Consider the following 71,536-nt stretch of genomic DNA (forward strand, 5'->3'; position numbering starts at 1 on the left):
ACCTCTGGCTCTCAGGCCAGAATTTCAGTATGCGTCTATGTAACTGGTTACCAAACTGGGGGATGCCAGTTCACTAACTATCATGAAATGTCTTGATAAATTATTGAGTCTATGGAGGAGGGAGGATTACAATTAGGAGCAAAAGCAGGTATGTTGGTAGCAGATCAACTACCACCATAGGGATTGTTCTATTGCTTTCCTCTGGAGTTCTCCAGGGTGCAAGAAACCACAAGCAGACTTACCCCTATTATACAGGTGTCAACTCTACCTCCTGGACTCCTCTAGTTTCTAATCAAGTTTTTAAAAAAGTAATTTGATGTTGACAACTTTACTAAGCAATCTCTATGTGGCACCACTAGATAGAGGCAAAAGAGCTCATAAGCCTGATTATTTAATATAATAGACCCAAACCTGAACTCTCATCTACTGTTTTGTGCTTCTGCCTACCTCACGGCTTGAGGTTAAAAAAATTACTGAGAGGAGGTGGGGTGTGGGGTGGTAGTATTTATATTGTAGTGAGACCATCTTATTTTAGGGTTCACTTGTTACAAAGATTGTCCACATCTGATTGGATAGTCGCCAAGAGTTTATAAACTTGGTCCCATGGTTCAGCGCAATTTGGGGTGCAGAAGTCCCTAAATTAAGACAGCAACTTTATTTATGCATTATTTATATGCAGCATTCTCTGCTGCTGATGTGGCATTCAAAGTCTTGCACAATTACATAGCCATAATACCAATAATTAAAAATGAACGAAACTTCTAAAACCATGGTAAAACCAAGGCAAAAATTAATTAAAGTCAAAGAAAAGGTAGTGCGGCCACACCCCCACAACAAGCGGTCCCCTGGTTTCTAGCCAGCACTTTCAGTGTAATAAAATGAAAAAGCCTATAGATTTACAGCATGGGATTTTATTATGTTACTCCCATATTTAAATAATTCTTGATACTCTATTACAAAGATTGCAGCAACTGTTGGACTGTTATTTATTATTACACTCCATAGACTGTTCAACCCCTGAAGGGCTCTGAGTGGTGTACAGGGCCCATAAACAAGGCCACAAAACAATAAATATAAATATAGCCATTAACATTAAAACCCTTAAAATTTACATAGCAGCATCCACATAAAATTGAATTGAAAGTACATTATTTATTTATTTATGGCGTTCGGTCCCAAGGTTAGGAAGGGATGCCGAAGATGATAGACTGAAGTACCAGCAATGCTGGAGATGGTACAAACACAATGCAGGGGCATGAAGAGGCGGCAGGCAATCCGCAGCCGGCCTCCCCAAAGGCCTGGTGGAACAGCTGCATCTTGCAGGCCCTGTGGAACTCATTCACGGTCCCGCAGGGCCTAACAGCTGATGGAAGAGTGTTGCACCAGGCAGGGGCCAGGTCCGTGAAGGCCCTGGCCCAAGTTGAGGTAAGGAGAGAGAATTCCTGGATATGCTAAATGACTGTGGCTTAGAGCAGATGGTTGTGGAACCAACCAGGGGAGAGGTGATCCTAGATCTAATTCTTTGTGGGACCCAGGACCTGGTGCAGGAAGTCAGTGTTGTTGAGCCGATAGGGAACAGCGACCACAATGCTGTCAGATTCAGTATCTCACCATGCGAACAAGTGGCAACTACTAATGTAGTTACATTCGCCTTCAGAAAGGGAAATTTCTCAAAGATGAGGGGGATAGTGCGCAGGAAGCTGAAAGGGAAAATCAAGAGAGTCAAAACTGTCCAGGATGCTTGGAGGTTATTTAAAAACACAGTAATAAAAGCTCAGCTGGAATGTGTTCCACAGGTTAGAAAAGGCAGCACCCAGTCCAAAAGAAAGCCACCATGGTTAACAAGAGAGGTTGAGGAAATTATCAGAAAAAAGAAAATGTCTTTTAGAAAATGGAAGTCCAGTTTGACTGATGAAGAATATGAGAGGGAACACAAATGGTGGCAAAAGAGAAGCAAGTTAGCTGTAAGGGAGGCAAAAAAGGATGATGAGGAACGCATGGCTGCGAACATCAAGACCAGCAACAAACAGTTCTTCAAGTACATCAAAAGCAGGAAGCCAGCAAGGGAAGCAGTAGGCCCGTTAGATGACAAAGGAACAAAGGGTGTGCTAAAAGATGGCAGGGAGATTGCAGAGAAGCTGAATGAATTATTTGCATCTGTCTTCACCCAAGAGGAGGTGAGGAACATTCCTGCACCTGAACCAAGCTTCTAAGGAGGCAAATCCGAGGAACTTGCGAAGATAGTGGTAGACAAGGAAGAAGTTCTGGCAGCCATTGATAAACTAAATGTTACCAAATCCCCTGGCCCAGATTGCATTCACCCAAGAGTTCTTAAAGAGCTCAAGCATGAAATTGCTGATCTTCTCACTTTAATATGCAACTTATCCCTGAAATCAGGCTCCATCCCTGAAGACTGGAAGATGGCCAATGTCACACCAATCTTTAAGAAAGGATCTAGGGGGGACCCAGGAAATTACAGGCCAGTCAGTTTGACATCTGTTCCTGGTAAATTAGTAGAATCTATCATTAAAGATAAAATTATAAAGCATGTAGAAAAGCAAGACCTGCTGAGAAAGAGTCAGCATGGCTTTTGCAGAGGCAAATCCTGTCTTACAAACTTACTAGAGTTCTTTGAGGGTGTAAACAGGCATGTGGACAGGGGTGAACCGGTGGACATTGTCTACTTGGATTTCCAAAAGGCTTTTGACAAAGTTCCTCACCGGAGACTGTTGAGAAAACTCAGCAATGAAGGAATAAGAGGGGAAGTCCTCCTATGGATTAAAAACTGGTTGAGAAACAGGAAACAAAGAGTGGGTGTAAATGGGAAGTTCTCACAATGGAGAGATGTCGAGAATGGTGTCCCCCAAGGATCTGTTTTGGGACCAGTGCTCTTTAACCTATTCATAAATGACCTGGAAGTAGGGGTGGGTAGCGTGGTGGCCAAGTTTGCAGATGATACCAAATTATGTAGGGTGGTGAGAACCACAAAGGATTGCGAAGAGCTCCAAGCGGACCTTGATAAATTAGGTGAGTGGGCTCAGAAATGGCAAATGCAGTTCAATGTAGCAAAATGTAAAGTGATGCACATAGGGGCAAAAAATCCAAACTTCACATACACGCTACGGGGGTCAGTGCTATCAGTCACAGACCAGGAAAGGGATTTAGGCGTCTTAGTTGATAGTTCCATGGGAATGTCAACTCAATGCATGGCAGCTGTAAAAAAAGGCAAACTCTATGCTGGGGATAATTAGGAAAGGAATTGAGAATAAAACTGCAAAGATTGTCATGCCCTTATATAAAGCAGTGGTGCGACCGCACTTGGAGTACTGTGTCCAGTTCTGGTCACCGCATCTCAAAAAGGATATTGATGAGATAGAAAAAGTGCAGAGAAGGGCAACAAGGATGATTGAGGGACTGGAGCACCTTCCCTATGAGGAGAGGCTGCAGCGTTTGGGACTCTTTAGTTTGGAGAGGAGGCGGCTGAGGGGGGATATGATTGAAGTCTACAAAATTATGCATGGGGTAGAAAATGTTGACAGAGAGAAATTTTTCTCTCTTTCTCACAATACTAGAACCAGGGGGCATTCATTGAAAATGCTGGGGGGAAGAATTAGGACTAATAAAAGGAAACACTTCTTCACGCAACGTGTGATTGGTGTCTGGAATATGCTGCCACAGGAGGTGGTGATGGCCACTAACCTGGATAGGTTTAAAAGGGGCTTGGACAGATTTATGGAGGAGAAGTCGATTTATGGCTACCAATCTTGATCCTCCTTGATCTGAGATTGCAAATGCCTTAACAGACCAGGTGATCGGGAGCAACAGCCGCAGAAGGCCATTGCGTTCACATCCTACATGTGAGCTCCCAAAGGCACCTGGTGGGCCACTGCGAGTAGCAGAATGCTGGACTAGATGGACTTTGGTCTGATCCAGCTGGCTTGTTCTTATGTTCTTATGTTCTTCTTATGAGGTCAGCCACATCATTGAGGGGCAAGTGTGGCCAGGTCAGTGTGGGAGAGGTAAGGGGCCAGCCGCTGGGCCTGGTGAAGGTGAAGAAGGCAACCTGGGTAATGTGGGCCACCTGGAAAGCCATGGAAAGAGAAGAATCCAGGCTGCAAACCAAAGAAGTTGGGACCAAACGGACCCCTTCTAGCACCGGCAGCTGAAAATCCCCCGGTCCCCCACCGCAACCCAGCCAGAGGACCTCCGTCTTCAATGGATTAAGTCTTAACCTGCTCTGCTTCAACCAACCAGCAACCACCTCCAAACAATGCTGTAGAGCTGCAGGGGCAGAGGTGCCTCCCCCCATCAACAGAATGAGCTGGGTGTCATCAGCATATTGATGGCAATCCAGCCCAAAGCTCAGCACCAACTGAGCAAGGGGTCACATGTAGATGTTAAATAAGAGCGGGAATAACAGGGCCCCCTGGGGTACCCCGCAATGAAGCCCTCAGTGGCATGCAACTGTTGAAAGGAACATGGGGATACATGAAATGAGGCTCAATGATTAGGTGCCCAACATGTATCTTCCCAACCTCACAGGCCATAACACATTCACCGGCCACAAAATCTTCAAGCCTACCTGTTTAGGGTGAGAGCTGCACTTGTACTCTGCCCCCTGAAGTTAGCTATTTATCTTAACCAGAAAGGAGCATGCCCCCAAATTCTGATGTCATTATTGTCTCAACAAGAAAGGTGGGCTATAAATAAAGTAAATAAATAGATCGTGAAAGGCTAAGTGAAGGGAGAAGGCTTACCACCAACTCCATAGAACTTTTCAGAAGCAGCAGTGGCGTAGTGGTTAAGAGCAGGTGTACTCTAATCGGGAGGAATCAGGTTTGATTCCCTGCTCTGCTGTTCGAGCTGTGGAGGCTTGTCTGGGGAATTCAGATTAGCTTGTGCACTTCAACACATACCAGCTGGGTGACCTTGAGCTAGTCACAGTTCTTCTGAGTTCTCTCAGCCCCACCTACCTCACAGGGTGTTTATTATGAGGGGGGGAAGGGAAAGGAGTTTGTAAGTCCCTTTGAGTCTCCTTACAGGAGAGAAAGGGGGGTATAAATCCAACTCTTCTTCTCTTCAAGTTCACATGACCCCAGCAGAAGAATTCATGAGGTGAAGAGGGGAACACCCACTTCCTTCTGCCTCACCTTTCCTCCCTCTCCATGAATTCTTTGATATGGAAACCAGTGACTCCCTTTGAGCGCATGTCCCTGTACACCTTTTGCTACATGGATATTCAGCTTAGCTTTCAACTGCAGCTATTTCACAGTAACAAGGCAAAGATCTAGCCATAAATCCTTCATTTTAAAAGATGGAAAGCCGTGTGTGTATCCCATTAAAATCTGCCCCCACGAAAGTTTGTGGGTTTAATTCCGAGAAATCTGTCTTCAGAAAGATAACTCACTGTTTCTCATAAATCAGCAATGTAGTTTTGGTGCCAAGGCTTTCAATCATCCCACCCCCTTTCTCTTGTTCATTCGATTCCTTCAGGCTACATTTAACCAAAAATAGGAGGTCTCTACATATATCCCGAATTTCACTGTCAATCACTTCAAATGATGTGCATTCTTATTAGATGACAATTCTCTAACACCCTTCATTTCAGAAAATGGAAGGCTGTTCTACTCCAAGTTTATCAGAAGGGCAGCCAAATGCTGAGGTTATACAGTGAGATCTTGACTGGGATACTATTTTAATCAATGGGTCTTCCAGGGAAGTAAATTTAGAACTTGAGCACACTCTCTGTCACACATGCACACCTTTTTTTCTAAAGGAAATGGAATTAAGCAGCATACTTCAGATGGTTTTCCTTTGTAACTTAAGGAAACCCATACCCATTGGAAGGGAATGAATAAGAGGATCTTCTTAGCAGTTGCAGAATATGAGTAGGCTTCTATTTCACATGGACATAGCAGTTTGTAATGGTGTGAAATTTAAACTGAAGAAAGGCTCTACCAATTGGTTTGGATATAGTCTAAGAATCAGTGGAGGGCAGCAGACTTTGATAATATTTCAAAAAGTCTGTGTTACAAAAGGGTGTTTTTTTTAAGTGGAGCAAGAAAGCAAAAATACTGTAGTTTTGGGTTGTGGAAGACTGGCCAGAAGTTGCATTACTTTAGGTACAGATTGGTTGTTTGCTCATTACCCCTAATACCTGCTCAACCTGTATATGATGAACAGCTGGATTACAACAATGCCACAGAAATCTCTAATATTCTTGCCTCCAAAAGTAGATCAATGTCCTACTTCTGAAGGATATGCAAATAATACAGATGTAAACATCAAAGGTATCACAGGACACAAGACTGTGATCCCAGTGGCGCTTCACACAGAGCAAACTGGGGCAAAGCCAGCAGCATCCTGCAGAGATCAGACCCATAAATGCAAACAAGGGACTCTGTCAATGAGCAAAAGAAGCTATTGTTAGGCAGCATGCAGTCCTCAAGACATTTCTGTAGGAGTAGGTAATTCTGCTACCACATTCTAATGAAACATCCATATTAAAAAATGAAACAAAATGGCACACAAATACAGCTGCTGAACTCTTAAGTATTTCTCTGCCCATACCGTAGCTGGTGGTTTGGACAGGAAGCCTGAAAACTAATCTGGAACCTACCCACCATACCAGAGTGCATAGGAAAAGTTTTGGGTCTTACTCAAAGCATGCTTCAAATTAAGATTGTTTCTGTTAATAAATGAACATGTTTCCATTTTTATTCATGGAGTTGAATTATGGCGGGATTCAAACAATATACTTAAACAAGCTGATGTATGGGCACATTCATATGGCTGCTGAAAACTGAACACATTTAGACCACCAGTAGCATAAATCGCACACTCTCCACTGGGGCACAATACCAGATGGGCTGCTGAAAGGTAGCTTGTCAGCAGACTCACAGAATCCATGAGAAGTGAGGAAATGGCCGGTTAACTGGATATGGGATCCAATCTGCTCCTTTGGTGTAAACAAGCTGGCTTTCAGAGATCATTTTGTTCAAACACACATGGCTATAAGAGCATATTTAGCAATATGTGCTTGCAAAATATTTATACCAAAATAAAAGCATGTTTGCAAACTGAAGAAGAAAGAAAGCCAAAACACCTGCCTTGCTGGTCAGTCTGTGCAGTTTATCTGAGGATATGCCCACAATGTTCTCCTCACCATTGCCCCATCCAGTTATCTTGCTCTGGACTTGCTCTGGATTCGTTATCTTGCTCTGATGTTCATATGGAGATTTGTCCTTCGCAAGGGCTTTCTGCATTCATTTCAACACAGCGACCATGGTGTAGTGGTTAAGAGTACGACCATGTTGTAGTGGTTAAGAGTAGGTGGACTCTTAATCTGGAGAACCAGGTTTGATTCCCCACTTTTCCACATGAGTGGCAGACTCCAATCTAGTGAACCAGGTTTGTTTCCCCTGCTCCTACACATGAAGCCTGCTGGGTGATCTTGAACTAATCACAGTTCTTAGGAACTCAGCCCCACTTACCACACAAGGTGTTTGTTGTGAGGAGAGGAAGGGGAAAGAACTTTGTAAGCCACCCTGAGACTTGTTACAATAGAAAAAGGCAGCATATAAACCCAAACGCTTCTTCTTCCTCTTCTTCTGCAGAAGAAAGCTCCCTCCCCCAGTGAAGGATTTGTGGGGAAAGCTTAACTCTCCATTAAAATAAACAGGTAAGGTTGCAAGAAGCTGTATGTACACTCAAGAGTGTATCAAGACTATCCTTATACTGCAGAGCTTGTACTTCTAATGGGAGTTACCTAAACTAGAATATACAACAGTAGTTGCTCTGGGCTGCCCATTACCTCTGCAGCAAGGAAAGAACCGTTTTATTTCACCATCACACTTAATTATTTAAGATATACTTCAGTGATTTATTAGCTCTGATGGTTCAAGCTTTCTGAAGTACAGAATTGCCATTCAGGAATTCAGCTCATCAATGCCACTGACTTAAACTGTACTGGACAAATAAGTCCACAAGCTGGATAGTGACAGAAATGACAAATGAGTCTCTATATATGATAATGAAACCATCAAATGGCTAAAGCAAACGCAAACTCCAATAAATGTAGTAAACATCCTCCAAGAATCATTCACACACTGGAATGCAGCTGCAGATTGCCTTATCTTCTCCTGAAAGGTATATATACTCCACTTGCTTTACTGCCATCAGATCCTCTGAAGATGCCAGCCACAGATGCAGGTGAAACTTCAGGAGAAAATGCTACTGGAACACGGCCATACAGCCCGGAAACCCCACAACACCCCAGTGATTCCGGCTGTGAAAGCCTTCGACAACACAATAATCAAATATATTAGTCAACCACAGGCCACATGTGGGTATGTGGGTATGATACTTGTGGTTCTCAAGTTACCACCTGCAAATTCTGCCTTCCCCCATACACTTACGGCTGTAAGGCTGAAATTGACTAGAGCAGTGGTTCTCAAGGGGCAGTATACGTCCCACCTGTAGGACACATAAAGGAGGTAAAGGGTTCTCATAACAATTACCAAGAATTCTCTTTCCCATAATCTCAAAAGCACCACTGCAACTTTAAATTTCGTTGTCTGTGTATATTACAGTTACTGTAGCAAAAACACACACAAAAAAACCCAAAAGGAGATTGAGACTAGGATGGGTGTGTATGAAACATCTAGAAAAAGCCTTTAAGGGTAAGAATATGTTGCTGCTGACCAAGATCAAAATAATTTATACGTTAGTTTTCCCTGTTACTATACTATGTAAAGTGTGAAAGCTGGACAATGCAGATAGCTGACAGGAAGAAAGTAGATTCCTTTGAAATGTGGTGTCAGAAGAGCCAAAAAGATGAATAAGCGGATTTTAGATCAAATCAAGCCCGAATTCTCTCTAGAAGCTAAAATGGCTAAACTGAGGCTTTGGTCACGTTATGAGAAGACAAGAGTGACTGAAAAAGACAAAAATGCTAGGAAAAGTTGAAGGCAGCAGGAAAAAAAGGAAGACCCAAGTTTTGCTTCAGTCGATCCCCCCCCCGCCCCAGAAACCGGGGAAGTCTGCAGCCCAAATGTTTCATGGATTCAGCTATCTTTGGTAGAGGTTCACATCCACATCTAAAACTTTGATGCCTGCTAGGGCCTTCCCATTCAAACTAATGGTTGCCCCTCCATTTGAAAGAATGGGAAACGCCTTTTGTATAAGAGCTCCAGATATTTTACTTCTGTGAACAGCCTTACAAGTAACAACAAAAGCGTTCAGCATCACAAGGGTACATCATCTGTGGCAAGCTGTATCAACTATTTCTGGCAGCTGCTTGGAAGCATCGCATCCTCTAATGGCAGTCATTACTTGTCCTTCACCACATTTCTGGTCAGGGCCCTCCTTGTATTATAACTCAAATGACTTCTCAAACTGGAAAATAATATTGTAAACACCTGAAAAAGTTATATGCAATCACCAAACAAGTGAAAAAATATTGGACACTATTAAGTCCATTCTGCTTTGGTTCTGTACAAATGGAACAACAGCTGATGGTCTGGAATGTACTAATAACTGCTGCCAATTTTTTTAAAAAGAAAAATGGTCCTAGTCTAAGTCACCAATTTGGAAAGATGATTTATTAAGGCCTGAATAAAATACAGTGCTGGCAAAGCTGAAGTCACCCCTGCAAATTTTCCCTTCCATATCTTGCTTCAGCTGCAAAGCAGCTACACTTGCTAAGTCACACAGGCAAGTTCTTTTGCCTCATCTACATCAGGTCTAAGATTTGGAAGTATAATTTGCATGCAGAAGAAGAGTTGGTTTTTATATCCTTCTCTACGTTCTATCCTTCTCATAGCTGCTTATAATCCCTCCACCCCACAACAGGCACCTTGTAGGGTAGATGGGACTGAGAGAGTTGCGAGAGAAATGTGACTGGCCCAAGGTCACTCAGCAAGCTTAATCTGCAAGAGAGTGGACGCAAACCAGTTCACCAGATTAGAGTTCACTGTTCATGGGGAGGAGTAGGGAATCAAACCCTGTTCTCTAGATTTGAGTCTGTTACTCTTAACCACTGTACCACATTGGCTATTCAGTCATAGAAATGATTTTTCCTCTGTGAATCCTGCCCTCACATTCTTCAAGACCAGCAGAGAGGACCCATTTCAAAGCCCATGGAAATGGGAAGGATGGTATAGGAGCACAGCATGGTTCAATGGGTTTGACAGTAATAGAATGCCACAAGAAACCCCATGAAACTTGTCACCTTATATCAGTGTTGGTAAGCTACAGACTTTTTCTTCCCTCCAGTCTTTTGCAAGCCACGCTTACCAAGACTGTGACAACTATCAAGGGGTTTAGAAGCGGGTTTGCCATCTTTTGTTTATTGGTATTTTTAGTTTACCTAGTATTTTAACTGGGTTCATGAGAGCTCCCTGGTGTGCTTTGCCTGACAAATGGATTATGAGCTTTAGAAACAAAGATTGCAAACCTAAGTCATGCCACAGCAGAGATGGATGTATTGAACTATTTGGCAGAATGGATTAGATAATTGATTCCACAGACCTGTCCCAATAGAATTCAGTCATTAAGAATAAGTGCTTTTGTTATGACAAACGGTTTGATGCTATGAGATCCGCTGACAGTTAGTAGATAGGTGTAAAAGGAAGAGAGAGTGGAAATGTGATGGAAAGACCAGCTTACTCCTCTAATATGCTTCACATGGGAATGCTTATGAATGGCATTTAGAAGTTCCATCAGTGAGACAGGCAATGAGTAATTGCTAGAAGTATGTAATTCCCAGTTCTGCAGGAGCTTCACCAGTTACCACTCTGTCTCTGTAATAACTTCAAGAGTTGGTGTTAACCTCATAAAGCCCTCTATGGTCTGGGTTCAACCTGATCTACTGTTACAGTTGCTACCTCCTGTGAAAGGTATACTATCTTCAACAAGCAACAGAATATTATTTGCTGACCCTAATCAAAGTTTATGGAATTCACCTACTTCAGACTTAAGAGATTCGATAGCTTGCTTAGACAAAAACATACGTTAATAGCCCAAGAGTGATACCTTTTGATTTGTATTATTCTTTCAGCTTTAAAATAATCAGCAATTGAAAGTATATTTTCCCTACAATATTTTAAGGCATGTTTGTTTATCAGAGAAGTGTCAGAGAAGGAACACATTTATTCTTTCTAGCATCTCGAGATGAACCTGGAAGCTGACTGTGCATGCAAATAGAAGAAAGCATTTGGGTTGCCCACAGACCTGCAGACATCTGGGGCCTGCTCCTGTATGTCTGATCCTTTCTCATCTGCAGAAACAGCCAGGGATGCATTCCAGCAGCATGGATCTAGATCAGGGGTCTGCAACCTGAGGCTCTCCAGATGTTCATGGACTACAATTCCCACCAGCAGGGGCTGATGGGAATTGTAGTCCATGAACATCTGGAGAGCCTCAGGTTGCAGACCCCTGATCTAGATTAACACTGGCTAGCATCTATTGGCCAAAAGGGAAGGTGCAGAGACTCAGTAGAAGAACCTCTGCTTCAGAAGGTCCCAGGTTCAATCCCCAGTATCTCCAGCTGAAAGGACCAGGCAGCAGGTGATGTGAAAGACTTTAACATGAGGCTCCGGACAGCCAACACTGACCTTGATGGACTGATGGTCTGATTAAGTACCAAGCAGCTTCATGTGTGTTGGCAACCACCAGCATAATATGTTCTCTTTGTCAGATACGTGTCATGAGGCACGCTGAAGCATCTTGCTCTAGCTGCAGCTTCTGATCCCTTTTCAAAGGCAGCCTCATACAGAGTGTATTAAAGTAATCAATCCCAGACTTAATTTAGTGTGTAAATAGTCTCAGAGGAACTTCAGAGTCTTCCTTCCGTTCTCATCCTTGCCCAGTACTTAAACGCAAAAGACTTGATCAGCTATTTCAGACTGTTTGATTTCACCATGGCTCCTTGTTATTCTTGTAACTGAACCAGCTGCCTAATCATCACCGCCACTGGCTCCCTTCTTCCAACACCCCGACCTCTGTAGAGCAGCCTGGCACAGCACATGGATACTGAAGGGAGATAGGCTTTTAAAATCAAAGTTTCTTGACATTTTTTTTTTTTTTGCAAAACTAGGGGCAAAAACAATAGATTTTCTGAATGCTGCAGTCTGGTCAAATAGTCTCAAGAAGAAGAAAAATTACTTTTCCAAGCCATTTATTTTTCACCATTAAGTCACAGAGACGTTCAGCAACTCCATCAGTTTTTAGGGCAAGAGATAGTCAGAGATGGTTTGTCACTGCCTGCCTCTGTGTAGCAAAACTGGTACTCCTTGGTGGTCTCCCATCCAAATACTGGCCAGGGCTGGCCCAGCTGAACCTGCAAGATCTGACAAGATCAGCCAAGCCTCAGCTATCCAAGTCAGGGCCATTTATACCTTTTCACAAACCAGATGACACTCTCTGTGTCCACATGTGCCTAAATCAATCAGGACTTCAGTGTCCCAAACTTCAAGCTACTTGACCAATTGGATCATTTGTTTTACTAGGGAAAGGGAACTCCACCTTTGGATGCAGTAAACCTCTGAATATAAATGCCAGGAGGCAACACCAGCAGGAAGCCTTGGCCTCTATGTTCTGTCAGTGGCCATCCAGAGTAGCTAGTGGTTCTCAACCTTCCTAAAGCCGCAACCCTTTAACACAGTTCCTCATGTTGTGGTGACCCCCAACTCTAACATTTAGCCATTTTACAGACGGAGAACACTGATGCAGAGAGTCTTAGGCGACCCCTGTGAAAGGGTCATTCGACCCCCAAAGGGGTCCCGACCCCCAGGTTGAGAATTACTGAGCTAGTTGGTCACCGTGTGAGACAGGATACTGGACTTTATGGACCACTAGTCCAATCCAGCAGGGTTTTTATGCTCCTAAGTGAGGCTGATTTTCAGATCAAATAACACATGTCTGATTCGAAAGTGATATTGGCCAAACCAAAAGCACTACTCCTGGGAAATTGCAGCCAAATTGCCTCTTGTTTAAACTGGGCTCCCCCATGCAAAGCACCCATGTGTGCTGTCTAATTGCTTTGCATGGGGAGCAGCTCCATTTAAACAAGAGACCGTGGGCATGCAAAGTCTCACATACAAGAGATTTGCCGTGCTGAAATCAAGCCACAGAATCACTAGGGCAAAAAAGAGAGTCATATACAGAAATCCAAAAGGTGATCCCCACCCTGTGCACATTCCTCAACCTGGTTTAAAATGATGCATTCTTTGCCTTCTCTAAAGACAGGAAGAAAGCTATTCCCAGACATTCAGTTTTAATCAAGAATTAGTTATTAGTCTCCTGAGGAAGTGGCGTGGAGTGGTTTGGCTTGCAAGGCAGACTTTTGTGCCCACCTCCTGAGAAATCTCTTGGCTCTTAGTTCTACTCACTGAGACTGAAGGCTAACTGGAAATCTCAGTTTATTCATTTTAAGCACTGAGCACATTTTCAATGTTGACTGCCTAAAAGGGATTTTTTTTACAGCAGTTAAGTGTTTCCAGATGTGAGTTCATGTTCAGCTTTGAAGGAACATTGCAATCTTTGTTTAAGGCTGGGGGAGGGGGGGGAAGGGAGCTGATGAAGAGAACCAAAGATGAAAGCTATCCCTTCATGCAACTGAGCACACTGAAGGACTGCTATGTGGGAATGATAAAAGCATGTGGTTCAGTCTAACAAACCTTTTAGCTCTACTTCAGCAAGTCATTTACAATGAAGTTTTATGAAGAGTTACTCCAGTCTAAGTCTATTGAAATCAGTGGGTTTAAACTGGAATAAATCTTCATAGGATTGCACAGTATGTTACTGAGGTTTTTGTACAATACCCAGGTTTGTGTATCAGTGCAGGGGGCACCTAGTCTTGCTCCTACCCTGTGCTAATGATTGGAATGTGCAAATACAATTCTAAGAAAAGCAAATTGGTATTTACACTGGGAAGACTAATTTAAATTCAACTGTAATTTGGGCATAGCCACATGCAGTGGCGGGTTGCTTATAGGGACATGGGGTAACCCATGTCCCCAGGCGCACACCATTTGGTCACGTGGGGGGCAGAGGCCGCCCAGGTCCCCGCGCCTGGCCTCTCCCATGGTGCAGTGCCCCGGCTGGTGCCCAGCAGCTCCCCCCATGCAGGGGCGCTGCTCACCAGTGCCCAAGGCTGGGCCCAGCTGCGCAGCTGGGAGGCCTCTCACACTGGCGCAATGCTCCTGCCTAGCATGCCAGCATGATCCCTCAGCAGGAGAGAGGCCTTGCTCGCCATGGGAGAGGCCTCCCAGCTGCAAGGATCATGCCAGCGTGCAAGGCAGGGCCCAGCCACGTGGCCTCTCTACCACCAGGTATCTGCTGTGGCATCCTGCCCCCACCTCCCTGCAGGCCAGCTCCCTGCAGGCCCTGGGGAGGACAGGAGGTGCCCTGCAGAGAGGCAGGGGGGCTCGGGCAGCTGCCACTGCAATGCCCATCTGAGCCGCCCCTGAGCCCTGCCCCTGAATGTGGGGGCACCTGGAGCAGGTGGTGTCCATGGGCTTCATTTCCCCCTGGTACGCTTCTGCCCTCATGCAAGTCTACCCTTCATTCACACGAACAAATACAAAGATACAGAGTTAAGTGGGGCAGGGGATATACACCTTTAGCCAAGTATAGAACTGGTACATAAATGGAGGCAGGTGACCAGGGAAATGCCTGTGATTATTTAGATGACAGTTCGTGAAAACAAATCATTAAGTGGCAGAACTAAAAGAACAGACATCTGACGCTCATGTGGTTAACCGTTAAGATGTGTTCCTGTTTAGATGCTATTTTAGCAGAATGTGCCAGTGGTCACTGAATGCTTAGTTTCCTTTAGCATTCTTATTCTTGGTTAATACAACCACCCTTCTAAGTCTCCAAGGCTAAGATCTGCTTAGTTCTAGTAAGGCTTTTGTAACCATCTGTGTTTTAGAGCTTCAAGAAATGAATACTTTACATTAGTTTCTAATTGTCTAAACTAAGGCCATGCCTGCACTTTTTACACCTAATATTATATTACGCTGCCATGATACAGAGTTTGATCAGGTAGCATGCTCCTCCAAATGCCTCTTGCATTACTACACATAAAAGATCCAAATACATTCTTGACTATTGCTGCAAAACTGATCATCCACCCATAATCATTTCACACAACCCAGACACTCTAAGCTGTAAGTGAAGCACAGAAATTAAAAGGGCACAATATGTCAAGAACATACGCAGCATATTATTCAGGCATAGGTTTAATCCAACCCTTCCTTCATGCTGTCTGATTACTATCTGGCTTGACCTTTAGTTTACTGTATTAAAAATATTCCTTTACTGTATTAAAAATATTCCTTTTACAAATATGGTGAAGAGCCAGAAAAATACTGGAATAAGAGCAGCCACCATCAACAATAACAAAAAAAATGCAGAAGAAACATTGGTGCTGTAGAGAACAGACTTGTGGCAAATAAATTATGCATATTAACAGCTAGGTTAAAATCCAGCAGCATCTTAGAAACGAACAAGATTTTCAGACTATGAGCTTTCGAGAGTCAAAGCTCCTATCCAAAAAATCTTGGGGTGCTCCTGGATTTGTTCTACTGGAGGCCAGCTGTAGGATTTGTTCTACTATAGGCCAGCACAGCTACCCATGTGATTAAGTCACACTAACAGACAATAGATAAAACAAGGTGGTGCTTAGGCCTAGTTTTGTCTGTCTTCACATTTTCAGCCCACTCTCTGTTCAAAGAGTTTAGAATGGCAAAAAAGGCACTCCCTTTCTCCATTTTACCTTTATTTTATCTTGAGAAGTCTCAAGAGGTTTGGCCGAGAGAATGTAACTGATTTGAAAGTTATTCCATGAACTTCATGGCTGAGTGGGGATTTAAACCACTCTTCCCAGTGTTAGACTAATACAGTAACCATGATACTGCTGCTGGCACATAACACTATTGATAGAGCTGAGGAAAGCTGTCGGAGGCCCCTTCCGCACACGCAAAATAATGCGTTTTCAAACCACTTTCACAACTGTTTGCAAGTGGATTTTGCTATTCCGCACAGCTTCAAAGAGCACTGAAAGCAGTTTGAAAGTGCAGTATTCTGCATGTGCGGAATGAGCCAGATGCGTCCACCTCAAAAAAGCCCTAATCTGAGAATGAGCTCAATGTTCTCAAATGACTATTGTGTATCATAGCAGTGCTTCCGTGTGCAGCTGCTTTTTGGCAAATATGTATACTGGCCTCTGTGTTCCTAACTCACATATGCACTTTTGTAAGGAACATCAACTATCCTCTATTTGATACACACTCCAGCCACAATCTTGTGTTTGGGTGCAGAAATCCAATGGTCCAAATGAGAACACCACTCCTAGGTCAAATATGTTTTTAGCACAATAGGCTGAAGCACACATCCAAAAAGTAGCATGGTCAGCATCCTGGTTTTCAGTTGGTTAAAAGTGTCAGATGAAGAATCCTTTTCCAGATTCTTCAGATTCACAGTGACTTGCAGCACACCAGAAAAGCTCCATGCCACTAGGATCCATCTACTAGCAGCCGTTTTTAATTACCACTATGGCTCTGCTTTAGTATTATTGAATAAGTGTGGTTTAAGCAATGTTCTCCTCAGATATACTACCCTATAAAAGAAATTATAACCTACCTCAGAAGATTTGTTAGAAAGACCAGCAAGGCTGTAACAATATTCCACACCTTTAGGAGTAATGCTCATAATTGTTAATGACAATGCAGGATTTAGTTCACCTACTTTAAGTCCGTCACTCTAAACCTGTCACTGTTAACTCCCCAGCTGAGTAAATGAACAGCTTCAATATCAGTAACTGATTTTAAATGTATCATTCTCAATCTTCTAGTTGGGGGCAAGTGTGAAGCTCCCAAATTTGTCAGTATTGAAAACTCATTCTTAAAACAATAGACATTTTAAGACTATTTTCTGAAGTTGTGGCAATCAGAGATCACTCCCAACTTCTACATTTGTTATGCAGGCTGTGAAGTAACATCGAGGAATTGTAAAAGAGGTAACAAAACAGTCACCTCCCCCGCAGTTTAAAAAACAACCATCACGTGGTTATTAATCACAAGGCCCATGTGATTAGCTTGAAATGGTATGTGCATTGTGAGAATTCCTCAGACAATAGCAAGTGGTGTTCTGGACAGTTACAAAGCAATGAGGCAAAGATATTCAAGTCACTCCTCTCAAGATTTAGAAGGGTTCCCTTCAAGGGCATCCAACCCTGGATTGGGCAATACCTGGGCATTTGAGGGTAGAGCCTGGGAAGGGTAAGGTATAATGCCAGAGTTCACCTTCCAAAGCCATTTTCTCCAGGGGAACCTCTCTCTGTGGTCTGGAGATTCGTCATACTTTCAAGAGATCTCTAGGCCCCACCTAGAGGTGAGCAACCCTATTTCTCTCCTCCCAGCTGAACAACTTGATACTCTCATTTTATGTCAACATGGCACCTCCACAAATAAAATAAAATGCACTGACTTCAAATGTGAACTAGAAAGCCTCTTGTTCAAATCTTTACTCTATCAGGAAATCACTAGATGGCTACTGGCAAGTTCACTCTTACCTATATGACTAAAGAGCTGTAGGCAAAAAAAGAAGCTATTCTGTGAACAAGCCAATCACTGTGTGAACAACAAAAAGAACTTAAATGGAACTAGCGGGGCCTGGCACGCGTTGCTGTGGCTTATTGTGGTGAAATGGAAAAGGAACAGTAGCAGCAAATCAATTGCAGAGGCCAGCAGTACGTGCTCATGCAAACACGCAGCCTGATACTGTGTGATGTCATTGATGTGTGTGCCCGCATTCCTTGGGGGGGGGGAATGGAAAGGCACCCCTCCCACACATCTGGGCTGGCTGGCTGGTCATGATCCTTCACCTGGGAGTAAGTTTGGTTGGTGGCAATGGGTGTTGCTTCACAAGGCAGAAACCAAGGGCGCGCCTTGGCCATTTCAAAAGGGGTAATGTCCGCACCCGGTTGCAATGCAGCTTACTCCTGGAGTAATGCGTGCCTGGTTTTCTTAACTGCTTAACCGCCCATGGTATTCCAGGGGAATCTAGGGTGCCTGGCCCTCTCCCGTCCCTTACATGTAAGCCCCCTCACTCTCTTCCTCCTCCTCAGGGCTGTCTCTTGAGTCCTTGCATGCCACACCTTTATACATGATTGTGAATTCTATCATAGTAACATCATTATCAAATTTGCTGATGACACAACGGTGGTGGGGCTCATCTCTGGAGGGGATGAGTCTGCCTATCGGAATGAAGTGGACCGACTGCTCTCATGGTGCAGGGAAAATAACCTGGCTCTTAACACTAACATGACAAAGGAGGTCATAGTGGACTAGAGAAGGAATAGCTCAGAAATTCAGCCCCTTGACTATAAATGGAGATCAAGTGGAGCCGGGTGGCTAGTTTTAAATTTCTGGGCTATGATTAAAGAGGATTTGACCTGGGGAGCAGGTGACTGCCGCCGTGGTTAAGAAAGCCCAGCAAAGACTGTAATTATCTGAGACTTTTAAGGAAGCAGCAACTGGATGGAAAACTCCTGGTGTCCTTTTTTTTACCGCTGTGCTATAGAGAGTGTCCTAACCTACCGTATCTGTGTATGGTTCTTTCCAGCTGCACAGCATGGACAGGAAGGCACTCCAAAGGGTGATCACCACTGCACAAAGGATTATCGGCTGCCCTCTCCCTCCTTGAAGAAATCTATAATGCCCGCTTCCAAATAAAGCCCAAAATATTCTGAGGGACCCGCCTCATCCAGCACACTTCTTTAAACTGCTACCATCTGGCAGACGCATACAGGGCCTCAGAACTAGACAAAGAGGTTTCTAGGAGACAGCTTCTACTCTAGAGCTGTGGCTATGCTAAACTCCGCTTCATATTGATGGTATCGTAGCTGTGTAGGGATGGGTGGAGGATGATGATGTATGAGTCTGAAATTGTGTGCATCGAGGAATGCTGCTGTAAATTTCGTTGTGCGTGCACAATGACAATAAAATGCTTATGCTTATGCTTATGCCACACCTCCCTCTCCCTCCGCTAGGGTGGGTGGGTCATATCAAGATGCTGGGCCCCCTGCCTCCCCTCCCTTGCATGCCACCCCTCACTCCCTCCCTCTCTTCCCTTGCATGCCACCTCTCCCTCTCACTCCCTTCCCTCTCCGTAGTGTGTGTGTGTATGTGTTTCACTTCCACTCGAGTTATGCCTATGTACTGTTTTCACTGCTCATATCTGGCCATCTGAGTGAACATTCTAAGCTGCATGAACATTCTAAGGGTGACAGTTACACACAGGCAGCTGCATGTCCTTCACCATGGAGCACCAGGAAAAAGGCGTTTTACCTGGGCCAGGTGTGAAATTTCAGGTATGTGACCATCTAAAAACACTCTCACCTAGCTTACTATAGTGGCTGGGAATTTTCAGAGGAATTGGCCCAGCAGTTACTGAGTTATACTACCACTAACAAAAACACTGTTAGCTTTTTATATATATAGATTGTAACTTCCTCCGCCATGTGCTAGATCATCTTTGTTTTAGAATGCTCCCCTTGGGTCCTTGTGCCCGCCTAGTTCTGTTAGATAGGAGCATTCTAAAACAAAGATGGTCCAGCACATGGTGGAGGAAGTTACAGTTCTTTCTGGTGAAAAGAGTACCACTCCCACCAAACTGAACTACTGCTGTGCTATAGCTGTGAGACAGAGCTTTAAATGAACAAGTCTCTCTCATTTATGAATTTAGTAAGTGGTCTGAGGTAATTCTTCAGCTACCATTCCTTGGCCCTATATCCTGCAAATAATTATGGCATATGTTACAGGGCTGTTGAAAGGATTACTTTGCTAAAATGTGGCTTAAATGAGCTTATATAGAAATATTTTCACTTTTAAGTATTTTCATCCATGGTATTTCATAGACTGGCATTAATGCTCTGTTTAAGAAAGCTGAGATTTGTTTTATACGAGTGGTAGCTACTATTAGATGGATAAGATGCCATTTACCACGTTTGTCAGAAGCCAGGAAGAGCAGACATAAAAGTCACAATATACAAACACACTACCACTGCCTGGCTTCATGTAAGATGCATATTCATATTAAAAAAAACCTGTTCTGACAGAGGTTCAAACAACTTTAATCATTTTCATTTATTAGGAAAAGAGCTTCAATGTATATCTACTTATGTGGCCAGTAAAGTTTTCATATTGACATTGCCAAAGTATTACAATAGAACTTACAACACATAATTGGGGTTGACAGGACAGATTGGGTGCATGTCCTTCAGAAATTTTATTTTTAAAGCTGGAAATATGGTCTTCATTGTCTACAGCTAACATGCAAGATAAATGATAATTTCATCAGCTCAAACATTTAGGAGCCAAACATTGTGTCATTAAACCCCAACTTAATGTTACTGTTTTGAGGGCTAAAAACCCCATTCCACAGCACCAAGGCAACACATGATGAATCTTTCTACAGCAATAAATTTGTCTTAATGGATTTTAACGTTCATGGCTCAACTTCTAATCTGTAGCAGGCCATCAAAACATGTCTACATTAAAAGGCAACCTACTTCACTATCTCAAAAGGAATCTAGACTGAAACAGGTTATATTTGCCTAAAATCTGTTTTGAAACATAATCTGTACAGTCAAAAAGTAGTCAATGTATTGTCGAAGGCTTTCATGGCTGGATTCAACTGGTTCTGGTGGGTTTTCTGGACTGTGTGGCCGGGATCTGGTGGATCTTGTTCCTAACGTTTCGCCTGCATCTGTGGTTGGCATCTTCAGAGGTGTATTATAGAGGGAAGTCTGTTGCACGCTGTGTCCTGTGTCCTGTTACAGTGTGTAACAGACTTCCCTCTGTGATACACCTCTGAAGATGCCAGCCACAGATGCAGGCGAAACGTTAGGAACAAGATCCACCAGACCCCGGCCACACAGCCCAGAAAACCCACCAGAACCAATAAAAAGTAGTCAATTTATTTTGTAGTATCCCCAAACCTATCTCAGACAGGTCACATGTGTCACCCATGCACAGAGAACTGGCAAGCATCCAATAGAAACAAAGCAACCTCCTGGCCAAAGTCTGAAGAATTTAGCTAATTTTGAACTTCTCCACAAGTAAATACAATTTATCTTAACTCTATTCTCCCAAGCTGCTGAAGACAAAATGTAGCAGCAAAAATTCTACTAAGATAATAGTAATGGCCAGCTTGCTACCTTGATGAGCAGGGTGAGGTATGTTTGGCTTCAAACCTGCAAAAAGAAGATTAACACTACCAAAGTCTATCCACAGAATACATAGTACATCAAAATAGTGTGCACAGAAATAGTTTAATCTTCTATTTTCATTTCCTGAGATGGGTGGAGCCCCACACATTGCACTCACCAAGGTCTTGTACAATTTGCAGTGTAGCACCAGAAAGAAACCAACAAAAAATTAACTACATCTGTATTTTGTACAGTTATGGCTAAACTATTCTCTGAACCCACCTCCCCTTATTAAAAGCTTACTCTAACTTCTGAGATGCCCCCTAATCCATCAATAGCACTCTTTAGGAGGTGACCACACAGTACTAACACAGTACTGCATGTTTGTAAGGGATTTGTTGACTGGGGCACTAATAATACACTGACATTAAAAAATAACTACTACACAGCATCTCCCTTTCAAAACAAGACAACCAGGAAAGAAGGCAACGGTAGGCGGAGAGCAGCAGAAACCACAAGCTCACATATATACACTCCCTGCCTTGTGGCAGTTTCCATGGTTGGCATTTCAAGACACTGCTGCAAATTCATCTTCTCTGTGGAAGTTCACACTAATCAAGTGTGTTGTTGTGTCCCTTCAGCACTATTAATTCATATGAAAACTATTGGGTTAAGCATAAGAGTGTTTCAGTAGATAAAATACCGAAAGATTCTTATACAAAGTGCAATTATTTCACTGGAAATGAATGGCACTGTACAATACTTCCTGTAGCATAAAGACCATGTCCCTGATTTGAATGACTGAAGACATTCACACTAAGTACACATTCACAACAGGAAAAACCATGTCGATCCCAAAACAAACTGTGGTATGAAGAAACAGGGAAGGGACACTTGGGCACAACTTCACGCAGGTGACATTTTTAATGTAAGAAGCCAGTTTTGGAGCAGGTTATAAACCAAAAAGTTGCATATTCACTTCACATACCCACACACAAACCCAACAATTTTTACATGCTTACATTTAATATTAGTGAGAAGAACTTGTATGTTTAGAACTAAACATTAGAAATCCAACATTGGAAAGCTGGTAACATCTGAAACCACATTTGATACATCAATTAATGCTGAGTTAATATCACAGGTACCTGAACATCTTAAATGTTTGTTGCCAGTTGGTCGGAATTTGAAATATTTTTCCACCCCTAGCCTAGTTTTCAAAAAATAAAAGACCATAAACCCACATTTTTAAAGTGCTTTTTGGGGATCTACATTAACTCCTTTCATAGCAGACTTCTGAATGTGAAGAAGAATTTGAACAATTCTGTATGCTGAGTCTTCACTGCATCTGAAAAATTATGAGTAAGTGCTGGTAGTTCTATGCATTTTCATGATCTTTAAAACTGCATATTATAGCCGAGTACATACTTTGGTTTAATGATTTTAGTTTGAATTATACATTTTATGCAGCAGTTATATCCCTTCACAAACTCTTTGGTAAACATCTCCAACCAGGGTTAGACACCTGTGAGGCAGCAATCCCCTGTATGAGGCAGACAAGCAAAAATACATGAATCTCCCCGTAGCTTGAATGGTCTGATAAACAGCATCTTTCCCCTCTTAAGAAAAAATAATGTGAATCTGTACATCATGAATCCAGGCCAGAAGATGGCATACTGCCTTGCACTAAATCACATTGGGAAGAGGGGGAATGGCTGCTCTTCTACCCAACAAGAGAGGATTGCTCTTCAGTGAGTGTCTGAACCAGAGCTTACATTTAGGTGCATTTCATACGTTAGAAATTAAACTAGTATCTGAATGGACAATAACTTTCCTTTTACCATTATATCATAAACAGCAACATCAAATACAATGGGTTATATTAAAATATGAACCCTATTTAGCAATCATTAATAAAAGTTGGCTGAAGCCACATATTTAAAAAAAACCTTTATCCTTATATTCTATCACTGACCCTTGGTTGCTGATTCAATGTACTCTTATACCAAATTCAGTAGTGCAAAACATTTTTGCCCAACTTAATTACATGCAGTATTCTTTGCTGCTATGATATTAAGCAACAGCTAGCTAATTTTATACAGAATAACCATCTGACCATAGGATAACTTCAAACATGACAAATCTGTATAAAAACTTTTCAAACATAACAGATAATAAATTGTGAATAAACAGAAGAAATTAAAATTAAGATGAACTTATTCAAAAGTACTGAACAAACAGCCGGTTGGGCTGAATGTGTCTTCTGGCAGCTTTTAGAGCTACATGATAAAGTGTAAATCTATACATTTTATTGGAAAGCTATATGGATCCCAGGGTAATGACCACACATGCATCCCTTCTACTACGTATTCATGATTTTCACACGCTTTCTCAACCAGAAATAATTTCTATGTGTGAAACTTGTCATGTGTGAAGTGGCCATTAATTAAGCGCATACAATAGACAGAATATACTGTTATTTGTTTCTGCATAGCTACAGACATTCCATGATTTGCAAAACTACTGAGGGCTATTTTAGTCATTACATTTTCGGTGCACACACACAACAATTTAAGTGCACATCTAAATTGGCAATATGTTCAAACGTGACAGAAAGCATGCCTCACAGTTGTGATAGGCTCTAGCTCTGCTGAGTGTACACTCTACGACAAACCTGAGTTTGCATGAAATGGCCCTGACAGCTTAGAAGTGCCTGCATTTAGGATTCTGATTTATACTATGATTTGGTGACCTGACACCAAACTGCACAGTATTTGTTCTATCTACACTAAATGAAAAGTTAAAACTTAATTCCTACAAGCTATCAAATATAAAAGAGCAAATATACAAGTATAACACTGAAAATTCTGTACTTTATTAGCACAAAAAAAGCTGTAACAAGGCACAGCAAGCAGGAGTGAGGGAGACACACACATTGATAAATGGGTTAGTGTGGGCATACAAGTAAATCTTCTCAATATGTAGCTGCAGAGATTCCCTACCTCACAGTTACTGCCATGGACACATAAGAACATACTGTAGCAACTGATTAAGTAACTAGGGAGTCCTACTCATTGATACACAATACATAAGCAAAAACAAGGGACTCCATACTCCAATGTAAGTTTTAGTGCAAACACAGCGAGGACAAAACAGGTTGCGTTATGTCCAAGAGCAAAAAAAGGAAGCAAAATAGAGCAAATCTCAAAAGCATTTTGCTCAAAGAGCACACAACCTACATATTACAAAGAAAGTGCTACACAGTTTACAAACACAACAGTACCTATGAAGCATGAAACTTTAATTCTGATGCACTGCAAAGGATAGAGGAGGGGAAAGAAGAGAAGTAGGACAGAATGCTAACTGTCTTGAACAGCTTGCAGTTATAACTAAAGGAGCTGGCCAAGACAGGTGACCGTTAATAGTTTTAGGAGAGGATTACAATACTGTTTGAACCATTCAAAATGAGCTAATATGTAGACAACTCGGTCACCTTAAACAGAATTCAGTTTAACAGTTATACCAAACAGCACAAGATAGATTAGCAAGCAGTTACTAAAAATATTTTAAGTAACCTAAATTTGCTAAGAATGTTATCTAAACCAAGGGCTGCATTGTTCTGGCAATTAACTGGTTAAATTAACTGATTTAAACCGTCTTGACAGACTAATACAATGCCCATGATTAATTAAGCAGACCTTTAAAAAGTTATCTTTAGTGCAAGTGCATAATACAAATTGCAGGAGTCAGACACCATTTTAGCAGAGCCATTCCCTCTTTTCCATCTCAAACTCTTCAAATGAGTTTATCTTGCAAAACCATTTTATTCATTGGAAGGGTGTGTGGGTTTGTTTTTTTTTGCATATTTCATTGATTAAATTATTGCACTATATGCAATATATTATTCAAGTGATAGCAAAATTTTGATTTTAAAAAGAGTTAAATGTCTCCAATCTGCAAGTGCTTGTTAGCACACAAACTATTTTTAAATTTAAATGCAATATACAAGGCAAAGCTTGCCTTAACTGCTCTTTTTTTCCTCTTAAAAAGTGTTTCAATCTGAAAATCGGCATATGAGGAGGAATTGAATTTTGAAAAGATAATTTCTGCTGAAAAAGCAGCTAGACTGGAACATAATTGCTGGTATTCTAGTGCTCCAACAGTGTTCTGCATCCTGAAACTGAGTGGAACATGTCAATGCCCAATAGCTGCCTCACGTAACTACTACTGCAACTGTGATAAAAAAGAATACACCTAGGAACTGGCAAATCATAATCTAAAAAGCTTACATTTAAAAACGTACTATTTTGTGATCTGCATATCATTTCAAGAGGTATTCACAACTAGGCTTGATTAATAACAGGCAGCATCTGACAGACTTTAAAAACTCTATGTTTAAAGTACAATATTGCCCACCAAAAGCACTCAACACAGATGTGCTCGCTGTGGTTATACTGTAATGCACCCCCTCTCAAAAAAAGAGCCACACAGATTCTACTGAGCTTACAAGGGACTCTGAAGTCCATTCATTTTGTCTTAATTGGTTCCCGCTCCAACCATCGCACACGAACTTTTTGCTTATAGTGATATTCCTTTAAGAAGTCCTGTAACATTGCTGGCAAAGGGAGAAAATCAATCCCATCGTACGTGGTGTACCTGCAGATTACTGCCCGGCAGATATACTGCAAACTAAAAGGAAAAGTCCTGTTTAGAGAAACTGTAAGCAATGGTTCAAAAAACATGCAAGAGCTAGGGTCTTTGTAGTGTTCTAGGAGTCCAGTAACAGTGGAGGAGTGAAATACACAAGGGTCGTGAGCATCAAAACTAAAGTTGTGGTTCCACTGCTCAATGCGAGCATGTAGAGACCGGTTGTAACGGCGGAAGCTCACAGAGAAGAGGTAGTCTTCTTGAGCAGAGTCCCTGAGCAAAAAAGTGCCTTCAGGTTTTCCTTCCAGAAGTGCTTCGGCTTCATAGCGGTCCATTACGCCCCAGTAACATGGATTACCGGTGATCTGCAGTAAGTCCGGCACAAGGCAGTGTATGTAATCAATCTGAGTATGTACTTTCCATGCTCCTTGTCTGCTGATGTGGCTATGGCTGTCTCCAGACATCTGCCGTTGCCGTTGTCTACGAGACTGCAAGCAGAGGGTTGTGGTATCACCCTCCGGATCGCAACTTCCCTGTGATGTTGTAGTACCATCTCCAGTTACCTCAGACATGCCAGGGGCCAGCTTTGGCCCCAGTTTATATAATGGGTTAACTTGTGCTGTGGCTTCAAAAGTATGTATTTGCGCATTAGGAGGAGGATCAACCCCTTCCTCAATACTGAGCCTTCGTCTCTCTCTAAGCCTGTCTTCTTCATCTTCTGTAGAAGCCACAGAAGGATCAAACGCGTCAAAAAGAGCTGAATGTGGGCTCACTGGGGCCGTGTGCTGCTTGATTAAATGCCATTTTTGGGCTAGATCCGATCCAGGAGGGAAAGGACATTTTTCTAGCATCAGTTCAGAAAGATGGATCTTTCTTTTATTAGAAAAGAGAGGTTTGGATTGTTTACTGTAAGTTCTAACGGGGAAACATAAGCCAACTGTGTCCTGCAGTCTCTGTCGTAAAGAACGGCTTCCTATGGTCCTGCTTGAGACACTGTCCGTGTCATGAACTGAGCTCACACCATATCTCCTCTCCCTCCTTTGCAAGCGTGAACGGCCAAATCTTTTTTCATTCTCCAAAGAGCTCTGAGTTTTTGTAGAGCAGGAATGCTTCTTCTTCCCACCCCACGGAGCATGCCGCGAGTAAGAATCCCTCCGTGCAAGTCTAGTTCCGGTGGCAACACCCAAATCATTTTCTTTCTCGATGCTTATTTCTACGATCTGTGGAATTTCAGTGGCACAGTTCTGATTTCTCCTTGAAGAATTTCTTGAAGGATTTAGAGTCAGTTGTAAAGAAACATCTCTTAAAGGGCCACTTGGCTGTTGCTCAGTGGTATCAGGTACAAATACACTTTTATCTTTAACGGATGAACTACTGGAGTTCACATCTATGTGTTCATTTCGGTTTCCGCTTTCAGGATTAAAGAGATTCTGGCATCTATACTTGAAGCTGTTCCACATCTTCCCCACTTTCCCCATGGGTTAGGTTACCTATATTTCAAAGACAGGAAAAAGACATTTTAAGACAAGTAACTTGATGAAATCAAAAAGAAAAATGAACTCATATTCTGAGCCTGGAGAAAATATACATAATGAAAAATTAAATTATTTATATCCCTCTAGCATGTTATGTCTATAGAACCATTATATGTACTTAAGATCAACCAACAATACAATAGTTAAATTTATTGTCGAAGGCTTTCACGGCTGGAATCACTGGGGTGTTGTGTGGTTCCCGGGCTGTATGGCTGTTCTGGTAGCATTTTCTCCTGACGTTTCACCTGCATCTGTGGCTGGCATCTTCAGAGGAAGATCTGAAGATGCCAGCCACAGATGCAGGCGAAACGTCAGGAGAAAATGCTACTAGAACACAGCCATACAGCCCGGGAACCACACAACACCCCAATAGTTAAATTAATTTTTTTTGAAAAAAATTGAGAGTGAACTTACATACAAATAAAAATCAAGTTATCACTTGTGGATATCCATTGAGGGTTTTGAAAGGTTACAGCAGATGCATTTTGATTTCTGTAATACTGTCTGCAAGTAAGAGGACACAGCAGCTGCCAAGGGCAAAATCAGCAAGGAGATTTCATGGACTTTGGAGGCAGAATATATGTAGGAGTAAAAATCTTATGGTGACAACTAATGTTTTTCACTTTCCATTGAAATATTTGTGGCCTATGCTGTAGAACTAATAATATACAGCTCCTGCTCTCAATGATATTGAAGTTAACTTTCATTCTCCAGTAAGAATACCATTAAAACAAAAATCCTTTGCACAGCTTTACCTACCAAGAACATTTTAAAAAATTAAAGTACTACATGCATCTTCTATTTAGATATCCATGACACTGCCCCCCCCCCCTCTTTTGGGCCAAAAAATTATAACTAATGACCCCCAAAGCAGTTGGTGATCTGAGGAGCTGGCTGATCATCTGAGCTGGCCGCCTGCTTTCCCTCCAGCTGCTACTTAGCATCAAAAGACTGCTAAATATACATCTGTTTTTAATAGGTTTCCAGGTAAGCAATGTTTGGAGTTGTCATGAAAATGATATAACATTGTGGTAGACATGATTTGGTTCTTCATTACTCCGTCAGGTAACTCCTAACCTTAAATCATTCTTTCATTAATAGGTTCACTGTCATTTCTATATATCTATTACCAGTGCAGCATGAGTGCTACTTCTGCATGGTTCAGTGCATTGGCTAATGTTCAAAATGAGAACAGGATAGGTAGAGGACGGTGCAAATCTGCCAGTCTCTTTATTCTATTTCTGTTCCTACTTTGATCCATTTCCTACACCCCACCTCCCCATGGTCTTACAATGAAAACTAGACTTGAATGCAGAATTTTAATTTCTGCAGCTTCAAACTATAACCTATTCTCCACTGTGATAACCGCTGCGCAGTCAGCATCTTCTTTCTGCCTTCTGTCGTGCAATTCACCTGGCCATTTTAAACCAAGATCTGTCAATATCAATCAATAATCCATAAGTACTATGTCTGTAACTCAGCAGTTCTCCCTTCCCATGCAATGCCTGTTTTAATTTCTTCTTGCTATTAGTATATGAGTGTGAACTCGCAAGGAGTTGTAGGAGGCATCTCATTCTCCCCTCCCCCACTGTTTCATCTTTCCCTTTCTTGTAAGCAGGGGCGTAGGGGAAGAAAATGGCGCCTAGGGCAAAATGCTGCCTGGGCCCTGCCTCCACTTATCCTTTTCTGCCAGATGAAAATACTTTCTGCTGGCTGAAAACAGGCCAAGTTAGTGGGGTGGGGCAAGGGCTGACCTGACCTGGTCTGATGAGGCAGGGCAAGGGGTGCATGGCGCCCCCTCCTTCCCCTTATAGCTACGCCTCTGTAAGCACCCATAGCCTTTTCCTGCTTCCTTCTCTCCTTCACACTAACAGTCAGCCTTTATTAATCTGCCCCGCCTTCAGATCTCTCCCCCCCCTCCGCCTCTATTTAGGAAAACTATGACACAGATTTGTGGTGCTAACTAGTTGGCAGGCCCACTTGCATGGTTGGAAATCCTAAAGGACTTGTGGGGGCACCCAGGGGCTTAACTGGCTAAAATGGCACCCAGGGCAAACACCACAGCTGCCCCACCCTAGCGCCAGGGTGGGAGTCACATTGCCAGTAACCCCCTCGCAATTGCAACCTCCCAAACTCCACAGGGGGCACAGCTAAATTCTGCTGATTATTTCTCCTCCAAGGAGAGAATATGATAAACCTCAGACTATATTTACATAGAACCCAAGACTTGTGGAGTACTGTACTCTAAAGGTTTCATTTTCACTTTTACTGTGCGCCCCTCCATCTTCTCAGCTCCTTGTGCAGTTCTGTTACACTTCAAACAATCTTCTATTCATTGAACTTCTTGAAATTTATTTGTTTGTTTGTTTGTTTGTTTGTTTCGATTTTTATACCGCCCCATCCCCGAAGGGCTCTGGGCGGTGTACAGTATAATAACCATCATGTATAAGGTAAAACAACTAAAACCATTAAAAGCAGCGATAAAATTGAAAACTAAACATAATGACTGAATTAGTTTTCAAGATGGTGTCCGACAGTTCCATTTTTAAATCCTCTATCAGGAGGGAAGAACGGCAAGTCCCAGGATGGTAAATGGCACAGATGCAAAAGGCTGGGGTGTGGGGGGGCACCATCAACGGCTGGTTCCTCCAAAGGCCCGGCGGAACAGCTCCGTCTTGCAGGCCCTGCGGAATTCAGTAAGGTCCCGCAGGGCCCGGACAGCTGGTGGAAGAGCGTTCTACCAGGCTGGGGCCAGAACTGTGAAGGCCCTGGCCCGTGTGGAGGCCAGCCATATCATCGAGGGGCCAGGGACCACAGTAAGTTGGCCTCCGCTGAGCGAAGAGGCCGTACAGGGACATGTGGGGTGATGCGGTCTCAAAGATACAAAGATATTTAGCACTTAAAAGGTAAATAATTAATTCTCTGTACACAGATTTCCAAAGGAACAATGGGATTCCTCAATTTTCTGTATCTTCTATAACATTTTTGATGTGAAGAAGAGGAATGTTATCACTGCAGACACAAATCTACAGTTTTGAGAACTACAAAATGAAGCATCTATGACAGGGGTAGGGAACCTGCGGCTCTCCAGGTGTTCAGGAACTACAATTCCCATCAGCCCCTACCAGCATAGCCAATTGGCCATGCTGACAGGCTGATGGGAATTGAAGTTCCTGAACATCTGGAGAGCCGCAGGTTCCCTACCCCTGATCTATGATAATAGCTCTACATGAAAAAAATTATCCAATATAATCTTACAGAAACCTCTGGAAGAGCATGACATTGTGAATGGATTAATGATTTTTTTAAAAACATGGCATGAATATACAAGTTTCATGCTACGTAATTAAAAATGAATAATTATTTCATGAGGAATAACCTTTGGACTATAATATATCTTCAACAGAAAACTATTTAAACTATTTTTACATAGATTTTTCCTCAAAATGCATTTAAATGTAAAAAAAACAATTTAAATTTTAAAATCTGATTTACATTTTAAAAAGCTGTTTGTTTCCCATTTTTTGAAAAAGATTATTAATTTTTATGCATCTTGGTTAAAACTCTTCCTAATCAAGTTGCTGTAATCTTTAAAAATATTCCCAGAGCTTGAATCTCTGCAGTCCTGGAACAAACTAGATTTCACAGGGCATGGGTGGGAGAGATCCTTGTAAGTCTTTAAACACAAACACAAACACACACACACAAAGTATGCAAACAAGTTGGTCTAAGCAGAGGTGTAGCAAGGGTGGAAAGCGCCTGAAGCACTGGTTCATCCTCTGCCCGTTACACCCCGGAATGCCCCCGCCAGGCCCTCACAGGGGCACGCACCTGGTGCATCGCGCACTCCCCTGCCTCCTTGGAGCTCACACACAACACAACCTCCTTGGAGCTACGCCTCTGGATCTAAGCCCTATCCCTTTCCCTATTCTGCTGTGCTCCATTACTTCCAGTAGTTCCCCTCCTTTCTTTGTCTGCTTTTCCCCCAGTACTCTACTGCTACCCAGAAGCTCGCTTCTGGTACTGGAATGAATACAGCAATGTAAGGTGGTGGCCCTTTAGCTCTCTTTTCCCATATGTTCAAGTTCATTTTGTAAAACAGAGCCTGCAAATCCCATTTTAGACATGATCAGCAGACGCAAGAATTCTCAAAGCATTTGGTTTGAACCTTAGACAAGTTTCTATTTTCAAGACAAACATTTGCACAGCACATGGGGAAAATGACCACAGGGTTCTCAGTCGTTTCGTTTGCTTCTTGATAGATTATAAAAACTTGTATGTGAAAATGGTTTGTCCAATGTTAGCAACTAAAATTCTCAACCAAATCTAAAATTTAGTTCCTTCCTTTCCCATTCTAATGGCATAATGCAAAAATCAAATCCTATTTTTTGAACTGAATTTACTGTTCAGTCTTTCCAATTATCTGCCAAGAACCTCAATAATTTAATAGTTTAATTTTCTAGTTTCTAGCAATAATTTCCTGAGCAAAAATTGTTTGCAGTACTATTTGAATCATACACCCTATGAAAATAGAATCAAAAGTAAAATTTCAATATGCTAAATGTAGACTCAATGGTCTGGATACTATAATTCCATTCAACCAAAAATGCACGGGTCCTTTCGTAGTGGAAGAGAATAACCAGGCTCAGACTTACATACTTTGGTCATGTGATGCGATCAAATTTGCTAGAAAAATCTATGATGCTCGGACTTGTCAATGGCGGGAGAAGACCTGGACGCCAAAGAACAGGATGGCTAGATACCATAAAAACTGATACAGGCATGAGCATCAACCAGCTGAAGGAAGCAGTACTTAATAGAAAAATGTGGAAAGAGCTTGCATATCGGGTCACCAAAGGTCGAGAACGACTGAATGGATAACATCATCATCACTCAGTAATGTATTCTCCATCCAGAGAAAAGGGGGGAGGGAGAGAAAGGGAGGGAAAAGGAGGGAAGGGATAAGGGGGAAAGCGGGCTTTGGTGGTAGGATGGTGGTGAAAATTTGCCCACTTTCCCCTTCCCCCACCACTGCTGAAAAAAAGCCTTTGTTTGCTTTAAAATTAAGATTAGCCTTGAGAAGCTGTTTATTAAACATCTGGGGTGCCGGGCCAGATGATGCCTGTCTAATAAAGCTATTAAAAGTTATTAACCTGTGTCAGTAACTTCATGAAACTTGAAAGCCAAGATATTTAGTTAATAACTCGTTTGAAATATGTTTTTAATAAAAGCCACTGTTCAATTTCTAGGAGAAAACTGTACTTTGAATTCCACCCAAAAGACTCCCGAAGTACTGCTTGAGCTGCAATATCATCACAAAACCCTGAAGTTGAGAGTAGCTTACACTATGGTTTCAATTCCTTAAAGTGAACATGTGCTAATTCAGACATTTTATAACTGCACTGAAGCAATACTTGAGTTTTGTGCAACACAACAGCAGACTCCTAGGTTACTGTTTGCTCCAAGCTTGGAGTCACTAAGATGCAAAAATTGAATAAAGGCCACTTCTCCCATAACAACGGGAGAAGCAAATATGGGGGTAGAATGACTGTTGGTTCTTAGATGTGAAAGGTCCTTCGCCTCTGAGCGTAGGAGGACACCTTCTTGCGTATTTCCCACCATTCACCTGGGAAGCAGGAACTAGACTTTTTCTGCTTCCTATATCCTGTGGGAATTACCCAGCTATCTTCAGTTCCAGTACTCTGCACAGCTGTAAGAATGAACTACACCCATCACTGAGAACAATGTATGTAACACATAGAATAGCACAGCAAACAGAAACAGTGAAATAATCATAGTATGAACACAAGGAAATGTATCTACAATCCTGCCTGTCTTAGCTCTGATGACATGGGAAGGGCAAGATGTCCTCCTGTGCTCCGATGAGAGGGACCTTTCACGAGTAAGATCAATGGTCATTCTCCCACTGAGTTAGGAGGACATCTTCTTGGGACCTCCCAGAGCCATGTATCTAAACTGTCCCGGGCCAGTCATCAGAATTTTCCACCAGGACATTGTGAAGTGCACATCTGCTGAAAGTTGTATTCGATGTGATGAACTTATCTATCTTATAGTAACAAATAAATGTGGATGCTGATGACCAGGTTGCCGCTTTGCAGATTTCATCCAGAGAAATATTTTTGGCAAAGGCGTCAGAAGTAGTCACGCTACGTATGGAATGGCCAGTAACCCCCCACCACGGGAGGGGCAATATTAATGGCACAATATGCCTCCAAGATGTAGTCCCTGGGGCACTTGCTGATGGTGGAAAAAGAAATCTTGCATTTATTTGAAGATGACACAGACACAAACAACAGCCTCTGCCTTCTGAAAGGACAGATTTCTCAGCAGGTAAGCCTTTAGAGTCCTGTTCCACGCCTCCTTGGGATGTCTGGGATTCAAGCAAAAGGTAGGTAAATAGATTTATTGGTGCAGATAAAACCTGGATGAGACTTTGGGACAGAAAAAGAAGTCCGTGCATAGAACAACTTTGTCCTTGTGTTAGATGCAGAGGTTTGGACTCACCAACAACATCCCCAGTTCTGATACCCTATGCACCAAGGTTACTGCAACAAGGAAAATTGTCTTCATTCAGAGAACCTTTAAAGGAATGTCTCTAACTAGTTCGAACAGTGCCTTGGTGAGAGCAGTAAGAACTGTGTAACTTGCACGTCAGGAATAGCACTATTGCAGGTTTGTTGCCGGCGGCCCCCTTGGGAAACATGCCACTTGTGGATGGCCCAACAGTGAAACACCATCCAAGGAAGGTATTATAGATGTAATGACCGCCACTTGTCTTCTTCATGTGGATTACTTAAGACCCTGTTCTACTCTGTCTTAAAAAATTGAAGGAGGGATGGTAGCAACGGTGACATATGATTAATTTCCTTGCGTCTGCACCAGCTGACAAATACTTTCCAGGTACACAAGAGGCATACCTAGGCAAACTGGAGCCCTGGGCAAAATCTGAGTTTGATGCCCCCTCAATGGCCGCCACCCTCCCCCACTGTGACCAAACAATGATTTTTTTCCACCAGGTCTTTTCAAAGTCACCATCACATTATAGAACATCTCCCAACTCACAAATCTGAACACAGCAATGGGCCATGCCACACAGCAGAAATAATTTTTGGAAAACATTTTCAAAATGCTTTCAAAATGTTTTATTACTGCTATGAAAACATTTTATGGTGTTGTATCCAGTCCCCCCAATTGGGGGAAACAGCATCACTTTCAATGTTATTTAAACTGGGGACCACAGATTCTCCTTTTAAGGTGGATTTAAAAGGAGAATCTGGGCTCCCTTGTTTAAACAAGTGATGCTGGAACCCACCCCCAAACAGCATCATTTTCAATGGTGTTTAAACTAAGGAATCCAGATTCTCCTTTTAAATCCACCTTCAAGGGAGAATCTGGGGTCCCCAGTTTAAACAATGTTGAAAGTGATGCCTCTCCCTTTAAATCCATGCCAAAAGGGGTGGATTTAATAAATAACAACAACAACAACAACAACAACAACAACCTCCTTTATTAGGCATTGAGAGAATAAAAGAAAGAAAGAAAACAAGGAAGGGAGTGGATTTAAAAAGAGAATCTGGGGAAATTTGAGGGGTGCCTGTTGTCAGGGGTGCAATTATTAAGATAGCAGCACCAACATTTCAGAGTATCTTCGTGAGACCCTACTGATGATACCACCCAGGTTTAGTGAAGTTTGGTTCAGGGGATCCAAAGTTACGAACCCTCAAAGGTGTAGCCCCCATCTCCTATTAACTCCCATTGGAAACAGTGGGAGTTTTGGACTCCCTAAACCAAACCTCACCAAACCCGGCTCATATCATCAGGAGAGTATCCCAAAAATCCCTGAAATTTTGGTGCTGCTAGCCTAAAACACGACTTTGGACTCCCTAAACCAAACCTCACCAAACCCGGCTCATATCATCAGGAGAGTATCCCAAAAATCCCTGAAATTTTGGTGCTGCTAGCCTAAAATCTGCACCCCCTGCAGGCCAAAAACGGAAAAAACACTGAAAATACAAAATCCTCCACAAATGAACCTGCAATTTTGTTGCCCACTACAAGGTGGCGCCCTGGGCAGCCACCCACTTTGGCCAATGGGAGTACACTTGTACCAATGCCTCTGAGGTACACTTGTATATCCTACAATAGTCTCAGCCACCTGCTGACTGAGACAGAGGTCAGTTAGAAATTGTCGTTCTGTTTGCCAACAGCTAAACATAGGTTGTCCAGTTTTGGATGAAGAAATAGCTCCTGCTCTAACAGATCCCATCTGGATGGTAGCTTGAAGGGAAGTTCTAATGCCAACTGTTGAATAGTGGAGAACCAGGGCCTTCTGCGGCAGAAGGCAGCCGCTAAGATCACAGTAGCTCTCTGCTTCTTGATTTTCTGAGAAGCACTGGAAGAACTGGGATACAGCAGACCTCTGGGTCAAGTACCTGGGAAGCTAATGGTTCTGGGGCAAGGCAGACAGGTCTACCAGTGGGGCTCCCAGACATCTGATGATTTCCAGACCTCTTTTCGAAGCAACTATTCACCTTCACACAAGTGATCCCTGCTGAGCCAGTTCTCTTCCTGGTTCAAGTTTCCTTTGATGTGTTCTGCCTTCAACGACAGAAGGTACTGCTCCACCCGTTCCATAATCTTGGCTAATTCTTGGTGAACAGCCCCTGACCTGGATCTGCCTTGCTTTTTCAAATAAGTCTTTGTGGGCACGATGTCCAACCTGGCCCTTGAATACTTGAAGGGCTAAGAAAACTGTCCTTGTGTTCCATGCAGTTGATATGAAGCTTGACCTTCTGAGGGGACCATCTTGGGAACACCATCCAACACAGAACCCCAACATATCAGGCTCACACTGATTGTGATTTGCTTGTAGGAGGGGAGGTAGACGGACTTCCTCTGTTTGACGTTCTTTGTCTCGACCCACCAAGCAAGACCCCTTTTTACTGCAGCTGGCACCAACAGGGACCTCTCCATTTTGCATGTGATCTGGTATTGATAAGGACACAGGAACTGCTGCAGACACCTGGGATGGTACCTCCCACACTAATGACAACCAGGTTGGAGATCAGCATTCCCATCAGACTAGTCAGAAAGGAGAGGGAGGAGGTGCAACAGATGTCAAGATGCATCTCATATCTTCTTGGCTTTCTTGTCTGTGACAGAGCTCCTTTCACTGAATTGATCACTACTCCCAAATGTTCCAGCAACTGTGTAGGCATCAAGGAACATTTGGCCTGATTCACCAAGAAGCTGTGTCTGTGTGGACACTATAATCTAGACACTATATTCCTGATGATGCAGCCCAGAATTGCATTGGCTTTCTTGGGTACAGCATCACATGGCTGACTCAGATTGAGTCTGTGGTTCTACTAAGACTCCCAGATCTACTAAGACTCCCATCCTATATCTGGCATTTTATCTTTTTCTGCCTATGTGTAATATCTGACATTTATCTCTGTTGAAATTAATTTTGTTAGTTTGGGTCCAGCTCGCTAATCTATCCAGGTCATTTTGTATTGTACAACACACACTCACACAAGCACGCACGCACGCACGCACACACACCTGGAGGCAGATGGCTGCTGGGTAGCAGATCCACATTCTTTTCTACAGCAGTAATAGGAGGGGGGAGAGAGAAAGAAGAAATCAAGCAACTATCAGCTTCTCAAAGGTACTGTAAACACAGAAGCTTCACTGCATAGGTCCGTGGTGGCGAACCTATGGCACTTCAGATGTTCATGGACTACAATTCCCATCAGCCCCTGCCAGCATGGCCAATTGGGGCTGATGGGAATTGTAGTCCATTAACATCTGGAGTGTCATAGGTTCGCCACCACTGGCATAGGTGATAGGGTGGCCAAACAACATGCAAGAAGCAGTGCTGATTCTTCTTCCCCAGCTAATTTTAAGGGAAAGCAAAGCAAAGAAGCCTCAGGAGGCTGAAACTAGGGGCAAAGGAAAGGGGTTGCTTAATCTTCTCTTCTTACATAATTTTCCATCTAAAAATCACCAGAGGTTAAATGGACAAGCAGCAGAAAGGGAAAGGATGGAGTATCTGCCCCTCCCCCAGTTCTCTGCTGTATGGAACGATGAGGCTTTTCAACAGTTGGGAGGAAGAATCACAGAACTACCCCCCACTTACAATTTGACTGCAATGCCCTAGTAAAGTTTGATTGTAGGGGATAAATTGTTTTGGGGGTTTTAAGCATCACTTTAAATACTGGGGCTCTTCACTAATAAGATAACCAAATAAATGCTGCAAGGCAAGACTGACTTCCTCTGCTTATTATTAGAAAAAAGCCTCATTTTAAGATTCGCAGGCCAAGAAACTGCCTACCACTGACAAAAGAAGGCTACAAACTGTCATCTTGATTAGTGCCATCAATTCCACGGCTGCATGATATGGTTCCAAAAAGGGTCAAGCAGTGCTTCACAACAGGCATGAAAGAAGAGGAATACAAGGAGATCAAGCACAACTCTAATGGAGAAGCAATAGTGCTTTGCCAAGTTTCAACAGCTTTGTGGGATGATAACAGGACTATTTTGTTTGGTAAACAAAGATACTATTCACTTTATAAAAACTGGATCCACTAATAGTTACTTTCATACCAGTCAGACTTCAAATCAGGTATTCTGCTTCTGATGCAGGTACTTTGGATTCAGGCCATTAATCATCGCTATTGCTCTTTTAAAAAAAGTCAGTAGGGGGTACGTATAACTTATTTAAACACACTGGGAGCAAAATATGTATACTACTTCAAGATACGAATAAATTAAAATCATTCTCACTCTGCTTATCAAAATGGCCAGATTTTGCCTGAAAAACGCAAAAAAGGAAGATGGCTTGGACTGTGTACATATTTTTATTTTATTACGTATAAATGCTGATTTACTACTAGCTGCAGGCCATGGTGCAGATGGTTTCCAAATAGTAGTAAATCAGCATTTATGCATAATAAAATAGAACGTCTATACCGCCAATGAGTAAGTACTCCTGTGGAACTTTACTTCTCTCACTCACTGCTAAGAGCACCTATTGTCAGACAAGGTAGCTTAAAGCATGAACTGATGACAGGTTTCCAGAAAGTTGGAAGTGGTATCATCAACTGTCACTGCATATATAGATTACATATTTCACAGTTGATATCCCACCAGAGTCTGATTAAACTGTTTTTACACTTTTCTATGGTACTTCAAGCAGCATCTGAGAAAAGCTGGTATATAAGCAAAGCCCACACTGCTACAGGGAGCATCTTGGGCAGAGGTGTAGCTAGGAAAAATGGAACCCGGGGCAAAATCTGAGTTTTCTGCGCTGCCCCCTGCCCCTCCCCCACCATGACCAAACATAGGGTTTTTTGCACCAGGTCATCTCAAAGTCACCATCACATTATAGAACATGCCCCAACTCACAAATCTGGGTAAAAGCCGGTTCCAGATGATTTTTAACGGATCCTCATGAATTCATATGGTGTTTGCATTGGAATGAAATGAAACCACCATGAAACTATAGAACATGTCTCAGTCTACAGGCAGCACCAAAACAATCACACATCCCATGCTCTGTGGCATTGTAGTGCAAAAACCTGCTTGAAAAACATGGATCCTCGTGGATCCTCATGATTTTTCCACTTGATCACCCAAAAATCACCTGCACATCACAGCTCATACCCCTAGACACATGTCTGAACACAATAATCCTGCATCCCAAGCTCCGGGGCACTACAGTGGCACAAAAATGTGGTTAAAACACACACATCCTCATGGATCCTCCTGATTTTTGCACTTGGTCACCCCAAAATCACCAGCACATCACAGTCCCTGGACACATGTCTGAAAACAACGATCACACATCCCATGCTCCATGGCGCCGCATGGTGGTGTAAAACCCTGCTTGGAAAACACAGATCCTCATGGATCCTCATGACTTTTCACTAAGCCACCCCAAATCACCACCTCTCAGAACAATGCCAGCTGAGCTAGGGTGGGTGGAGGGAAAGGGGTTAAGGTAGGGATTGGAGAAAGTAGAAAGGGATGGCTAGGGGTGGGGGGAGAATGGAATGGCAGGGGTGAGGGGAAATGGGAAGGTGGCTAGGGGTAGGTAGGAGTTGAGAGAGGGATGGGAATGGGTGTGTGGGGGTTGGAGAGAATGGCTAGGGATGGGGGAGGGTGGTAAGGGGTTGGAGAGAGGGTGTCAAAGGGGGTGGGGAGGGGTGGTAAGGGTTGGGAAGGTGGAGAGGGTGTCAAGGGGGTGGCCTAGGTGTCTTGAGAAGGGTGGTAATGGATGAAAGCTGGGGTGGGAGATGGGAAGAGATGGCTGGGAAAATGGGGAGGATTGGAGTGGGGTGGGAGGGAGGGATTGGAGAGGGTGTCAAGGGGTGAGGCTGACTCTTGCCAGGCCCTTTGTGTGAGAACCTGAAGCTGGGCAGAATAGGGGCAGCTCCCACCAGGATCGGCAGAGCTTCCCTACCTCCACTCACTCCAAAGCTCCCCAGGCCACTGGGCAGGAAAAGCTCTCATCAGGCTCGGCAGCCGGTGAGCTTTTGGGGGGGTGAGTGGAGGTGACAAAGGGAAGTTCTTACTGCTAAGTCTGGCGGGAGCTGCCATTCCACCCCATTCAAGCTCCCTGGGCATGAAGGCAAGAGAAGTGCTATCCCAATTCAAGCTGGGCCATGAAGCCCAGAGAGCTTCCTCAGCCCACCTCCCTTCAGAGTTCCCGGGCATGGCATGGGAAGCTCTCACGGGGCTCTCAGCAGCCTGGCGAGCTGGGCGTGGGAGAAATGCCTTCTGCCCATGCCCTGCACCCCACTTACCTTAGGCGGTGGTCCCAGGCAGCCTAGGCCGAGGGGCCCAAGAGGCCCAGCAGAACCCCACCAGCCGACAGGGTCTCTTTCCCAGCCCCAGAGGCTCCACCAGCTAAAGGAGCAGGCTGGCAGGGTGGGGCTGAGCCAAGGGGGGAAGGAGGAGGGGCATGTGGGTGAGTTTTCCACCCCACATTACGTGAACAGTGGCCACCAGGCGTTTGTCCCAGGCCACACTGTGGAAGCCCGCCTCTGATCTTGGGTGTGATTATCAAGGATATTCCATTGAAAGAGAGATTACTTGGGACAAGTGACATGTAGATGTTCACAGCCACAGTCCTCAAATGAGGATGATTAGTGGAACAGGGCTGCTACATGCTTAAGAAGTTAAGGAACTTGAAAATTGACAGAATTTCAGAGGTAGACCAATCCATTATTGCTGCTATATTTGTACAGCTTTAGTTTGCTAGATGCAGACCATACATTCTGCCACCAAGGCGGCTCTCAAGCCTGACTGCACAATCACACATCTGCAGGAGGGAATTAAGAATTTTCCACAGAAAAAAACACTTTAAATGACTTTTGGCAATTATGTTCTCTTCTCACCCATTATGCTGGTTTTATAACACATTACTTTTAAAGTGGAATTTTAATTTAGATTTACTGTGCTGCTATGAACTGTGATGTGCATGTAAAACTAATGAGATATATTAAAATAAATGACTACTGATCTTCAGACTCCAAGTGAATACTGGTACTTTGACAGGGATTTCTTGGAATTCTCCACCAACTCCTGTAAAGACCACTTTTACAAGATCTCATCCAGAAGCTTGGGATTTACAATCAAAAGCACAATTGGAACTGTCATCCCGAGGAGGTCGCGACTGGCAAGACCTGAAGCACCTTTCTAGCTTGCCAGCAGCTTTTTGTTAGTAAAGCAACCAGCCTCTTTCCTGCAAAGAGCTTTCATGTGCAGTGGCTTACCCCTCATATTCCTCCAGCATAACTTGATATTCCCAGAATCAAAGTTCCTAAGTTACTTCTGGGACAGATAATATGTTATCAGTTGCAGCAGATTCTTCATATGGATATGAAAAAGCTTCTGGAAAAATGCTTTTAAACAGAATACTAAACTGACAGGATTTTTTTGGGAAGTATTATGCAAAAGTACTGAGATGAGATTGTTCAGAGAACAGAATGCATTCCCATCAGTGCTGCAGTGGTAGCTAATGATAAAGTTTCTACTGTGGGGTTGCTTGTCAATAAACCTCTCTAATCCTAATTAGCTTCATACACTGTTTTACTAAATCACCGGCTGTAGAACACTCATCCAAGTTATGGTAAAATGGTTAGAATTGTCTGACTAAGAGATCCAGGTTTAAGTAATCCCTACTCAGCCATAGAAGCTTGCTGGTAGCCATGGGCGTGCTCATGGTCAGAAGCTTTCAGCAATCTACTCACAAAGAGAAGAGGACAAAATGGAAGAGAGAGAGAATGATATAAGCCATTTTGGGTTCCACTGGGAGAAGGTGGGGGGAATAAATAGCGTAAATAAAGCATACTATGTATGTATACCAGCACTTGTACTAATTGCCATCTGAAAAAGTCATACCAGGCATAGGCGGCTTATTCAAGTCATCGCGAGGAATATCTACCACCAAGATCTTTTCCTTCATGCAGTCATAAATTAATACTATGGTATATGCACACTGACTATTAAAATATTTCCTGTTTTGTGGACATGCATGGATCATACTGTCTGCAAATATTCCAATAAACACAATTTGCAGCTTATAGTTGACTTGAGTAACCAGCCAATACCTGCACTAGTCATTAAAGCCAAGAACTTTTGTAATTTTCTTTGCTTGGTTGCATGGAAGCAATTCTTACTTGCCATAGATTAATGACCTGGCAATTGGCTATTTTCTGACTTATAGTTTAGAAATAATTACCTTCAAACAAGTCTGAGATTATTTAAATCCCAAACCCTGAGTGTAGTGTAGTAGTTGACAGACTAGGACCAGGAAATCAGGTGCATTGACCCCCACTTGTGCCATGGGCGTGCTGGGTGACCTTGGGCAGAATCCTGCATCAGCCCTGACCCTGGCCACCTTTGAATGGGAAACTCCAAAAACACCAAGATCATGAGGGAGGATGCAGAAAATGGTAAACTACCTCCAAACATCTCTTGACTTGAAAAAACCTGGGGGGTTTGCTATAAGTCAGCAGTGAGACTGATGGCAAACCCCGATAGTTTGTGAAACATCTCAAAGTGGTTGGAATGCCTATTTGTTATGGTATGATAAAAATTCAAAGTTAACAAGGATCTGGATAACCACTATATTAGACATGCCTTCTTAAAAGTGTGAAATTAATTTAAACACAGACTTTTTTTATAAGTGCTAGGGTGGCTCTCACCAGAAGAACTATATAGATGTGGAATTTCTGGACAACTGGAAACCCTTATGAAGTATTTGGATAAAATGAAAACAAAAATGGATGATTATTGGTTTGAAAATTAAAATAATAAGATCCAGTAAGAGAAAGCTGTAACTTCTACTGGTAGTAGCTCTAAAAGATCCAACTTTACCTAGGTGGTTAAATAACAAGTGGTAACAAATTATTTTTTTAGTGTTAATATTCAGTACAATCAAAACCAATCAATAAGCACTGGTTTGTGGTGTTGGGTTTTCGGGCTGTCAGACCATGGCCACACAGCCGGAAAACCCACCACAACCAATTGAATTCCCCATAGAAAGCCTTCGACAATACAATCAACCTGCCAATCAACTTGTGCAACTTGTGAGGTGAGTCTGAGGGAGTTCTAAAGAACTGTGACTTGCCCAGGGTCACCCAGCAGGTTTCATCACATTAGGAGTGGAAACAAATCCAGTTCACTTGATAGGGTCCTGCCACTCAAGTGGAGGAGTGGGGAATCAAACCCGGTTCTCTAGATTAGGGTCCACTGCTCTCAACCACTACACTACGGCTCTTCACAATCTTTTGGATTTTCACAATATAATCATTAATTTGGCTTTCACAGAAAACCTCTTTTTTAAAGATATATCCTACCACTTGATAATTAAAACATGAGTGAAACAAACTAGAAAAATTCAGCCAGGCTAGAGAAATAAAATTGCTGACTGATCAAACCATTTAAGATCCTGCAACTGCAAATCAAACTTGATCATCTCAACTAAATCCTATGTTTGTTTCTTCACATAAAATTCACAGCTAGGATTTATTTCCAAGCAAAAAAAAAGCAGTTCATACACACATAATCAGAATACAGGAAAACACATAAAAGGCAAAATGTACAATCATGACTATTACATGAGACATGACCCGACAGGCAAACTTGCTGATGGTCCCCGGCTCCTCAATGATGCAGCTAGTCCAGGGGTCTGCAACCTGCGGCTCTTCAGATGTTCATGGACTACAATTCCCATCAGCCCCTGCCAGCATGACCCTCAATGATACAGCTAGCTCAGGGTCTGCAACCTGCTGACTCTCCACAGGTTGCAGACCCCTGAGCATAGCCCACAAACCAGGCTTTTGAGAAAGCCTGTTAGAGACCCTCGCCGGAACCTTGATTAGTTCCACAGGGCTTGTAAAACTGAGCTGTTCCACCAGGCCTTTGGGAGGCTGGCTGCGGACTATCCTCCTCTCCTCCTGATGCCCGTCGCCACCATCTATGTTGCATCTTGGCAATTTGCGGTCCCCTCCCTGGGAGTCTGAGAGTAGGAGTTGGGGTCAGGCAGCCCCTTCCCCATAATAATATGGGTTTTATGTGGGCTATGCTGCTGCTGCTGTTTTAAATAGGATTTTAATCTAGAATTTATTGTACTGTTGGATTTGTTGTGTATTACTTAGTTGCTATTGTTTTATTGTTCAATGCTCAGAGCCCTTCAGAGTTAAGGCGGTATACCAAATCCAATAAATAATAATAATAACTTTCCAAGGACTTTAATACATTGATGAAATGCACACAAAGAGCAATGGATATGCAATAAATAGAAGTTAGACCTGAGAAACACTACCAAATTATTCAGGATGGTGTAAACCCAAACAGAACAAACACCTCCCAAAGAATCCCTGTACAATGGATAAGAAATCTATATAAATAAAAGCAAAGTGTAAATTTGTTTCTTATTGTTGCTCTCTGAAACTACTGGTCCAAATGCTGTGAAATTTTCAGACAACGTTGCTCTCTCATCCAAGCATGTTTTCACCTTCTCACATACCTTGCATATCTCACCTGTGCCAGGTAAACCGTCCTTTCCCCAAAAAACAGCGCCATCTGGTGGACACTGGGCCTGCCGGCAGGACTGTTCTCATCTTAACTGTCAACTGTTGTCATCTGACCTGTTGTCATCATTCTGAGGTAATACCTCATCATTCTGAGGTAATATGAAGGAATTAACAGAATTATGCGTTCTGAGATAATATTTCATTCAGGGAGAGGGACAGGAGGTGAGGGCAGAGGCTTCATGTGTAAGTGTGATTGTTTTCTAGATAATAGGTTGAGAGTGGTTTTGTGTTTCATTTCAGTCTGGCCAGTACCTCTAGAGAAATGCTGCATGCCTGGGTCACCTCAGCCTCTGTCGTCCCTCCACTCCCTCATTGACTCCTGGCCTTCTCCCTGAATGAAATATTACCTCAGAATGCACACCTCAGAACACATAAATATTACCTCAGAATGCAATGTGCACGACAGAAGCTGAGGTGACTGGCCAGACAGAAATGAAATACAAAACCACTCTCAACCTATTATCTAGAAAACAATCACACTTACACATGAAGCCTCTGCCCTCACCTCCTGGCCCTCTCCCTGAATGAAATATTACCTCAGAACACATAATCTACCCCACTCTGGTGTCTCACCAAGCCTTAGGAATACAAACCTTTTACAGCACAGACTGGCATTCTTCAGACCATGCTCATCATGACTACTGATGCCATTGTATAAGTAATACAATCATTGCACTGCTAATTATATATTCTAATCCAGGATAACTAACAGACTACGTTGCAAATGAAAAAAACTTCCACTAGAGATTTTAACTGCCTTGAGCGCAGCGTCATTGGCAGAATCATAAAACCAGTTCACATATACATAGCCACTGTACATATTTGCACCCCTTCCCCCAAAACTAGCCAAATACATTCATTCTTCAGCCTGTGCTTACAATGATTACAGAGAAGAATGTTGCAACAGGTTTTCCCCCTGTATGGCAAGTAATCAGAGAGTATATTGGTTTTTCTGCAGCATGGTATTTAGTAAAAGCCTAGCCCAGGGGTAGGGAACCTGCGGCTCTCCAGATGTTCAGGAACTACAATTCCCATCAGCCCCTACCAGCATGGCCAATTGGCCATGCTGACAAAACTGATAGGGTGGTTCCCTAGTCTGAAGCACCTATTCTTACACACACTGCATTCTACTATATTTGTGCTTAACTTTTCCGGTAGGGAAATGCTCCCAGTTCAAATTGGAAGAAGGCCCTGCGAGTTAGGCCACAGGAGCATTCTCCCCACCACATGCTGCATGGCCTGCTCTCCGTGCCATTTACCTCACACATTACTGGGAACTGCGGGCCTTGGGAACGGAGACACAGAGGTCAGGAAGGCAGACTCTGTTTCCCTTCTCCAGCCGCACATCTCAGCGCAGCCACAATCACCCACCACTTCTTCACATGATCACATGGCTGGATGTGCGTGACAATTTCACAACACACATGTGCACATTAGGTTTTAGGTAATTAGGTAATATTTAGATTTTAGGTAATATTAGGCAAAGCGATTCTCCTACACTGTTTGATTATCATCACCACATACAGTCCAACACAGTGAACACTCTCACAATTGCCCTCTCACCCTCAGTCCACCAAGCACTTGGACAGATGCTAACTCACAACAGAATGCCTGTCTACAGGGACTCCTACTTCCTTTGGAAATTTGGCCAGCCAGATCTGCAAGGCTCCCTTCACAAGAAGCCCCGCTGGCGGACAACCCAACTCATACAGGGAGAAGAGAGCTGGGCAGGTAGTTCTAATCTGAGATCTCTGAGGTAATGTTGGGTTTGCCCTGACCTTTGAGGAGTGGTTAGATAATGGCTGCTGCCACCAGGCTCTGCCATTGTGTACTCCAAGGTAAATTAGGTCTGAACTGTCAGTGTCAGCCTGTGTTGGACTATCCCTGAATTCTACTAAACAAACTACAAACCATAATACAACATTGTAAATCCAATCTGCTGTTGAAAAGGGAAAGAGGGGTTCTATTTGACCAGCCCAAAAGGCTGTGCTGGGGATCATTTGACCTGTATGGACATCTGTGTGGGTTGTGGACTGTGATGAGGAGGAAATTTGACACAGCAATGCGTGGCCAGGTACCGCTAGTAGGTAATAAAATAACAAACGGGATTTACATAATGCATAAAATAAATGCATGAAATGATTGGGAAAAACCTCCAAACCATGTATGTAAACTTGGGGTCACAAAAGGTGGTTGCTGGGGGTGGGGTGGGTGGGTGGGTGGGAGGAGTGTTGATAGATAGGTTAAGTTAAAACACCAAATCAATGTGTTGCAGTAGTGAAAATGCAAACTCTGTGTTGAGGATCATTAGAAAAGGACTTAAAATGTGAAGGTACAATGCAACCACATTTTGTACACAGGGTACAGTTTCAAATGCCCTATCTTAAGAGGAATATCACAGAGACAGAAAAGGGCAACTAAAATGAACAAGAAACTGTATTCCCAGCAGCAGTGGTGGAGAACCTATGGCACGGGTGCCAGAGGCGGCACTCAGAGCCCTCTCTGGGGGCACATGCAAACAGAGTGCCCCCCCCCCCGGGCTGGCCTGGGCTGCTGGGCTCGATTATTAGCATTAAACCTAAGACCTAGTTTTGGGGAAGCAGTGTAGATAACTCTGTTAAGCGCTGTTAAACCCCACTGATTTTCATGCGAAGAACTAAAGCGCAATCTTTTACCTGGGAGTAAGCTTGGTTGAAGGCAATGGGGCTTGCTTCTGAGTAAACCCTCCTAGGGTCGTGATTCATCTGTTGGAAGAGTTACACAGTTGCTTCAAAGCAAAGCCACCGACTACCACCAAGCTTACTCCTGAGTAACGCACACCTTGGAGCCAACCATTTTTTCTAAAACCTCAGTATTCAGGTAAAATTGCCGTGTTGGCACTTTGCGATAAATAAGTGGGGTTTGGGTTGCAATTTGGGCACTCAGTCTCGAAAAGGTTCACTATCACTGCCCTACAGGCAAAAGCTAAGCAAACCAAGTTTTTGGGGATGGGGGGGGGCGCCAATGAGCAATTTAAGAGGTTTAGAAGATTGTGGATGGTGAAGAGAAAACCTTTCCTCCTTGCTGAATAACACCAGATCTCCAGAACACCCAATAAAGAAGAGTTAAAACAGGCAAAAATGAGAAGCACAATTGATTTATGGAATTCATTACCACAAGACATGGCAACAGCCACTAGTTTAGTTTGCTTTAAAGGGGGCTAGATTCATGTGTGATGGACCTATCAAGAACTATGGTAAACAAAGGGAACTTTCACATTCAAAGAAAGTATACCAGCTGCTTGGGGGCAAAATTTGCAGGCGGAGGCTTTTGTCTCCATGGCCCGCTTGTGGATTTGTCTGAGGCATCTGGCTGGCCACTGCAGGAAACAGATTGCAGGATTAGATTAACTTTATGTACTTACTGCAAAAATGATACTACTGTCAAATGCATCTGGCCTAGCAATTTTAAGAAGAAGAATGACTGACTATTTTTTGAGCTTGGAAAAAAAATTAGACAACCTCAATTTAGATGAGTATTCTACAGAGAGCAAAAAATGCTCACCAAGGCCACTGAAAGGATAATTCGAAGCAATGGGTTTAAATTTTAGCAAGGTGAGTCAGGTTGTGGATTAGTGCAGCACAGTGGCTAAAGTAGTGTGTTTGGAAGTGGGAAATGAATGAACAAACTACACACATCAGTCTTATTCAGTGCAACTCTGATAAATCACACAGCCCCTGATACTACCTTACCTTATTCCATAAATTGTCTCATCCCAGCACAACAGTTACCTGAAGTGCAATCCCCTTAGTAAGAGAAATTCAGACTGTGCATGCACTATCAGAGCACGCAGAATAACACCACTGACAGCAAGCAGCAAAAAACAGTATGCCTTCACAGCAGAGCCAGAAATCTGCATACTAGGTGCTGACCATATGAGCAACTGTCCTAGTTGATGCTCACAAAATCTTGTGCTCTGCTTTGCAATGTTTCAAGACAAATCTTACTTAAAAATATATTTATTTCTTTTAAGCAGAAATTGAGCATGGTAGAGCAAATAATGCTAACTGGCATTTATACTAGATTTTAAGTGTTCAAATTGTCTAACCTTTACTCAAACTGTACAGTTTTTCACAAATTTGAAAGCCTTCAGAATTATGAAACTCTCAATCCAAGCACCACACCAAAAAGCCTCTGATATACTACTAATGGCCAGTTTATGGTACCATAACTCCTTTTATATCTGTCTGTCTGTCCTGATGACAATGAAAAAACTGAGGGTTAGCTAAACATTTATAGTATTCATAAAGATTACCTACCATGGCTCCAAATACTTGCAGTTATTCCCAGATAGGGACAACAATTGATTTCAGACCATATTATTCAAGGGTTTCCATTTTGGTAACCTAGTGTGAATAAACGCTCCTGGACGGACACAGAAGTTGTCAAAGTGCTTGCATTAGAAGAAGAAGAGTTGGATTTATATCCTCCCTTTCTCTCCTGCAAGGAGACTCAGAAGGGTTTACAAACTCCTTTCACTTCCCCCCCCCCCCCACAACAAACACCCTGTGAAGTAGGCGGGGCTGAGAGAGCTCCGAGGAACTGTGACTAGCCCAAGGTCACCCAGCTGGCGTGTGTGGGAGTGCACAGGCTAAACTTCTTGCATGAGACAAGTGAGACGTAGCAATGTTGGGGCCTTGATGCCTCAGTTTTTGCATTAACGATCTCAATATAAGAGTCTCCAAAAACAAAAGAAAATTAATCATGCAAAAAGTATATGGAATGAACTGGAAACAGCAGCCTCTACACAGAATGAACCCCACTTCTGGGAACTTGTTTCTAGTGGATCAAGTAGCTCTCGTTACCAATTGGAAGCTCAAATTTCAGGTAAAGTATGATTTGAACATTTCAGTAAGGTTTCTGGTTTCTCTTTACTTTCATCAGCCCCAACCCAACACATTAGGTCCCCCGCTTTGGCCTCCAGTATCAAAGAACGAGATTAGAGGCCTAATAAAGGCTCTCCCCACAGGAAAAACTCCAGGGAAAAGACTTGATTCCATCAGAATTATTTAAAACTTTCCTAAAATGGTTTTAGAAAGGTTTTTTCCTCAAATAAATGATTCAGGTTTGGTTCCCTCTGGATGGAAACTGAGTATTGTCATCCCCATTTTTAAAAAGGGGGATAGAATGGATCCTGATGATTACAGACCAATCAATTTGTGAGCTATTTCAGCTAAATTATACAAGTATTTACTGAATAAGTTAGGAGACTGGGTGAATGAGAACCAGGTCATACATTCTCAACAGGCTGGATTTAGAAAAGGGCTTAGTGCAGTAGATCATTGTCTAACTCTCCACCAATTGGACCATACACAGTCCAACTAAAACACTTTATGTAGCATTTGTAGATCTGGCCACAGCATTTGACTCCATAGATAGGGACTGCATGTGGTCAGAGCAGAGTCAGAGCAAGGGGAAACTGTGTCCAGAACATGCATGCGCGCTGCGCCCATGCCACACCCCTGCACCAGCACATGCCTGGTGCAGCGCGCCCCCCACCCCGGCCCCCTTGGTGCTATAATGCTGGGTCTAAGCTAGTGGAACAAACGTTGATAAGAGACTACTATTCTTATTACAGGAGCTGCACACAGAGACCTCTGTTCAGATTAGATTATAGTAGCAGTAGAAGAAGAAAAAGGAGAAGGAGGAGTTTCTCCCTTTCTGTCCTGTAAGGAGACTCAAAGGGGCTTACAATCTCCGTTCCCTTTCCCCCCACACACAAACACCCTGTGAAGTGGGCCTGAGAGAGCTCTGAAGAGCTGTAACTAGCCCAAGCTCACCAACTGGTGTGTGTTAGAGTACACAAGCTAATCTAGTTCCCCAGGTAAGCCTCCACAGCTCAAGTGGCAGAGGAGGGAATCAAACCTGGTTCTCCAGATTAGAGTGCACCTGCTCTTAACCACTATGCCACTTCTGCTCCTATAGCTACATTAGGATTCTTAACCAATAAAATCACTACTAATAAGACAGTAAAACAGATGTGTGTTGGCCCCCTTGTTATTTAATTACATTAATGATATTGCAGAAAGGCTTTCTGGTCTGGAATTTTTTTTCACCTTCACTTGGCCAATAAAAATGTTCAATCTTATTATATGCAGATGATTTGGCCATAATTTTCTTTACCAAAATAGGATTAAGAAGGCTTCTGCAACACCTAAGTATACACTGTCAAAAGGAGGCTCTTAATATTAACTATGTGAAAATAAAAGTGACTGTCTTTGGATAAAGGCCAAAAAAGTTTACTTTGAAGATTTATGGAAATCCAACTGAGAAAGTAGCACCTTTAAGTACCTGGGTGTTAGTAAGACCCTAAATTGGAATCTGCAACTAGTTACCATTAAGGCCTCTGCACAGAGGATAGTGGGGACTGTACTTGAGTTTTTTTACTCCGAGGGTGGTCACCTCATTGACCCAGCCTTGAAACTGTATTAAAGAAAGATTGCTCCTCATCTTTTGTATGCTGCTGAAATATGCAGCTGGAAGAATGCCAATCTAACCAAATTAGAAATTGTCCAAAATTTCCTTTTGAGACACATCTTAGCCTTTCCCAAGGGGACCCCTGCAGCATTAATGAGAGCGGAAACTGGCTTGCCCTCAATTAGGTCCTGTGTTCATCTGGCCATTCTAAAACTTTGGAAATGATGTAAAAATTCCAAAACAAATGCCCTCAGTGTACAATTTTTCAAACTTCTGATGTCTAATGATAGGTTGTGTTCTGGTTTCTTAAATAACATCCTAATGTGTTATTCAATTCCTGACAACTTGTTGAATAATGCAACAATGACCTCTGAAGTGTACAACTCGGGTAGTTTAATCAGCATAACAACAATTCTACAATCCAAATTTTCATCATGGCTCAAACTATTCAAACATGACCACTCAGGACCCCTTATTTGGTTAATCTTACTATGACAAAGTTAAGAGAGACCTTCACTGCCTTGGATTTCCAAACCATGCCAATGGCGGAACTGTCTGGAAGATACAATAAAGATACAAAGGACCAGTGGCATTGTATTTGTGCAGAGTCTATCATAGAGGATCTTCCACATTATATTTTATCTTGTCTACTATATGGACCAAACTGTCTACTATATGGACCAACTTTCTTGATAGATTACTGAGATGTTTAAATTGACAATCTGACCTTGAAAAGATGATATTTTTACTATCAGACTCCGATTCTTATGTTACTTATAGAATGTCTTTGCTTGCGCAGAAAACCAATAAAGACCAGTGAGACCTTAAAGAGAGTAAATCTATAGAATTTATTAGTGTGGATGTTTTAGATAATTTGTCCCCTTTGAACTTTTTTGAAATGCGCATTTTATTGTTTTGTTTTAATTTTAATGTTTTATTGTTCTTACTGCACTTATTTCATAATGGCTTTTGGCTACACATAAGGAAAATGTGACTTGGCTTGGTAGACTGGAACAGTAGGTTGGGGCTTATGGTGATGTAGCAATAACAGATTCAAGCATTAAGCAAAGGCAAGAAAGAACTCTTTTCATATAGAATAGGACTTGGCTTGCTTGAGTTCATCCTGAGTTATATGCTCCAAAAGACCTTTTCTGCAGAGCACAAGCTCTTTGCTTGCAGAACTTTCTGATCTGAATTGCACAGGTTAATCTGTGGATTAGTGCTGGGTGTATTTTTATGCCTTTTAGCAGAATTTTGCATATTCAGTGTAGTATAGTGATTAGTGTCATATTATGATATGGAAGATTCAGGTACAAATCCCAACAATGCCATGCAAAATCACTGGATGACCTTAGGTCAGTTGCTATCTCCCAGCCTAACCTACTACCTCACAGGATGATTATTAGGAAGATAAAATGTGGGGCAAAAGAATCATGTTGTAAGCTACTTTAAGAAAAGTTGGTATAAGTATCTAAATAAATAAAATAAAAACAGATTAATACTGGTCTAACCAAACACATACTATCAGGGAAATTTATTAAAATAAAAAGAAAAGCCAACTAGAAAAATTAAAAAATAGGCCAAAAATTCATGAAAAGGTGAGACACTAAGATGTGAAAAGAAGATACAGAGGAACAAGTTGAGAGGCATCTAGAATGGGAAGAAAATAGTAAGACACACTCTGGGTTTGAGGCTTTGTTTCATGGAAAGGTAAGCACTAACTGGTTCATTTCAGGTCATGTTGCTGTGCCATCCATGAGATAGCAGATATTTCAGGTAACTAGTACAAAATTCACATAATTGTATTAAACACACATTACTGAAGTCACTATAAGAAACTATTAAATGTGCGCCTCCATGCTTCACTCCGCATGAGCCGTATACAGTTGTGTGTGGCCGGTAAAAACACCGTTGTCAGGGAGGACTTTGCACAGCTGCTGCTGCTGGTGCGAAGCAGCACCGACCCATTTTCCCCACAACGGTGTTTTCTTGACTCACTAAATGAGCAAGTCTTTAAGAAAACAATGGCATCCACCCAGTGCTCAGCGAATGGCACTGGATAGAAGAGACTGTTTTTTGGCACGGCGCTTAAAAAAAATCAACTTACCTACGCTTCCCTGCATTGCTCCGTGGTGACCAGGGAACACGCCTCCTGCCCTCCAACCCCTGGGGCGTTGCTAGGGCCACAGGGGTGTGTCCCCTCGTTCCGACAGAGCTACACAGGGAAGATGTAAGCTTTTTTAAAGAGGTGCACCTCTGTGTAGAGGCACTGCCGCAGGCCGCACAAGTGTGCAAAGGGCCTCGGGGTTACACCAGTGTCATGCCCCGCTGCTCCCCAGGCCCGTGTGGAAGGGGCCTGTGTGTGTTTACACAGAAATGTCTTAGGTTCTACAGAACAGGTATACTTCTGTGAGACATGTGGAAGTCAAAAAGGATCCTTGATTGAGGATTAAATGTAGGGTCTTCATGAAGAAATGTTTTTGTATTTTGAGCCTGCTGATGAATTTCAGATCTAGTATGGTTCGCCAATCTCTTGGGAACCACGATGAATATGCAATAGAGTCCTAAGCATCACTTGCAGGGACATACCTTTCCTATAGCTTTTATAGTCAACAAATGTTGTATGGCAGATATTGTACTTAAATGTTTCTCACTTTTGAGGGATCTGAAAAAAGAAAGCCAGTCAGGGGGAAGACTGGAAAACTCCATGGCATAATCAAACTGAACGATTTGTTGCATCCAATGGTCCAGTCATGACTGTAGCCACTGATCTCAAAACATCTGTAGTCTTCCAGCCTGGCATTACTGTTTTCCCTTTCTGATGGACCAATGGACTGCTGGATTGGAAGGGCTGAAATTGGGGTGTGACCCTCTGCAAAAGGCTCCTTTGCTCTTTGACCACTGTGCCCTCCTCTGGTCAAGGCTAGGTCAAGGGAGCATGCAGTAAGAATGAAAGGAGACCTAGTATAAAGATCACCTGTCCTCCTCCCCAATACTTCCTAGCATGGCCTTTTTCTTTTGTTTAGAGATGCAACTGCCAGGAAGGAGACAGACTTAAGGATGAGATTTATGTCATATCTATCAGATACAGAAGATGGTGTCGAACTGTCCTGAAGGTGATCAGAGTAAATATGTGACTAAGAGGCCTTTCTGCCTTAGTGGGTCACTGTCTGGTGTTTTCCCCTGGATATGTGATCTAACTCTACTCAATAGGTTAGGTCGGAGATCTAAGGGTGGGGGGAGTGATGAAATCTCCAACATGAGATTGGAGAGAGACTGGGGGGAGATAGCGGGAGATGCTAAAACTCCTCCCTTAGGAACATTTTTACCCGTTCAGAAATGTCTGTCCCCCCACAACCATGATGCACATGTGCGTGATGTTACATTACCCCTAGAGCTTTTGTTCTCTGATATCTGTGTTAAGTAATCTGTGGCGGAAGGGTAAGGTCTGCCATTGTTTCTGCCACAGGTCAAACTGGCAGCCATCTTTCTTGTAGGGGGAGGCATTTTCATGCTGTTTTCTAAGGGCTAATTTAGTCACTTCCTTTTTTGTCCGCTGAAAAGGGGAAACCCATCTTTGTTCCTCTTTTATGGCTTTCAGGTTGCTAGGCTCATAGGCTTCTTGCTGTGACCCAAGCCTGCATCCTCATCAGACAGAAAGTCATCTGCTTGCTGTGTGCCACCCCTCAGCATACTCCCATTAGCGGATTGGGGTGGGGTGAGGTGAGGAAAGCATGGAAGCAGCAAATAAAAAACAAATGCAGCAGTTACCGCCATTAAGGCAGAAGGCTAAAAGTAATAGGTAAGTCCAGACATACAACTTTGATAAAAGAGAATTTATATTGCCTAGGATGGCTATGAGAAAGACTTGCCTTTTTCTATAGTTGTGCCCGCCATTTTCTTTCCCATGGCAGCACTAAGTCAATTAAAAAGGAAAGAAAATGGTGGACACAACTGCAGAAAAAGGCAAGTCTTACTGATACCCATCCAAGGCAATATAAATTCTCCTTTATCAAAGTTCAGTGTTGACCAGTGCGGAGAATACTGGTTTCGATGAAGGCAGCACTTAAATAAGTTTCTGTAATGCTAAAAGAGAATTGGGCTTTCTTTTCAATAAAGAAACACTGTCCTTTCTATTCCGCTGAAAAACGCACAATCGCACTTGGATCTTTTAGTGGAACCAAGATTTTTCGGGGGGGGGGGGGTTCAGCTGCTGTAGAAGACTATCTGAGTTGCTCTGTGAGTTCCTGCTTGGAGGACAGGAAGTGAAAAGTTGTTGTCTCACCTCTCTGAGGAGTCATTGGGAAACACCCAAGCTTCCAAGATACCCTCCTCAGAGCAAGAACATTGTTTACAGTAGTACTCAATGCATCAGTCAGTAACGTTAAAGTCAAAGCCCCACCTGAAGCAAGGATCAATGGATACAGCATGAAATCTGGCACTGGGTTCAATTTTTTTTTCAACCACAAAAGGACACAGTCATCATCAAATATTTAAAAATGAAAACCACTACCTAATCTTGCAGTGACATTTCAAAGTTGACTGAGCTCTATGGAGATGGTGGACAATCCATCTGTAAATGAGAACATTTTAATGAGAACCACTGGTAAACACTATAACTCCAGTCAAACTTTTAGCAAAGGCTTTAAATAGTGTGGTTTGAAATTCTTTGCAAGATCACCGACATATTAGTTTAGAGCTGTTAGAACACAATAAATGTTGGTAAAATTCATTGGTGCAAAGCAACTGAATATCTCTTATGCTAGCTTAAACACTACTACCTGGTTTTCAAGGAAATACTGCATTATTTATTTTCCTTTTTTTTGTTGAAATCAAGAACCCGTGAACACAATTTGTCTATGATGTCATAGCAGCTCAATATTCTGACCTTATGACTTCACCCAGCTCAAGTCGATACTGTCTCTGTAACTGATTCAATAGCCACAGAACTACACACTACTACTTTCACTTTACAACGAGAATAAAAGAAAATAATATAATCTCTACCTAAACTATTACTGAAGTATTCCTAAGGCTCCAGTATGCTACTTAAAGAACACACTACTCTGTTTCCCTTGGTAGCTTTACTGAAAAAGTATGCTAAGACTGAAGTCTCAAAAATTAAAGAGAAATTTTTAACAGATATTCTAAGCCATGTTTCATTAAGACACTAAGAACACAGCAATTCACAATACAGAATTCCTCTTTCTAAATCTCTGAAAATCAAAGTGTGCAATGTCTTAAGACACATTTATTGTTCATATCACTAATTTTACAGCTAACAGAATCCTCTGCAAATGGAAAGAAAGATGACTGATTTGCCTGCAAATGACCTCAGTTTCTAGTCAATGCAAATTTATGCAACATTCTGTCATCCATATGAAGAATTTCTTGGCTGAGGTCTTAGTGATTCTAAAAGCATAGATGTGTTTGCATAAAAGGACATTTCCTCTGGGCACTTCCTTGCCATTTCACTGTCCTACAGATGATCCAGAAGGAGCATTTTATTTTGCATTCTGACTTGCAAGACAATCATCATATTTCTGCATGTCATATTACAGTGAAAGTGTTTCCTAGATATTTTTACCCTAAAAATAACACATGTCACATTGCCTCCTGGTCACCTAAGCGAAGCCATTTTGTATGATAGAGTTTAACACAAAGTCATTGTTGTATAATACATTGTTGTACATTCTACTAAGATAAAATGGAACCAGAAAAGCTCTTTTGCTTGACTAAGCGCAATATCTTACTGCCAGGGATTTTTTTTTTAAATAGCAGAACAGATTTGCTGGAACAAATAGGGAATCTTATATTTATATAAATATTTTTAATATGTTTTAATCCTAAGGCTTCAATCATCTGAACATTTTCAACTCTGGAGAACCACTGCCTAGTAGTGGACTATGTGAACCAATGCAGTAAGGCACCTTGATGTGTTCAAAGCAGTTCCCACGTGAAATCAATGGACTTACTTCTAAGTATGGTTAGTACTGGGCTATAAGGCTCTCATCTTAACAAGAAATCTAGACACCAGATGTCATCATACTTTTATTGGTTCCAATGGTAAAATACAAAAATCACCTACTTCACAAATTTTTGCATAAATAAGATTGGTTTTCCAGATAAGTATGCATGTGTTCATAATTAAATACAGTGGAACGTAAAGATATATGCAAGTATAAAACAATTTACGTGTAAATGCTGGGTAATATAAAATAACCAACATTTAGGTCATAAGAATTTTTTTCAGAAAATAGGAAATGCTGAAATCTGAACATTGTTCAGAAAAAAACTCCCAACAAAACAGAAGCTTCTCATTTGCTAAACATACCCTGCATATAAGGAACTAAGTATAAGGGGAAGGGTAGCATATAAATATAATTAAAAATAAACAAAACTATAAGAGAATATGTATGTGTGTGTTGTGCGTGTCTCTTCCACCTGAATTAGAAGTCTAGGGTAAGTTATGTAGGTTATTAAGACATCATTATAAATAATTCCAAGTTGCTTTCCCTTCTAAGACATGTCACAGTTTTATAGAACAAAACCACAGTTCGTAATTCCTCACCAAGGTTTACTTTCCAATAAAATTGTGTACTACTAGGTCTTTTTAAAGAGATTACATAATACTTGTGCCCAACATTAAAGCTTTGAATTAAGCATTTATATTTGGCTTTTAATATATAAAATGCAATCCTTTCCATGCTCACACAAATGATTTTTTGAAGCAGACTGTTATTTTCCATCTTGCTGATAAGCAGCCAAGACCAAATAGAAGAGAGAATTATGCAAGGTCAATAAAGCTACTTCAGACATGGCAAATGTCACACAGCACTGCAACACATGAAAGAGAACACAAACCACACTCAAGTACCTAGGTACACAGCCATGTTACTGCAACTGGCCAGTTCCTCTGCTTATGCACAGCTATTGTAGCTGACAACCAACACACGAAACGTATGTGGCTGAGCTTCCACGTTCATCGCATATGAATCTGTCTTCAATATTTCCATTAGAGAAGTATAATTTAAACACAAGACAAGCTCTGCTAATCACTGAGCTATAACTGGAGAGTAGTGTGCCAGAGCTTTGAGTGCTTGTTCGTTGTTTGGCATCTCCAGTCAATAGATTCTCAAGTTCAGTTCTAGGAAGGATCTCTCAGCATGAAACCTCACAGAACTCCGGCCAGTCAGAAGAGATACTACTGCTCTAGGTAGGCCAATCAGTACACCTGCCAGGCAGTTTCATGTGCATCTTTACTTAAACCAATCATCGACTCATTACAACTGTCTTTCAACCACAATTTGACAACTCAATGGAAGTGATAAGGCGACAAGAGACTGTCATAGTTTTCTTGAATGGCGGGATTGTCATCAGTCCCACTGAGGAATATAAACCTGAATAACCACGAATGCTTCTAAAAAGTTTCCTATCATCTTAAAAGCAATCTACCCTAGCTCAAGGCCGATACTGAATTCTAAAACAACGTCAAAATAGTTAAAGCTACAACAAGCAACTTCTTAAAAAAAAACACACCTCAATTTGAAACAATTGTACAAATTATCTTAATAGTGCTCACATATTTGTCTGTCATTTGCAATCTGATCACAAACAGTATGCCCAGCTCTTCCAGGGTGATCAGAACAATCCTCATTAATAAATGTATCCTTTTAACCACTTTAAATCAGAATATTATTGGAAGCGTTTTTAAATACACTTTTCCTCATCTCAATACACCCACAAGTATTGCTAACAATTTAAACTCTCATCTATTTGTAAGTGATCATCCATTCATTGACAGAAATTCCAAGTTACAGCCCCTTCCCATCCCGGACCTTGGTCACAAATCCAAATTGCAAAATGAATGAATGGGAAAGGAAGGGGGGTGGGGTCGGGTCCTGGCTGCACTGTCAGTTTTTAGTGGCCAGTATCAATTAATCCCCCCCCCCCAACTTTTCAAAAGGCCTCTTGAGCCTTTCCCCCTTCAGGATCCAAGTGCACACACATATGAATATGATGCCTGGACTAATCATTAATAGAGTGGGCCCAGCTTCTTCCATGAAAATGCTTCAAAAGAAAGAAGGGTATTCACGCTGCCAACAGCTTCAATGCAAGTAGAGGGGAAGCTGCAGACGACGACTTGCCCTGCAGTAATCGGGCTCATTTCTGGGGTAAATCAGCCGGCGGGGAGGCTCAACTCCTACCACCGCCTCCCCCTCTTAAGTCCTCACTGCGGAAAACGGAACGCCAGGAACGCCTCCCCCCCATCCCCCCCGGGCAACTGGGCCTCTCAGAGGAGTCCAGGCTTCAGTCTCTCCCCGTTCAGCCTATCCCAGTCAAGCTTACCTATCTCACCACAGTTCAGCAGCACCGACGATGACGGCAGCCGCCGAAGAAGCTGGTGGTGCTACCAGGCCGGCACATCTCCCCCCCCCCCTCCGCTCCCGCCCCTTTCAGCTCCGCGCCGGCTTCCTCCTGGGTCCCAACATCGCCCCGCTTCGCCTCCACTCGAGCTCAGACAGCTCGAGCGCCCACAATCCCTCGCGAGGAAACGTCGCTCTGTTCCCCTCCTCCCCTCACGGCCTGAGAAGCGGCTCTCGCCTCAGGCCCAGTGAAGAAAGTACGGGAGGGGGGAAAGGAGTGACAGCGCTGCAGCCAATCGGTGAAAAGGGCCGCCTCAGTTCTGCCAGCCAATAGTAGGAGCTGAAATACGGAGGCGGGGTCATTTGCAGCCTACAGAAACGCGCCTAGGCAGAATCTGCAGACCCAATCCCCGACATAGACATGGGAAGAATTCCTCCCCCCCTTCGCGTCCGGGGTCTCCCGGCCTACGTATTGGCTGCCCAAGCTGTGGGTAGTATTTCGGCTGAGCAGCCATTTCGGAATGGGGGAAAAAAGGAAGGAAACTCTAGGGAGGGAGGCCAAAAGATGGAGTATACCCGTAAAGAAAGTTCTTCAACACCACAAAACTTATGTGGATTCCCGTACAGTATATTTATAACGAGTTGCAATCATAAATGAATTCGTTTTCCATTTATATAAATATGTTGTGCGGAATCCCTTTTACTCCTCGGTAAGTCCGCATACAGTTCCAAAGTCAAGGGACTCCCGCCGGGAACCACAGTCAGGCGGAAGTTCACTTGCATAAGCCATGTTGCATTGCGTTGTTATGGTGGAGAGTCTTTCCCGTGATAAATCTAATAACCTTTTAAAATGCAACCAAATTTTTGAAATTTATACAGGAATAATGCCGTACTCCAACCCCATCTCGGACCTAAGCAATGGGAAGGCGATAACAATGGCACTAGGAAGCCAACATAATGTAAGAAACATGGCCCGTTCTGCGAGTGTAACTTATTCTGTTTTCAGTGATGAATCGAACAATCAAGAAAAAGGTGGATCCTCCACTTTTTAAAGGAGAACTCCCCCCAAACCAGTATCAAATCAGATGGAGAAGTCAGGATTATGGGCTGGACTATTTTTTACAATGGATTCAACACTATGGTGCTGCAACAGCATAAAAACATGGATCCAAGGCATGGGTCCTCATTAATTCATATGACTTTTATATTGGAATGAAATTACACATTACTGTAGCCCATGACTTAGTCTATAGGAGGAACCACAAAAATCACATATCAAATGCTTTGTGGGCCACAGTGGCACAAAAAAAGTGATTGCAAAGCACGGATCCTCATGTTTTTTGCACTAGGTCACCCCAGAATCACCATCAGATCAATGAATGAATGAATGTTTATTTACAGTTAGAAACCAGTAATACAAGTAATTCATAAAAGGTCAAATTCCACAAACGAAGAGGTAAAAAGTTAAAATATAAAGTAGAACTTATTTTAACATTCTTCTAAAAGAACTGATGGTCTCCTATCCACCTGCTTTCCTGTATTTACTAAAACACAAAACCGACCTACTTTACTGGAAATTCTTTGGTCCATACCCAACAGCAAATAGTTCAATTTCCATTACCTTTTCCATCAGATCACATGATGTCCCTAGTCACAGATCTGAACACAAAAAATAATCTACTGCTTCGTGGCGCCACAGTGGGGAAAAACGTGGTTGCAAAGCATGAATACTCGTGATTTTTGCACCAGGTCAAATGTTCACATATCATTAAATCATCACATATCATGTTCCTAATTTCAGATATGACTACAACATTCATGGATCCAACGGGTACTGGGGCCTGCCAGCACTTTTCCTAGTGCCTGTCAAATGTTCTTGGTGGGCAGGGCTAGGTACGGCTTTTGTCCAGCAAGGCTTCTGATTGGCGTCTGGAGATTTGATTAATTTTGATGCCAGTAAAGGCATATGTATGTATACAGTGGGTACAGGTATCAGACTAGATGTGCATATTTTTAAAATGTTGGTTTGGCAATTAATTCCACATTTTAAATACTTGAGGAATCTGAAAAAACTTGTATCTATTGTTGCACACCATGCATCATTTTATAAACAACTTTCAACTCCCCACCCCCATCTATTTTGTCCCAGAATCTTCAGTCTTACCTCACAGGAAAGAAGCTTCAGCTCAAGTCTTTTATTGTCTTGGTTGCCTTCTGTCTTTTTCTAAACAGACTGATATACAGTTAGGTTCAGAAGGGACTCAGACATACATTTAAGAATTTCAATGCAAAATCTAGCACTTTAAATTGAGATTACATACAAGCCAGCAGCCCATAAAAATGTTGTCAGGTAATCATAGCATGATCCTTCCAAGTTGCCCTTGCTAATCCCTAAAGAGCCTCATTCTGGACCAGTTGTCATTTCTGGACATTTTCTGTAAACAGCAGATCAAAGAGCAGGTCACAAGACCTCCATTTGGATATTTGTAGGGAAAAGATTGGTCATTCACTGAAACCATTAAGTTTGGCTGAGCCAATGGGAGAGAGAAGGATTCATCAGGATCTCTCCTGACAGAGCTGGCTGGTAATTCCAGGTCTCTATTAAGCTCGATTGCCCTCAAGCATGAAAGGCAGGGTGAACAGCTTTCTCTTTAATGGGAAAACCGCAAATTATGTGAAATTACTTGTTTTTTTTAATGAAGACTCAGAAGTTGTAATTCTGAGCAGAGAAGCAACGTGTTAATCCTTTGCCAATGACCATTTTTACTTTTACAGTGTGCTATCAAGCCACACATTACATATATGCAGTCCCATCAAACCACACATTAAATATTTCACAGTGTATCCTCAAGCCATACATTACATATATGCAGTGAAGCAATGTTGTGATACTCAATTATATATTTTCCAGTGTGATGAGAGAAAAGCCCCAGCCATGGGATGTGTTAAAACTAAGAACAGTGATTGCCCATAGAGAATGAATGATTACTCATAGGCAATAATGGAAATTCCATAGGAAATAATGGAAGGCGTGGTTGCCCATAGAGAATATTGGAAGGTGCCAGGAGCTGGGATCTACCATCCCCCTCCCAGTTGTGAACCCTCTTCTGTAGTAAAGGTTTCCCCCTCACACCACAGCCTTCTGTCTCTGTGTCAGAGGGTGTTGGTCATAAGTGGTGGGGTGGGGTTGCCTATCAAGTGGGAGTAAGGTAGCCTGGGTGGCAATCAGGAATAGACACTGGGTCTCTGAGGTGGGAGGGAAGGGTTCTACACCAGCTGATCCAAGTCCAGCGCAGGGTGGGAGGGAAGGGTTCTCAAGGAGATGGCAAGTACCCCAAGGGGCTAGGGGCGGAGCAAGGGAGAACTGTGTCCGGGGCACGCATGTGCCCTGCGATGGAGGAAAAGCTAGGTGACTTTTAAAATGGACCTAGCTTTCCCCTTTGTCTCTCCAAGCAGCGCCCCAGCTGGCAAGACTCAGGGGATAGCAGAGACAAGGCCAGGGAAGGTGTGTGGGGTGCAACCATGTGGGGCACAGTGCCCAGGATGAGTCCCAAGTGCTGTTTTACAAAGCTACACCCCTGAGTACCAGAAACAATTTAAACATTTTCAGTCAGTCTTTCTCGCAGATCTTTCTGGACTATCTCCCTGCAGTTTTGTCTTTGCTCCTACTATATCACACTGTTACCCTTGTAGCTAAGCATATGCACTACACATCATTCCTTCAAGTTCAACACATCCAGCCTAATAAAGAGTTCTGAAGAACCTGTGGCCTGTTTTATGTTATGTCTGACTTTTAAAACCTTTCTCCTTACTCCAGATACCCAAGTTTGATTAGAGTTCAGAAGTGATAGGATGACACAGCTCTGCATATTCTGCAGTTCTCTGGTAATTTAAAAGATTAAATGCCATTAAAGGTTTCAATTTCAATTTAAAAGGTTGTAAGAAATATACCTCATTGTTTGCACGTGTGCGTGTTTCATGGGGAATATAGCAGTCATGGGGCTCTTTTTAAAGGTAAAATTTCCCCTTCAGTCGTGTCCAACCCTGGGGTACATTGCAAGCAGTGATTTCATAGGCAAGCCATTTTTGTGGGGTAGTTTGCCATTGCTTTCCCCAACTATTCTTTACCCCCTAGGTATGTGCTAGGCATTTATTTACCAACCAAGGAATGGATGGATGGCTGAGTTAACCATGAGCCAGCTGCCAGGATATCTGACCCACAGGGGCTTGAACTTCTAACCATGTGAGTGGTAGTGCAAGCACTTAACCACTACACCACAAGGCTCCTTAGAACTTTTTTGGTGGATGGTAATTGTGAGTACCCTAGTTCTCACTGGTGGGGTGAAACTGCCTCTGGGTTGTTACCATTTCAGGCTGCAGATGAGGAACTCAAATGACTAAACATGCCTCTGTACAATTTTCCTTCCAGGTAGAAAAGTAGATGTTAAGGAGAAGGAAAGACTGAAACCTCTTGACATGCTAGTTTCCTTTGTGTAGAATTCTCCCACGTACACAAGTGTTAGAGAGCATTCCCATCATGTGAACCTCTACCACACCCTGGAATAGAACAGCCCACACACAGATTACCATCTCAGTGGAATTAGGCCTGTGTAGAAACTTTTTGCTTTCATGCCATGGAAATGCACTTGGTGTGAGCTTGCTCTGCACTTTAATATCAGTCTGTATGAAACATCTTTTTTGTAGAGAGCTCACCATGGCAAAGTATAGGAGAAACTAGTAATTGCTTTCAGGCTTAGTGTTGAGTGTCAAACTAGACACGCATTCTTTGTTATGAGACTTTTAATCCTTCTAATTGACTCAACCATCCATAGGTTAGAAGGCTGCCACAGCGCCATCTAGTGACCCACGTTTCATTGTTTGCATGCAGTGTGTTGGTAAAAATGCCTCTTCAAAATTAAAACCATTTAGAATGCTGAAATCATGCAAAAGGGTTTTCTCAGTGACAAGCATCTTTCCATCCCTTTTAAAACTTCGTGTGTGTGCTTATGCTGACCTCTCTTTATGGGCAATACCACTTCCTGAACAGAAAAATATGGTTCAGTGGTTAAAAATGGGGCCCGAACATCTAAAAATGATCAAATCATTGGTCCATCTAGTTGTTATTGTCCATGTTTGACAAACCAGTGCTTTTCAGGGTTTCAGGCCACGTTCTTTGCCAGAATTGCTGTTGTGCGACTGAGTGATACACCTTCCTGCAATAAGTAAAATTACAATGTATGAAATCATGATGGTAGTGGATCTCTGTTCTGATGAATGAGCATCAGTTTTTAAGAGCAAGTGTTATAATTCATATTGTGCTTTTTTAAGGTAAGGATTTAAATATTATAGAGAACAATCCTAAGAGGAATCTTACTGGGATCTATCCCCTTAGCTACTTTTGTTTTGTTTAGTATTTTTGCGCTGTTTGGTATGTTTACAGTGTATAATGATATATAGATGGATAGTACGGGAGAGAGATCTGCATTTCTTGTTTTGTTGTAGATATTTTTGCTAAACTGGAGATTTGTAGTATATTTGGTGATTGACCGTAAATAAAGTCTTCTTCTTCTTCTTACTGGGATCTATTCAGTGGGGCTCCTCGCAGGGTTGCAACAACAGCCAGTGAGTCCTTGAAAAAATGTTATCAGATTATTTATACAGGATGAGTCCTCCAATGATGATCGAGCAGACATCCCTGGTATATGTTTTCCATGCTGATTATATGAGTCAACTTTAGGGTAGGTATGTTGTACTACTCTCCATCATATTTGTGTTTTCTTTCCCTGTATTGAACTTTGTATTTTTTACTCAAGTGTTACCTTTTATGACACAGAAGGCTTGTATTTGAAGTGTTACACACCACCCCGAATATTACTGAATGTACACAATTACATTTAAGTCCTGTTCACAACTTTCAGTGAGCACACATACAATCTGTGTAAAGAATTCACTTGATTTTTCTTTATACAATACATTCTACACAGGTACAACTGAATGCATGATTAAAAGCACACATATATGCAGGCTCTGGTCCCTGGTTTCATTTGTAAAATGAATACTTGCTGACTCTTTCTTACAGTCAGTTGTATGCATGTAAATGTGGAATGTATGAGCATTTTCTGTAACATGTGAACAGGCCTTCATGTGCCCAACAATACATTTGTTGTGCATCTGCACAGAATTAGTGTTAAGGTTCTTTTTCTCAAATACTCCCATGGTTCCAAAAGGCATTTACAAAACAATTAGTATTTTTCCAATGGGTCAAGAATTGGGGGCCACCCCCACTGGGAAGGGAGCTGTAACTTTCGTTTTAGGATTTAAAATGTAGAGGAATCAGCTACAAATGAATCTTAGGAACAATGAATCTCAAATGCTTTCTCAGGACAGAGTTTATATTTTCTCTCCAAGTCCCCGTTTCCCTGGAGGGACTATTAGTTATGATTCATCAGCAGTGCACATAATTTATCTCAGAGGTTGACTGAAAACATGTAGCCAATGAGTACTGAACACTTTGGGCTGAATTCACTTGTGGCCCTAGAAGTATTTTCCAAGCATCTTGCTGCTACACTACAAGGGTGGAGGACAGAGAAGCAATTCTAATTATGTTTGTGTAGGTTTCCTGAACTGGGATGGCCATGCAGAAAAGGAGATTTACAATCCTATTTCAACCTTCCTGCACTTTACAGGGCACATGTGATTTTTTTTTTAAGAGAGGCTGTACATCCAATTTATGGCTTTTTTGACAACCAGCATACAGTAGCAGGCTGAGAGCCAAACAGGCTCAAAACAGATGAGATGCTAGAAAATTGCTGACTGGATCTTCCCAGTGTCTTTTAAAATGTAGTTACAGCTGCATGGGGTCCCCATTTGGATCCACAAAAGATAGAAAGGAGGAGGGGTTTTGAAAATAGAAAATGATCTTTTACCACACACTGTTTTACAATCTGTTAAAGAAAAAAAGGCAGACAAATGATGGATTTAGCAGATAAGAATTAAGTAAGTAGATAAGAAGTAGGTAGGTAGGTAGGTAGGTAGGTAGGTAGGTAGGTAGGTAGGTAGGTAGGTAGGTAGGTAGGTAGGTAGGTAGGTAGGTAGGTAGGTAAGAATAGAAGTAGATTTTACAATAACAATAGCACAGGCAACCTACCTAGCTGCTCTCTCCTTAAGGCAGGAAAAATAACTAAAGAGGAGGGGGTGATCCCACGCCTACAGGAAGGAGAAAGATTGTTTCCTGCCTCCCCAGTTGGACAGTGGAAATCACCCATAAGATGTTATCTGACTCAGAGGGAGAACTTTTTTTCCGTTTAAAGGGCTAATAGCACTGGTGAGGAGCATGTTTTCAATCAGTGACACCAAGTAGAGGTAGAAGAATTAAACTTCAGTCCTTCTCATCCTCCCTGTGAAGAAATGCCTTAGAGCCCCGCTCCCCTGAATTTCCATCTACATTTACTATAAATTGGTCTCTATCTATGAACTGAGTAGTTTTAGAACAATACTAGAACTTACAGTGACCACAGGTTGGATTCCCTGCCTAAGACTATTTTGGTTGTTTAGAAGGCAGGGGAGAGAAGCAAAATCACTTGGTCCCACCATGCTGAAGGCCCAGTCAGGATCAGACATTCATGGTACTTTTTAAATTGACACATTTTTCTCTAAAATGACAGGCCCATGTTTGTTGTTTGGCCTTGCAATATCTTGTATTGGTTGCTAGAATTTAGGGGAAAGGGAGAGGAAGGGCTTATCTCCCCAGTTGAAGAACTTAACATTTCTCTTCAGAAATGCAATGCATCTAGCTTCAGGAAGAACAAAGTCACACCTTGGGGCTCAGGTCTTGAAGGGCAAATGGTCAAGCGCCACGTTCTCCGGAGAGCAAAAAGCGCAGGAGATTGACTGCTAGGGAGGAGATGGCAACTGAAAGAATTTTCCAAAGGCTGAGACAGATAACTCTCCTGGGCCTGAGCTCTTTTGACAATGGCAGTGATGACCATGTGCAGATAAGCAAAGGAATGACACACCATCTGGAAAAAACAGACATGGACAGGTTCAAATGCTTGGGACTTCAAGAAATAAGAATCTATTCTTACTGTCACATCTTACGGATAAGTGGAGACCAGAGCGTAAGGGATTTGCTGCTTTACTGCTTTTCATTTGATCTAGCTCAAATTTGCTGTGCCATCAGCCATGCATGTGTTCCTATGACTTTATTAAATTATTTTATCATTTGAATGCAGCTAGTCTGATTTTTCTATGACCCTTCCAAGCCCAGTTTAGACACACTTACCCAGAAGAAATATGGCACGTGGAGAGGGGCTGAGACTAATCCCACCATGTCAGAGTACATATGAGGCTCTATTAATTCCTGCCACAGCTAGAGGGAGAGCCTATGAGAGATCCATAGTCACAGCTCAACTAAATAATGGCAAAGCAGTAAAGAATGCTAGCACAGTAGCCCTTTAGCAGGATATACTCTTTTTTTGGAGACTAGATGGTGGCAGTGATCCAGAGAGAATTAAAAGAGGGTGTTACTTGAAATGCTGGGATCTGTGCCTTTTCGAGTGAGGGGTTAGTGGGACAGACCTTGCTTTGTAAGAGGGGATATCCACGAGATCTTTACCATCTTTGTTTACAATAGGTTTTTCTCCTTAGAAACCTGCAGGAGTCAGGAAAAAAGTTTAACAAATTTTATCGAAGGAAAAATAATAAACTTACACATGCAAAAGGTAAGGCAAACACACAGAGAATTCACACAGTCCTATAATATAGATACTGTTGAGGGGATAGGTCTGGAATAGGGAAAGGTGATAATTACTTTATCTAGAAGAGGAATGATGCTGAGAAGCAGAGTTCAATGCCTGCATTGAGCTCCAAAGAGACAGGACAAACGGTAGTACTGGGAACAGTATAACCAGATTGAAGCTTAATGCAGGAAATACTGGACACTGACTGCAAGGTTGGCAGTCTAGATATGAGGAAAATCGGGCACTCAGGTTATGCTAAGAGACCTAATATTCCCAGGACAAAGGTGGTGAGGTGGACACTTAGGCTTAATGACTCAAGCCTGGGAGCATCCAGAAACAGTTAGATTTTAGGGCAAGTTGGCTGAATCACAACTCTGGGACAGGGACTGGTTTCTCAAGCATAGGCTTTGTCTTTCCTGATTACTTTAGGAAGGGTGAGGCTGGCTATTGTGCATTTCAATGACTGACAGGGAGACTTGTCCAGGCAGGTTTTTCCCTGTTGCTAGCACTGAGACATCTTTTGCCAGTACTGCCAGGATACCCCAATGGGGAGATGTGAGCTGCAGAGACACTGCTTCCTAAAAACAGCCCCCCCCCCGTCTCACCTCATGGCTGGTTAGTAACAAGGGACCTCAGAAAACAGGGGAGACAGGGAAGGATCCTGGCTGGAGGATCCAGGAAGGTTGAGTAATTTTTCTCTCTAAACTGGCAGGAACATAGCCTGGGAGAACTGTTATGCCAGCCTCCCCATTCCAAATTGGGATCCTGTGCTGCTGCTGGGATTTGCTCTATCTAACAACCTGGGATTTGCTCTAACATGAAAATCAGCAACTTTTCTTGTGATGGAGGGAAGCAAGACTGAAAACCTCCAAGACTGAAAACTTTCCAAACCAAATACCTCCATTTACATCCAATTATTACTACACCTCTATTGGCAGATTCCCTCTATTCTTTTTGCAATACAATAGCGGGCGATAAAAAGCAAAGTGTTTGCAGCGACTGGACTACAGTAAAGGCACATTGGTGGATAAGATCCTAAACTTTGCTAATGAAGGTTACAGAGTTGGTGTTGCAGACCTGTATCACTGATTTGGCTTAGACTTAGAACAATGCAATACTCTTCCCGTACAAGACTTTTCCAGAGTCAACACAGCACAAGTAAGCATACTTTGGATCGGGCAACTGTGAGGTGGGAAAGTGGTAAATAAGGGGATCTTTTTAACCCTTTCCTGGCCCACTGCTGCCTTGCTACTTTAGCACTCCCCCCCTTAAAATCTACATCTGTGAGAATTTGGCAGGAAGAGTTCTAAAATGCTGATGTCTGTAAATCAGACTACTGTTAGAGGCCCATGAAAGAGTTTGCCTGACTTTTTTTTCTTTCCTCAGCTGTTTGGTAAACCTAAGCGGGGCGGGGGGGGGGGGGGGGATTGGAGTTCCCCAGCTTGGCTTGCTTTCAAAAATGAAGCTTTGGCTCCCAGCACCGTTGTTCTCATATAGCACCTTCCATAGTATTCTAAATTTAGAACTTGCCCCTGAAATGAATCTATCACTCTTCCATCAGCAGCCGGCAAATTGGACAATAAATTCTTGTCTCATATATTTCATGCAGAATTAGCTTGAAGCTACAGAGAAGGTGATTTACTTCTGACCATGTGTAAAGGCAGAGGTCAAAACAATAATAGAAAGTACTTCTTATCACCCCCCCCCCCCCCCGCAAGTGACTATGTTACTGGTTAAAAAAAAGGTAAAGTTTCCCCTTCAGTTGTGTTTGACCCTGGGGTACCACTGCAAGCAGTGATTTAATAGGCAAGCCCCTTTTGTGGGGTAATTTGCCATTGCTTCCCCCTCCCCGGCTATTCTTTACCCCCTAGCTATGAGCTAGGTACTCATTCACCAACCAAGAAATGGATGGATGGCTGAGTTGAACATGAGCCAGCTGCCAGGATATCTGACCCACAGGGGGCTCAAACTCCTGAGCATGTGAGTGGCAGTGCAAGCACTTAACCACTATGCCACGCGGCTCATTTTATTACTGGTTACTGAACAGCAAATTTTGCCTGACAGTACTGGGTTGATCTGGATAGAGGAATGATAGAATCAGTTAGATAAAATTAATATTTATCATTTGAACTATAAGACAGCTAGCTGCTCTATTTGGTTTTATTTAACATAATGTCTTGCCTTTCCTCCAGAGTCTGAGTCTGTCTTCTAAGCACTGGCCAGATCCAGATGGCTGAATTTCAGAAACATTGCTAAATCAAAAATCAGGAAAAACTGATAATTCTGCCCTAACAAGCACCCCATTTGTAGACATTTATAGGCACTACTAATGAAATTACAAATTCTTTATGCTTCTACCCAAACAACAAATTCTTTATGCTTCTACGTAAGCAACAACCCCCCCCCCCCCCCTCAAATCTCTCTTGGTTGTTTCTATATGCTTCTGATTGTCTCAATAACCAGCACTTCCCTTAATTCTATTATTCAGGGTCAGGCTGAATGTACAAAATGAGTGAAAAGCTGTTGGCCAACTTAACCTGCTGCTCTCAGTTTGCACTAACCAAATTTACTTAAAAATAAATAAATTCTGCCATCTAAAAACATATTCCTGTTGCCATATCCCAAATTGCCTGGTTGGCCAACTGACCAGCCAGGCCTATTCTTGGGTCTTTAACATTTATTTAGTTGCTTTCTCTCCAGTGAAGAATCAAAGTGACTTACCGGTATATAATTTTCCTCTCTTCCATTGTATCTTTGCAACAGCCTTGTGAGATAGGTTGCCTGAGAATGTGTTATTTGCTGAAGTTTGCCTAACAAGTGTCCATGTCAGAGTGGGGATTTAAACCAAATTTTCCTAGATCCTGATCTGACACTGTAGCCACTGTACCACACTGTCTTTCTTGTCTTGCAGAAATAAAAAGTCAAGGCCTTCTGCAACAGTGTCTCCAGCTAATCTTTATTTAAAAAGCTGCTGTTAAAGTTGTAGTTGTAGAGAGAAACACATCTCGCTGTGATATACATCTGAAGATGCTAACCATAGATGCAGGCAAAATTTTAGAAGCAAAAACTACCAGACCATGGCCCCACAGCCCAGAGAACCCACAACAGCCAGTTGATCCCAGCCATGAAAGCCTTTGACAATACAACGATAAGTTTGTTTGGACATTGGGCTTTTGTATCACATTTTGAGTAGAATTTAATTTATGAGGAAGAACTATGTTGACAGCCTTGCAAATGAGGCCATACCTCAAGCCCAAGAATAGGGACCATTCTGATTAGCCAAAATCCTCTTTAAGATCTGGGGAAAAGGAGAAGAAGCAATTTCTCATACTGGAAGAGGTGCATCGCTCAATGGCAGATGAAAGCTTTGTGTTCTGAGAGGGCCTGGTTTGATCCTTAGGTGATCAAGTAACAAGCAGTGGGAAAGGTCTTTTCCTGTCCAAGACAC

The 71,536-nt window shown here is 42.5% G+C and overlaps 1 protein-coding gene across 2 annotated transcripts; it reads right to left on the bottom strand.

Moving 5' to 3' along the window:
- Window positions 1–22,122: 22,122 nt before the first annotated feature.
- Window positions 22,123–59,446, bottom strand: SOCS5 (suppressor of cytokine signaling 5). 2 transcript variants are annotated; one of them, XM_048482651.1, is made up of 3 exons: window positions 59,334–59,406; window positions 55,498–55,557; window positions 22,123–27,354 (listed from the first exon to the last, which is right to left on the bottom strand). In XM_048482651.1, the coding sequence occupies exon 3, from the start codon at window positions 27,340–27,342 to the stop codon at window positions 25,744–25,746; it is 1,599 nt and encodes a 532-aa protein (XP_048338608.1). In that variant the 5' UTR covers window positions 27,343–27,354; window positions 55,498–55,557; window positions 59,334–59,406; the 3' UTR covers window positions 22,123–25,743. The 2 variants fall into 2 exon arrangements, with proteins under 2 accessions (XP_048338608.1, XP_048338599.1); XM_048482642.1 differs by lacking the exon at window positions 55,498–55,557 and having other exon boundaries at window positions 59,334–59,446.
- Window positions 59,447–71,536: the final 12,090 nt, after the last annotated feature.

The sequence above is a fragment of the Sphaerodactylus townsendi genome, linkage group LG01 (genome assembly GCF_021028975.2).
Source record: "Sphaerodactylus townsendi isolate TG3544 linkage group LG01, MPM_Stown_v2.3, whole genome shotgun sequence".
Taxonomy (NCBI): domain Eukaryota; kingdom Metazoa; phylum Chordata; class Lepidosauria; order Squamata; family Sphaerodactylidae; genus Sphaerodactylus; species Sphaerodactylus townsendi.

Coding starts and splice junctions, on each gene's coding strand:
- SOCS5 (XM_048482642.1), bottom strand. CDS start 27,342: ATGGGGAAAGTGGGGAAGATGTGGAACAGCTTCAAGTATAGATGCCAG.